Raw genomic sequence first — 72,089 nt, forward strand, 5'->3', positions numbered from 1 at the left:
AATGGTTCGGTAAACCTCTGCTGCGCTTCCGTTCAGGAGTCCCACTAATAAACGCATCCAGCCAGAGTGGGGTACCGCCATTACAGCACACTGCTGTTTAAAGTCCTTGAAGAACCACTCCACATCTCCGGAAGCCTCATCAAATGGCTTAAAGTCTGTCCGGGTGATCCGTACAGGCTCCCGGTTCGTGGGGTTAACACTCCACATTGCATTACTCCCTCTTTCGATCTCCATCACTTCTTGTCTCCCCTGTGCTTGGTGAGCAGCCTCCTCCTTATACTCCTGAGAGATGCTGGGCCCAGAACCGCCATCTCTTCTTCGTACCACACCACCCACTGGCTTTTTGGGGTGGGGGTCCTCATCTCCTGCACTTGTTCTTCAGACATATGGGAGTAGGTGGCCTGGCTAGCACCCACCAGTAGATCAATTAAGGCCTCTTTAGTCAGTCCTTGGTAGCTCAGGCTCAGGTCTCTGGCGCTCTCCTGTAAACTGGATACAGTCCAATTTCTGTACTCACTCGGTGGGTGGTTCTCCATTGGGTTACACTCTGTTGATCCCACTGCTGCCACCAGTTGTCACGGGTTCTTCTCCGGTATTTCACAATCAACAGAGCAAGCGAAGAGTGAACAATTCCAAGACCTCTATTTAGGCAAAAATGTGAAAGGTCCATAAACAATCCACCACACAAAGGATAAGATAGACCACAACCCGAATGCAGTTCAGTAACAGGATAAAAGCCCTAGGAAATGAGAGTCCAACAATCCAGCAGACAGAGAATAACATACTCCACATACTCTTCTTTCTATCTGTAGTGCTGTGATGGCAGAAAGATTCTGTCTCGCCACACTGATATTTTAAAAGTCCCCCTCCTCATTCACAATGTTTCAAAAAGCTAGGTCAATATGTCATTGGCACATTAACAAACAGTACAGTACTGTGGGGGCTGATATCAGATGGCAACAACAGCCATTCATCCATTAGCAAATAACAACTCATCCTACAAGAGAACACCATGGAAATCAGTAAAATATTACTACAAACAAAATGATAGCCATATACCATATCCCTCCATCACAACCTAGATCAAACCAGATACCAAGAGGAATGAGGGCCCTGCTCGCAAGCTTACAATCTATGATGAAATAGGGGAGACACGAAAGACTGATGGTACCAATTGCTTTCGTTGTTCGTACCAGCCATAGTGTAAGAATCGGGTGTTCATGTAACGCTGCATGAATATGTAACAGTACAGACACAGAGGGCTATTAAATGCATAAAGCATGTGAGAACATGATATGAGGAACCTGGTTATGGTAAAAATTTTGAATGGGCAACACAGGGATAGTTAGGTTAATGTGTTGAGGCTGTAGGGCAGTCTGAAGAAATGCGCTTTTAGGGCATGCTTAAAACTGTAGGAATTGGGGATTAATCAAATTAACCTGGGTAGTGCATTCCAAAGAATTGGCGCAGCACGTGAAAAGTCTTGTGAAAATAACCTGGTAGAATTCCCCTATATTCCTGCTTGGTTTGCGATACTATGAATTGTGATTTATTTAATAAATTGATATGTTTGTTTAAAATACTCTTGACCTCGTTATGCTATTGTTTGCACTATGAGAGGTAATTTGTGGACTTGTCTACTGTGAACATGTATAGGGTTGCGAGTCTTACCCCTTTGAATCTCCTTGTTGTTATTATATAAATATTTATGTATTTTATACCGTTGTAGTGTACTAATGTATATTTCATGTTGCTGTATTATTTATATATTATGTGATGTTATGTTTCTGCACCTTGTACTCGATAGGGACAATGCAGTTTGGGTTGTGGTCACTAGATGGGGCACTGAGTCCACTATTTGGTAGAAATAGCTGTAGTACACATAATAGTTAACTGTAGGAGGGGTGAACTGGTGAATAAGCCAGGAAGGTCTTCCTGTTTCAGTCAGTCAGGGGCCTGACCCCTGTGTGCTCGGGTGGGCCATTTGCCTGAGCTGCCTAACTACCCTGTGATGTTGAAGCGTATTACCAGCCATCCAGAGGGATACTTAGAGAAGAACAAGGTACAGCAGAACCGGCAGTAGAAAGGAAAAGAAGGAAGACGAAGAAGATAGAAGGTACCGTAAAAGTGTTTGGGCAGGTCACTCCAGAATGTGGTGGATAGCCTCGTGGGCTGGTTCTCTGATGTTCGGGGTGAAACGGATGGGAGAACACCTCATCGTGGTAACGCTTGCCAGGGAGGACACCGCGGGGTCGTCTGAGATGCTCTGTCCCGCGGAAACACTTAGCGATGCAAGGAACAGTGAAGGGAAAGATGAAGTAATGTGCCGTCTTTACTGTGATGAAAATGCTGGATACTACGTGGATGTGCTGTGTCCTGAAGTAAAAACATTTGTTCAGTTAAGAGTTGCCCTGGACTGTGTCTCTATTCATTGGGATCCAGGATTGCTTCAAGTCAGCGCAGCAAAGACGACGCTGACAGCACCGTGAGTACTGATTGTACGATGCAAGAGAAGAGGTACTGTTTTCCTATAGAGGGAGGCCAGGGTATACAATGCCCGAGATACTCAGCCACGACTACTGCCCTGGTCGACCTTTACAAACACATCACAGGAAGAGAACAATCACTGGAGAAGGACATCATGGTCGGAAGGATAGAAGGAACAAGGCGAAGAGGAAGACCAGCAACCCGATGGCCTTATACTATCAAGATAACGGCGGAGAAGACTATATCTAGGCTTAGATCGATCTTCCTACAGGGCATTCCTCCATAAAGTTGTTCTGGCTTGAGATCGAGTCGAAAGCCATTATAAGATTTTATTCATTTTCAGAGTCTTGACCAATGAGGAAGTTTGTCCTCGCTGAAAAGCATTGTGGCCTAGAGTGATACATCGTGAGCAAAAAATAGAAGAAAAAATGTCATAATCATGTTGTAAATTTTGGACACAAAATAACTAAACAAATAGGTGGTGTTGCCTTAAACTAGAAAGCCTAAAATGCAGCATATTTATCAAGCACCATGTGAAAATTAGTCATTTTGATAAATCTGGTACAGTATTGATACATCTGTCTATTATCTTAAGTTTTTAAATGGAAATCTGTACATGGAAGCTTATCCTCTCGATGTACCTTACCTAAAATAAATGAGGCTCACTGTCAGTCTTATGCCTCGTTCAGATGAATGCATTATCCATAAAGTGCTATCCATGCTAGAATTGGATAGCACATGGACATGGTCTGTAAGGAAATAGTGGGGCACAATAGATAGCAAGTACTTGTCATGTGTGGTCCAGCCATCATTATAATAATTAGGAGTTATGATATAAAGCTGCATGATCTGTCACCATCTTGGAGCTGTCTAAGTACAGTTGTCAAGTGCTATTGGGTGCAAGGAGGGACCAGATTCTGAGTAGAATTTAGAAAAATGGAACAGGGGAGTGTTAGTTTAGTGAGTCGAGGTGATCTATATAAAGAGATGTGTTTATAAGGCACGCTTAAAAAATGGGGGCTAAGTTTTAGTCAGATTGTCAGAGATAACACATTCAGAAAACTGGTGCAGCTCGAGAGAAGTCTTGGAGATTGAATTGGGAGGCTTGGATTATGGAGGATGTTAGTACAGGGGCATACATAAAAATCATCTGGCCTCATAGCAGAAGTTTTAGAAGTTTTAATTGGACGCGTCTCCCCTCCCCCCCCCAAAAAAAAACAAGTTAAAATTTGGAGGGTGTACAGAAGAGCATATCTCACTACTTTGTAGCACTTACAAAATAATTTTCTTCCTATTGAAGCCCCTAGATTTCCCTTTCATTGCCCCAATAAAGTATGATGTCAACAGTAGAGTCACCCTGAAACACAGTATGATATCACCACAGTGAATTCTTCTACAATACCCTCCACAGACATGGTATGATGACCCTACTGTACCTCACTCAAATCTGCTAATGGTGACCCCAACACATTATGATGCCCTAACTGTGATTACCACAACCCTCCACTCAGTATAATGGCCCCTCACACAGTGGCGTAACTAGAGCCTGATGGGCCCCAGTGCAAGATTTGGACCCCCCATTCCGATATATATATATACTCCATCCTAGTATATATGTCCCTCATCCTGGTATATATACACTGATGAGCAAAAGGGTAACAATGATTTGAACTTTTGACTTTCAGGCGCCATAATTCATTATCTACTACTGCTCCAAACATGAGACTACCATCATTTTATAGACAATCATCTTGGCTATCTCATACATCAATTGGACTTCATTGTCATTGAACCATTTCTTCGCCAATCTCACCGTATGCTTCAGGTCGATGTCCTGCTGGAACACTATGTCATCCTTTTCATACTCCTAGTACTCGAGTGTAGGAAGTATCTCATCTTGTAGAATACTCACATATAGCTCAGCATGGAGATCACCATCGATCCTGTTCAATTATCCAATGCATTTGGCTGTATAACAACCTCATATCATCAGGCTTCCTCCACCAAAAATTACAGTTCTTACACTTTCTCGATCCCTTAGCCCCTTTTTCTTTTGTTTCTGTTTCTTCCAGATCCATTTGCACCCATCAGAGCCTAGTCTATGATTTTCATCTCATTGCTTCAAATCACCAGTCTCCAGTCTTCTTCTGTCCACTTTTTATACTTTTCTTGTAAACTCAAGCCGATCGTTCTTATGACGATATTGAAGTAGAGGCTTCTGCATCTTTTTTCGGGCCACCATTCCACACTTACGTAACGCGCATCGCAGGGTGCTTGGGTGAACGTCTGTGAACTCACTATTATGAAGCATATGAGCCACCTCCAATGTCGTGTTTGTTGCTCCAGAACTAATAGACCTTATGATTAGCTAACTTGTTGACTCCAATATTTTGCCTGACCATCCATCTCTTGGCTTCTGAATAGATTAACAAACTTGATTTCGCATTCTTCCAACTGTCATGGCTCTCACATGATGCAGTTTGACAATTTTCTTGGCCGAGACACCGCTATTGGTGCCAATACTTTTGTCTGGCCCATTTTTGGAGTTTTGTGTGAAATGATCAATGTTTTGCTTTTTGCTTCTTTCTGTTTTTTCATTTAAGACAAATTAAATGAAGATAATAATACCAAAGAATTTGTGTTTGCAATCATTTTCAGGAAGAAACGGAGTATTATGTGACAAAATTGCAGGGGTGTCAATACTTTTGGCCACAACTGTATGTCCCTCATTCTGGGCCCCTTCCTTACATACATACCGCATCCTGATATCTATCCCCCATCCTGGTATATGTCCCTTTCCCTGGGCTTCACCCTGGTATATATATATATATATATATATATATATATATAACCCCCACCCTGGCACATGTCCCCTGTTCTGCCACTGTTCTTTAATTTATAGAAAAATGTAAGCCATTATACTCACCAAGGGAGCACATAGAAGTCATAGGAAATATCATGCGCTCCCTGTGGTCCTCCATATAGTATAATGCAAAGCCCATAGTCCTCCCAATAGTATAACGTGCCTCCCATATTCCTCCATACAGTATAATGCACCCCCCCATAGTCTTTCGTATAGTATAATGTACTCCATAGTCCTCTTTATGATATAATGCACTACTCATAGTTCTCCATGTATAATGCACAGTCTATAGTATAATGCATACCCATAGCCATCTATACAGAATAATGCACAGTCCATAGTCCTCCATGTAATATACTGCACAGCCCATGGTCCTCCATATAGTATGCTGCACAGCCTATAGTCCTCCATATAGTATACTGCTCAGCCCACAGTCCTACATATATTATAATGCACAGCCCATAGTCTTCCATACGGTATACTGCACAGCCCATAGTCCTCCACATAGTATAATGTGCCCCCCCCCCATAATCCTCCGGATTAGTATAATGTACAGCTCATATCCTTCATATAATAAAATGCACAGCCCATAGTCCTCCATATAGTATAATGAACAGCCCAAAGTCCTCCATGTAGTAGTGTGGCCATCATGTACTCACTGATATAAAAATAAATAAATAAGTACTCGCCTCCCAACTGCTTCCCTGCCGGGTGACATTCTCTTCTGAAGCAGGTAGCTGACTTCAGTGTGCAGATGACAAAACTGCCATGCGCCCCAGTAACGTGCATGCCGATGTCAGCTGCTGGCCTCTGATTAGCCGGCAGTATTGTCGTACATGGGCCCGAAGGGTCTCAGCGCCGCAATATAATTCAGCTGAATGTGCGTCCGAAAATGCACATGCAGCTGATGTGTTTGCTGATGTTGGCAGGCACCATACCTGCTGGGCCCAGTCACAGTGGTGGTAATTACACCCCTGCCGACACATATACCTGCAAACAGTAAAATGACCCCCCACATTTACATGTAAACAATATGATGGCCTAAATATAGTCATGCAAACTGTATAATGGGCCCTGCATAGTCATGCAAACAGTATAATACCCCCCTATATTATAGTGGCCCCCCACATAAACCTCTAAACAGTACAACGGCCCCAGTATAGTCCTGCAAAATTCAATGCCAGCACTGGTAGTGGGCCCCATAGCAGCCGTGTGGTCTGTGGGACAGGGTGATGGACAGAGATGAGGGAGGAGATATAGGGTAAGGCAGAACTGTGGAGCGCTTTGTGGGGGGAGAGAGATAAGTTTGTACTGTATTCTGTAGCGAATGGGCAACCAGTGCAATGACTGGCACAAGGTGGAGGCATCGAAGAAGCGGCTGGTTATTTTCATATAAAATCAAATTCTACATTTGTACATTTTATTAAATGCTGATGTATAAAAACTTATGCTATGGATTTAAAAACAGACACACTTATGGAATATCGATGAAAATCAGACAATATTTCATGTGCTTGCATGAATCCGGCCTTACTCTGATAAAATGGTGAATTTTCTGTCAGATTACTGTAAGATGCGAAGGGCAGTAATCATGGTCGAGGGGCTGCCTTACGTCACCCTGGCACCCCACAAATAAAACGTACCCCAGTCCATGTGTGCAGTGTGTGGCTAATCAGTTCAACTTTACCTAACAATCCAAGTTAAAATGATGACAACACGCATTATTGGGCACAACTTGGTCTATAGGGCAGTACATTTTCCATTTATCCAGCCTGAACTATCCCTCCGCTTGCTAGCTCTTTCAGCCCCAGGGATTTTCCGTCTGACTGCGCAGTACCCACGAGATCTGCCACGTTTCCCTGACACAACAGTTCCACTTACAGCTTCCACCATATGGAAGGGTTTTCAGCGCTCTCCATAGCGACTGACTCGAGCCCTAGGCTCTGGACAATGCATGAATGTCTGCAGAGAGTTTAACGTGATCCCATACCTCCAGAACAATAGGTACTTCTTGTGCCTCCAGCCCACTGCCCTGGAACTTCTATTTTCTCTCACTCTGTCTAACTAACTAAATCAGGAGTAGTTCCCCCTTTTCTACTTAACCTTGGTCTAGTTTGTCTCAGATAAATCGAGGATTCTCATTCTGTGTCTACCTCAGATAAAATGGAGGACTCTGCTTCCTGATTCTGTTTTCTTTAGATAGAATTGAGGATGCCCTTTCTAAGTCTACCTCAGACAAAATGGAGGATACACTCTCTATGTCTACCTCAGACAAAATGGAGGATGCCCTCTCTAAGTCTACCTCAGACAAAATGGAGGATGTCCTTTCTAAGTCTACCTCAGACAAAATGGAGGATGCTCTCTCTAAGTCTACCTCAGACAAAATGGAGGATGTCCTTTTTAAGTCTACCTCAGACAAAATGGAGGATGCTCTCTCTAAGTCTACCTCAGACAAAATGGAGGAGGCTCTCTTTCTCCATCTGCATCAGATAAATCGAGGATGCTTTAGCTCTTGGGCTACCTCACATGAGATTCTCTTTTTCACTGCTTGATATTATAAGATAACGCTCACTTTCTCTCTCCCTCAGTTTACCTCAGACAAAATGGAGGATGCCCTCTCTAAGTCTACCTCAGACAAAATGGAGGATGCCCTCTCTAAGTCTACCTCAGACAAAATGGAGGATGCTCTCTCTAAGTCTACCTCAGACAGAATGGAGGAGGCTCTCTCTAAGTCTACCTCAGACAAAATGGAGGATGTCCTTTCCAAGTCTACCTCAGACAAAATGGAGGATGCTCTCTTTAAGTCTACCTCAGACAAAATGGAGGATGCTCTCTTTAAGTCTACCTCAGACAAAATGGAGGATGCTCTCTTTAAGTCTACCTCAGACAAAAAGGAGGATGTCCTTTCTAAGTCTACCTCAGACAAAATGGAGGATGCCCTCTCTAAGTCTACCTCAGACAAAATGGAGGATGTCCTTTCTAAGTCTACCTCAGACAAAATGGAGGATGTCCTTTCTAAGTCTACCTTAGACAAAATGGAGGATGCTCTCTCTAAGTCTACCTCAGACAAAATGGAGGATGTCCTTTCTAAGTCTACCTCAGACAAAATGGAGGAGGCTCTCTTTCTCCGTCTGCATCAGATAAATCGAGGATGCTTTAGCTCTTGGGCTACCTCACATGAGATTCTCTTTTTCACTGCTTGATATTATAAGATGACGCTCCCTTTCCCTCTCCCTCAGTTTACCTCAGACAAAATGGAGGATGCGCTGTTTTCTGCACGTAACATCGAGGAGGCGCTCTTTTCTTTACATAAAATGGAGGATGCACTGTTTCTACTCTAATTTGCCTCAGATAAATTGACGATGCTCATTCTGTGTTTACCTCAGATAAAATGGAGGATGCCCTCTCTACGTCTACCTCAGACAAAATGGAGGAGACTCTCTTTCTCCATCTGCCTTAAATAAATCACTTTAGCTCTGTCTACCTCACATGAGATTCTCTTTTACTAAAGTCAGGACAATCTCTTCCTCTCTCTCTCAGTTTACCTCAGATATAATGGAGGACGCTCTCCTTCTACCTCAGGCGTGATGAAGGATTCTCACATTTAGTCGGCCTTAAATAATATTAACGACAATCTCTCTCAGCTAAAATGGAGGACAGTCAGAAAGCCGACTATAGTGGATTCTTTCGTAATCTTCCTGACCGAACTGACAACTGTCCAGTTTTTCTCCTTTTCCTTCACTGTTATATATACTCCTCCCCTGACTCCTCCCCTCCTGTGACCTCATCACAGGTCCTGTGTACACAGAACAGCCATATATATGGTGTGCGGCTCTGCAGGTGGAGGTCGGTTCCCGAGATTCCCCATTACTATCTGTCAGTATTAGGCTTTATTCACACTTGAAAAAAAGACCTTTGATGTTTGTACCTCGGGTTCCCCATATTATTCATTATCTGAATTTTCATGATCTAAATCTTTTGTGATCCCAACTGACAGAAAAAAGGCACAAAGCTCTAGATTTATGAGGCCAGATTATACATTGTTTTTTGCCTATTTTGTATGAATTTATCATTTTCTTTCTATTTAGGTTCCTGATAAGTGCAAACTTTTTAGTTGATATCTTCTCCAAAATTTACCTTGACTCAAGGATGGATATGGACAGGGACAAGATGGTGGAGAGGATATTACACCTCACCCTAGAGATCCTCTTCCGGCTTACTGGAGAGGTGAGAGATTCTGATGACGTCACATTACATCATTCTTATCTATGGGAATAACAGATGGACAGAACTGGAGAGGTGAGGACTCTGGAAATGTCTGTAGTGAGATTTATTAATGTGTCTCTCCATTACCAGGATTACACAGTAGTGAAGAAGACCTCTAGTGGGCGCTGTCAGGACCCTGTGTCTGAGGGATGGGGAAGACCCCTGAGCCCAATCACTGGGCCTCCACCTCACCCCCTGATACATGAGGACATCAATCACCAGAAGATCCTAGAACTCACCTATAAGATGATTGAGCTGCTGACTGGAGAGGTGACACTGCTGGGAATGCTGGGACATTATACAGTAACACTATGAAGGGATCGGGGGATGACGGTAACATTGTATGTGTCAGGTTCCTATAAGGTGTCAGGATGTCGCCGTCTATTTCTCCATGGAGGAGTGGGAGTATTTAGAAGGACACAAAGATGTGTACAAAGACGTCATGATGGAGGTTCCCCAGCCCCTCACATCACCAGGTAATAGACAGGACTAAATACACACGGCCTATAATTATCTGTATGTAAAGAATGAATTCAGTCCCTGTATGTGTTTCCTCCAGATCTATCCAGTAAGAGGACAACACCAGAGAGATGTCCCCGTCCTCTTCTTCCACAGGACTGTAACCAAGAAGATCCCAATGTTCCTCAGGATCATCAGGTAGATGGAGAGAAGGTGTCAGGAGATCTCCCCTATGATGTGTAGACGGCTGTGAAGGTCTTGTGCTCAGTCTTGTTTTATCCACCAGTATTATATGTTTTATACTTGTGTAATGAGAGCGGTGGAGATGGCAGGATTAGAGCTGATCATAGATGGGACTTCTCCATCTGTCTGTGACTTTTACAATATTTGTTTCAGGGTGAAGATCTGACTCATATCAATACTACAGAGACATATGTGAGGGGTGATGAGCGGTGTAAAGAGGAGATTCCTACAGATGACTACCCAGGTGAGTAGTGACCACTAAAGTCACAGATTCTTCTCCCTCAGTAACTCTAATAATTTGGAGCCACAGTTTTTTTGTTGTCAATTTGTTTTTTGGTTACCGCTATGTATATAAATGGTTTCCTAAAAAATGCTTCCACTGATGCGGCTTTACGTAAGGCAGCCACAGATACTCTTCTTATGGCAAGTGTGCAGATTGAAAATGAATAATTTGCAAAATTAATTGATGAGTTGCATGAAATTGATGGCCCTTTATTGTGCAAATAAAGTATTTCTAACTTTTCCAATTAAGTATTTAAGAAAAAAAAATTGGAAACATTGACTGATCTTTTCTGGTCCAGGAGCAATATCGTATATTATTATAAACTTTCCATGATCTAGATATCACTTATCCTTCCATTTTCACTTTTTTTTAAAAAAGTGATAGTGAATGGAGTGATCAAGACATCCTGGTCCTCTGAAGTATTCAGAAGCACTTTGCACGGTAGTAATAATATTTAGTGATGACCGAACGTGCTCGGATAAGGTGTTATCCGAGCATGCTCGTGTGCTAATTGAGTGTCTTCGGCGTGCTCGAAAAATATGTTCGAGCACCCACGCCTGCATGTCTCGCGGCTGTTCGACAGCCGTAACAAATACAGGGATAGCCTAAACACCTATCATAACATTATAACCTCTCATTCAGTGGTCAAAGTGAGGCATTTGACAGAGGGAGAGATCTCCTTCTGTCAGCAAGTCAACCCTCCCACTGCTCAACAGCAGGGTGCCAAAGGTTTGCTGTCTACCTGATTGATTGATTATATGCCTAACAGACTAAAATAATTAAAAAATCCCCAAATTCCAATAAAAAATTGTTTCATTTGAGAAAAAAATATGCCATATTCGAAATGCTCTCTACTATGAAACTATTTCCATATTTATATCCTATGGCAAATCCTATATATATATATATATATATAAAAAAAGAAAATAATAAACTATGCCAGAATTGCTGTTTTTATTTATTCTTCCTCATAAAAAAAAGAAATAAAAGGAGATCAAAACACCATTATAAACTATAGCTCCTTATTGAAAAAAACAAGCTCCAATACAGGTATGTAAACAGAAAAATGAAAAAGTTTCAGTTCCCAGAACAAACCGAACAACCAAAGGAATTTTTTTTTTCACAAAATTAGTAAAACATAAAAAAATACCGTATGTACTCATGTATAAGCCGAATTTTTCAGCCCCTTTTTTGGCTGAAAAAGACCCCCTCGGCTTATACACAAGTCACGGTCCCTGCAATTAAAAAAAAATGACGTACTCACCTCTTGTCACTGGGGGCCAGGGGCCGGTGTCCTGAGCAGGCGGGGACACCGGCGCGCTATGGGGGTCAGGTGCCGGTGTCGTCACATGCTCAGGCCCCCGGCACTGGCTATATTCACCTGTCCCCGTTCCACCGGCGCGCCGCTCTGTTTTCCACGGCCTCTGGCCGTGATGTTCAGGTCAGAGGGCGTGATGACGTGGTTACTGCCTGAACAGTCACTGTAGAGAGCCGGAAGACAGAGCAATGCGCAGCGGTGGAATGCAGATAGGTGAAAAAAGCCAGTGCCTGGGCCTGAGCAAGCGGTGACACTGGCACCTTACCCCCATAGCGCGCCGGTGTCCCCGCCTGCTCAGGACACCGGCACCTGGCCCCAGCGATGAGAGCTGAATATGTCATTTTTTTTTTCTAATCGCAGCAGCATTATTACATGGGGCATATTGTATTATGGAGCACTTTATGGGGCCACAATTAACCTTTGTGCAGCATTATATTGGGCATATTTTTCTGTGGAGCATCTTATGGGGCCAACATTATCCTTTCTGCAGCATTACATGGGGCATATTTTAATATGGAGCATCTTATGGGGCCATCATCAACCTTTATGGAGCATTATATGGGGCATATTTTGTTCAGAGCATCTTATGGGGCCCATCATCGACCTTTATGGAGCGTCTTTTGGGGTCCATCTTGAACTGTATGGAGCATTATATAGGGCTTCTGATTCAGTATGGATATTCAAAAACATTTAACCTACTGATGTCTCAATTAATTTTACTTTTATTGGTATCTATTTTTATTTTTGAAATTTACCAGTAGCTGCTGCATTTCCCACCCTCGGCTTATACTCGAGTCAATAAGCTTTCCCAGATTTTTGAGGCAAAATTAGGGGCCTCGGCTTATACTCGGGTCGGCTTATACTCGAGTATATAATATAATTTTGGTATTGTCACATTGACAGGCAGAATAAAATGAATATTCTGACAGCATGCACAACATGATAGGATTCCTTTAACATTATAAAGTTCTGGTTATATTATTATAAAATAAATCTGTTGTATTCTTGGCAGATGTCTTCACCAGGAACTCAGAGAGACATCTGATATCCTCAGAATTTAAAGCTGAAGACTGTGGTATGACCCCAGATACATATGAAGAACATGTTATTATCACAGATATACCCTCATCCTTTCACAACAAAAATCTATCTTCTGATTCATTGCAGACTGTTAAGCAAAATAAAAGTAACAGAAAGGGAGTTAAAGAGCGCAGATCTCACACAAGTTTGAAGACATTTTTATGCTCAGAATGCGGGAAATGTTTTAATTATAATTCCGATCTTGTTACACATCAGAGAATTCACACAGGGGAGAAGCCATATTCATGTCCAGAATGCGGGAAATGTTTTAATCGAAAGTCAAATCTTGTTGAGCATCAAAGAATTCACACAGGGGAGAAGCCATATTCATGTTCAGAATGTGGGAAATGCTTTACATGGAAGCCAACTCTTGCCATACATCAGAGAATTCACACAGGAGAGAAGCCATTTTCATGTTCAGAATGTGGAAAATGTTTTGTCCAGAAATCTGATCTTAGGCGACATCATCGAATTCACACAAGAAGAAAGCCACCGTCATTTTCATGTTCAGAATGTGAGGCATTTTTTAAATGGAAATCGGATCTTGTTACACATCAAAGAATTCACACAGGAGAAAAACCATTTTTATGTCCAGTGTGTGGGAAATGCTTTAACGACAAATCTAATCTTGTTACACATCAGAGAATCCACACAGGAGAAAAGCCATTTTCATGTTCAGAATGTGGAAAATATTATAGGACTAAAATAGATGTCATTAAACATCAAAGAAATCACACAGATGAGAAGCCATTTTCATGCCCAGAATGTGGAAAATGTTTTAATTGGAGATCAAATCTTGTCAAACATCAAAAAACTCACACAGGGGAGAAGCCATATTCATGTTTAGAATGTGAAAAATGTTTTAAACAGAAATCAACTCTTACTGTACATGAGAGAATTCACACAGGGGAGAAGCCATTTTCATGTTTAGAATGTGGCAAATGTTTTAGTCATAAATCAGCTTTTGTTATACATCAGAGAAGTCACACAGGGGAGAAGCCGTATTCTTGTTCCGAATGTGGGAAATGTTATAGGGCTAAAGTAGATCTTGTTAGACATCAAAGAAGTCACAAAAGGGAAATGCCAATACATAACAACTTCATAAACATCAAAGAGCTCACACCGAGTTAATTTTTGGTCTTCTACTTCATACAATGAACCTATTGTGTTTATGACATTTATTTCTTCTGCTGCATTTAATAGACCCATAACATTTTCATTTTTAAATAGATGGAACTGTATGGTGGCTTTTATCGTGGGTTGGGGGTTAGGAGGTTGACAAAGTTATTAGTACAGATTCACTGAAACTGTGATTTTCCTTATTTGCCATAATCTACAAACAAATAAAAATGTCACAATCTGTTTTGTTTTGCTGTTAACAGACGGTCTTAAATCACAAAACCATAAAAAAACAGTAATCCATTTAAAATGAATCTCATCACCTCATATAATCGATCAGATATACATATTTATAAAATTCTAGAAAGAAATTTGGACAAGATATATCATGAAAGGGTATATTTTGAAAAAAGTTACAATTACATATCGTCAAGACCCCCAATAAATATATTTTGGCACCAAAATGGCATCAATAGCTCCACCGCTCCCCCTCCCCCGCCAGCCCTCTGGGACAATTGACTCATGTATAAGCCAGGGGGGGGGGCACAAAGAAATGTGCTGAAAAACTCAACGTATACACGAGTATATATGGCATGTGTTGAAAACATATCTCGTATGGTGTAAATTTGTGTCTGTTCAAAGATTTTTTTGCGTTTAGGAAAAATATGATAATCAGATGAGGCCAAATTAGAAGAATATGGTAGGTGATCGAGAATTTTATTGCGTTTTTGCAATACAAGACTGATGGTCCTGCAAATAAAAGACACCTTTGAAAAGTTTCCCTTGTCATGGTTCCGCAATTTGGCCCAAAATTTGGTAATATTCTCCTGTGATTGGCTTAGCGAAAAGTATTCAATCATTGTCCCAGACAATTGAGACAAGAACTTTTCCAGCAGGCTTTTTTGCACAAAATTTTTTGGGCCGAGAAGCACTAGAATGATTCCACTCCCCTCACCTACTCTTCTTCTCCGTCCGTAACATCTATAACTTCTACTTTAAAAATCCGCGTTTCGGATTTTAATGGTAGAATAAGATGGATATTGATTTCCTAATGTTGTTGATGTCATGATACAGGTGCTTCTCAAAAAATTAGAATATCATCCAAAAATACATTTATTTCAGTTTTTCAATTCAAAAAGTGAAACTCATATATTCTATAGAGTCATTACACACAGAGTGATGTATTTCACGTGTTTATTTCTGTTAATGTTGATGATTATGGCTTACAGCCAATGAAAACCCAAAAGTCATTATCTCAGTAAATCATAATAATTAACAAACAAAAAAAAAACCCTGCAAAGTCTTTCTACGTGTTTAAAAAGGTCCTTTAGTCTGTTTCAGTAGGATTCACAATCATGAGGAAGACTGCTGACTTGACAGATGTCCAGAAGGCAGTCACTGACACACTCCACAAGGAGGGGAAGCCACAAAAGGCCATTGACAAAGAAGCCGGCTGTTCACAGAGTGCTGTGTCCAAGCATATTAATGGAAAGTTGAGTGGAAGCAAAAAGTGAGATAGAAAAATGTGCACAAGCAACTGGGACAACTGCAGCCTTGAGAGGATTGTTAACAAAAGACCTTTCAAAAAGTTTGGGGAGATTCACAAGGAGTGGACTGCAGCTGGAGTCATTGCTTCAAGAGCCACCACACAGAGACGTAACCAGGACATGGGCTACAAGTGTCGCATTCCTTGTGTCAGCCACTCATGACCAATAGACAACACCAGAAGCGTCTTTCCTGGGCCATGGAGAAAAAGAACTGGACTGTTGTCAGTGGTCCAAGGTGTTGTTTTCAGATGAAAGTAAATTTTGCATTTCATTTGGAAATCAAGGTCCCAGAGTCTGGAGGAAGAGTGTAGAGGCCACAATCCAAGCTGCTGGAGGTTTAGTGTGAAGTCTCCACAATCAGTGATGGTTTGGGGAGCCATGTCATCTGCTGGTATAGGTACACTGTGTTTTACCAAGACCAAAGTCAGCACAACTGTCCACCAGGACATTTTAGAGGACTTCATGCTTCCCTCCGCCAACAAACTTTTTGGAGATGGAAATGTCATTCTCCAGCAGGACTTGGCCCCTGTCCACACTGCCAAAAGTACCAATACCTGGTTTACACACAACAATATCATTATGCTTGATTTGCCAGCAAACTTGCCTGACCTTAACCCCATAGAGAATCTATGGAGTATTGTCAAGAGGAAGATGAGAGACACCAGACCCAACAATGCAGACGAGCTGAAGGCTGCTATCAAAGCAACCTGGGCTTCCATAACCCCTCAGCAGTGCCTCAGGCTGATCGCCTCCATGCCACTTTGAAATTGAAGCAAAAGGAGCTCCGACCAAGTACTGAGTGCATTTACTGATCGTACATTTCAGTAGGACAACATTTTGGATTTTACAATCATTTTTCAAGCTGGTGTTATAAAGTATTCTAATTGACCGAGATAATGACTTTTGGGTTTTCATTGGCTGTAAGCCATAATCATCAACATTAAGAGAAATAAATACGTGAAATACATCACTCTGTGTGTAATGACTCTGTATAATATGTGTTTCACTTTTTGTACTGAAGAACTGAAATAAATTAACTTTTTGATGATATTCTAATTTTGTAAGTAGCCCCTGTACATTTCTTTACCAGAGAGTACGTACTTGATGACGATGAAAACGATACGTGATTTTGCAAAAGTTTCAATCTTCAACTGACAGGGTAAACTTTTCTCAACCCCTTACTGACATATGAAGTACTGGTTTGTTATGTGCGGGCTCCCATGCCGAGCCCGCATCTTTCCAGGCAGATGATGGCTGAAGTATTCGACAGTAGGAATGCATCATTCAACCCATCGGCGCACCCGTGACGTGCTAGCTGGCCAACGCTGACATTTTGGGGTATGGTATGGTCTCCGATCCAGATCCGAAGATCGATTTGTGACCTGTACGTGAATGCTGACTATTACTAATAAAGCGCTATCAATGTTTCAAGTGAATCCTTTAAAGAACCATCCTTCACTTTCCCTTATAACAGTGCGCAAATTATTTTTCTCAAATCTTGGTTTTCAGAGACTGAAAGCTGCATTTCGATGGTTAAACAGTGGCAACTGGAGATGCTGTCTACGTTGGCTACCTATATACTAAAAGCAGCAAAAAGGAATATGCGATCACACAAAAACTACAAGAAACCTGCAATTATTACAGGAGTGTAACGCTGAAAGGAGATGTGCCCTCTGCTGGCCACAACCAGGATTTCCCTCACTGTTTCTTCCTCAGGTACCTTACAGGCAGTGGATGCCAATAAGGGGCATTCCAGATAATTAAGCTTTGTTTTTGGTTGTTGGGTTAAACACTAGCTTAGGTTGGCCTGGGTGGGTGTTTGTGAAGTTTTCCAGTACACTATATGGTAAAATGAATGGTGTCATTCAAAACAAGAAATCGTTCCATAAAAAAATACAAAAAACAAGCCCTTAGAATAAAGGGAGAAAAAAATAAATGAAGCGCAAAAACAAATATGGGACTCAACGAGAAGGAGTCAAAGTAACGACACCATAGCACAGTGGGCAGCTACGCGGTTAATCCATTGCCCATGATGTGACATCATTAGGTGCCGCTCGTTCTTACATGAAACAGTCTGTGATGCTATATTGAAAAAACAGCAAATATCCTGAGGGACTGTTGCAACAGATCTGGGGGGTCACCATCATTCCTCATCTCAGGAACCATTCCCCCTCCCAGGTGTTGGTGTGGAAACTTCAGACCTATATTTACCACCAGAATCTTGATGAACAGGAACAATATGAGCCCTCAAAATCCCACTGTGCTCCCAAGAACGGGGCTCCATTTAGCCCCTTCTGAATGATTTTTCCCTCAGTCCCAGTCTACTCGCATAACCCCTTGTCAATCCGTAATGTTTCCCCCTTGTAAAATAATGTCTACAGCGGGCACGGAAAGTATACAGACCCCTTTAATTTTTTCATTCTTTGTTTCATTGCAGCCATTTGGAAAATTCAAAAAAGTTCATTTTTTTCTCATTAATGTACACTCTGCTCCCGATCTTGGCTGTAAAAAATCTGAAACGTAAATATTTTTACAAATTTGTTAAAAAAGAGAAACTGAAATCTCACATGGTCAATACTTTGCTCAGTATTGAGTAGATGCACCTTTTGAGCTAGTACAGCCATGAGTCTTCTTGGAAATGATGCCACAAGTTTTTCACCCCTGGGTTTGGGGATCCTCTGCCATTCTTCCTTGCAGATCCTCTCCAGTTCCGTCAGGTTGGATGGTGAACATTGGTGGACAGCCATTTTCAGGTCTCTCCAGAGATGCTCTATTGGGTTTAGGTCAGGGCTCTGGCTGGGCCAGTCAAGAATGGTCACAGAGTTGTTCTGAAGCCACTCCTTTGTTATTTTAGCTGTGTGCTTAGGGTCATTGCCTTGTTGTAAGGTGAACCTTAGGCCAAGTCTGAGGTCCAGAGCACTCTGGAAGAGGTTTTCATCCAGGATATCTCTGTACTGGGCCGCATTCATGTTTCCTTCAATGGCATCCAGTCATCCTGTCCCTGCAGCTGAAACACACCCCCATAGCATGATGCTGCCACCACCATGTTTCACTGTTGGGATTGTATTGGGCAGGTGATGAACAGTGCCTAGTTTTCTCCACACATACCGCTTAGAATTATCACCAAAAAGTTCTATCTTCGTCTCATCAGACCAGAGAATCTTATTTAGTCCTTCATGTGTTTTTTTTTAGCAAACTCTATGTGGGCTTTCATATGTCTTGCACTGAGAAGAGGCTTCCGCTGGGCCACTCTGCCATAAAGGCCTGATTGGTGGAGAGCTGCAGTGATAGTTGGCTTTGTGGAACTTTCTCTCATCTCCCTACTGTATCTCTGGAGCTCAGCCACAGTGATCTTGGGGTTCTTCTTTACCTTTCTCACCAAGGCTCTTCTCCCACGATTGCTCAGTTTATGTTAAGGCTGGAGGAATGCACCAAATTATAAAGTAATAGTAGGTGCGTTCGCAGCCCGGGGTCCACCGTGCAGAGGTGGTACACTGCTGCTAGAAAATGGCGGAAGAATAGAGCGGTGTAAAAACAGTCACACGTGGGTTACTTCACCCAATGTGAACAGAAGCGGACTCTGTTGATTCACAGAGCCGCACAGCCGCTGAACGTTGATGCTGGAGCCTGCTTAACTCACAGAGCCCGGCCAAAGAGTGCACAGCAAGTGGCCATAGAACTCTACCCAAGGACACGGGGTTAGAGTCCTTCTAGGCCCACTGAGCACGCGGCGTCACAGCCACGAGCGCCGCTATAGACGCTGGCTATGGAGGGAGGAGCACGGGGCACTGAGGCGTGCCGAGTCACTGATGATGACTAATGCCTGACTCTAAAGGCCCCGTCTCACTAAGCGATCTCGGTAGCGAGATCGCTGCTGAGTCACAACTTTTGTGACGTAACAGCGATCTCACCAGCGAGATCACTGTGTGTGACAGCGATCAGCGAGCGGCCCCCCTGCCAGTATCGCTGAAAGAAACCTCTGGACATTTCTTTGGTCGCTGGTCTCCCGCTGGCCAGCACGCATCGCTGTGTGTGACAGGCGGGAGACCAGCTTTCAGGTGTAAAAAATAATAAAAAAAATAAATATAGTTATTCTCACCTTCCGACATCCCGTTCAGCCATCCTGCCTCTCTCCACGCTCCGGTCCCAGTGATCCTTTGCACGAATGACCGCGAGACTTTGTTATCCCTCGAGACCGTGACATCTCGCGGTCATTCTCGCAAAGGATCACTGGGACCGGAGCGTGGAGAGAGGCAGGATGGCTGAACGGGACGTCGGAAGGTGAGAATAACTATATTTTTTATTTTGATTCTATTTTTTACAGGGATGGCCAGCGATGCCGGGCGCTCGGCATCGCTGTGCTGATCGCTGGTGAAGCTGTCCGTGTGACAGCTCACCAGCGATCACATAGCGACTTACTAGCGATCCTGACACCTTGATATCGGTGTCTGGATTGCTGGTAAGTCGCTTAGTGTGACGGGGCCTTTACTCTGACCTACCTACGCCTAAGCCTGGCCACTAGCAGGCTAGGCTGCACAACACATGCGTACCAAGGGTAGGGGTTTCATAATGAGTCAGTCACTATAGACATTCATACGTGCATACACCACTCACTCCCCGCATCATCTTGCATCCCACGATGGCATTGACCTCAAACTCGTCTGACAACAGGTCTGATGTCCCGGCAGAAGGCTCAGAAAACCGGGACATGTGAACCGGCTTAAGGAGAGACACAAGAAACGTGTCCGAGATAGCCAAGTGTGGTGGAAGAGTCAGGCGGTAGACCACAGGGTTGATCTGCTCGAGGATCTTGAAAGGGCCAATATAGCGCGGTGCGAACTTAGCAGATTCCACCCGCAGCGGAGAGCCACACTAAGTCGCCAGGGGCGAAGGTCAGAGCCGGGCGCCGGCGAGTGTCAGCGGAGGACCTCATTCTCTCCTTGGAGGCCAGGATAGCTTTCTGCGTGCGATCCCAAATGTCACATGCCTCCACCGCCCAGTCTGCCACCCTAGAGTCAGTGGACGACACGGGCATGGGCACGGGGACGTGCGGATGCTGGCCGTAATTTAAGAGGAATGGGGTCTGACTGGTGGAGTCGGCCACAGCTTTGTTCAAGGCGAACTCCGCCCACGGCAGCAAGGATGCCCAATCATCCTGCCTGGCCGAGACAAAATGTCGCAGATATGTCACCAGGGTCTGGTTGGCTCTCTCAACCAATCCGTTCGTCTCGGGATGATAGGCCGAGGAGAGGTTAAGCTCAATGTTGAGCAGAGCAATGTTGATCTCTCTCCCGAACCGAGATGCAAACTGAGGACCCCGGTCGCTGACAATCTTATCCGGCATGCAGTGCAGGCGGAAAACATGTTTAATAAACAACGCTGCCAGACCCCGTGCCGAAGGTAGTCGAGAGTGGTACCAGATGTACCATCTTGGAGAAATGATCGGTGACCACCCAAATGACGGTGTTGTCACTGGACTTGGGCAGACCCACCGCAAAGTCCATACCGACCATCTCCCAGGGCCTGTCCGCAACCGGCAGAGGATAGAGTAACCCAGTGGGCCGTTGATGAGAGGGACGATTCTGGGCACAAGAGACACACGCCAGAATATAGTCCCTGACGTCATGGGCCATATGCGGCCACCAGTACGTCCTCGCCAGGAGTTCAGAGGTCCGTTTGATCCTGAAATGGCCATCCACCCTGCACGAATGAGCCCAAGAGAGGACCTCCGGTCGCAGATGGGCAGGGACAAAAGTCTTGCCCGGAGGTACAGACTCGAGAGCAACTGGAGTCACGGTCCTCAGGCTCTCTGATGGGACTATCAGGCGAGGCTCCTCCTCCTCCGATGACACCACGGAGCAAGAAAGAGCATCGGCCCGGACGTTCTTCTCCCCAGAGAGAAAATGCAGAGTGAAATGGAATCGGGAGAAGAACAAGGACCATCCGGCCTGGCGAGAATTCAGCCGCTGGGCTGTCTGTAAATAGACCAAATTTTTGTGGTCGGTGAACACCTGGAGGAGGTGTCTCCACTCTGAGAAGGCCAGCTTCATTGCTAGCAACTCCCTGTCCCCGATGGAATAATTCCTCTCCGTCGGTGTGAAGGTCTTAGAGAAGAAGCAGCATGGGTGCTTCCGACCTTGCGAGTCCTTCTGAAAAAGGACCGCTCCAGCACCAACGGAGGAGACATCCACCTCCAGAATGAAGGGCTTATCTACATCAGGGCGATGTAGAATGGGAGCGCTAACAAAGTGGGACTTAATGGAGGTGAAGGCCTTGGAGACAGTTTCCGACCACAGTTTGGGATTTGCACCCTTCTAGGTGAGGGCTACCAAGGGCGCTACCAAAGTTGAGAAATGGGGGATGAATTGGCGATAGTAATTTATGAACCCCATAAAGCGCTGCACCGCTTTGAGAGAATGGGGTTCCTGCAAATCCATCACTGCCTGTAGCTTGGCAGGATCCATGTCCAAACCCTGGGCAGAGATGATGTAGCCAAGGAAAGGCAAGGACTCCTGCTCAAACACACATTTCTCCAATTTGGCATAAAGAGAGTTGGCCCGCAGGAGATCGAAAACTTTGCGAACATCTCTCCGGTGGGAGTCAATGTCTGGAGAGTAAATGAGAATATCGTCCAGATAGACTACTACCGAGGTGTTAAGCATATCCCGGAAGATGTCGTTCACAAAGTCTTGGAAGACGGCGGTAGCGTTACATAGCCCGAAGGGCATCACCAGGTATTCATAGTGCCCGTCTCTGGTGTTAAAAGCCGTCTTCCATTCGTCCCCCTCACGGATGCGAATCAGGTTATAGGCTCCCCGCAGATCGAGCTTAGTAAACACTCTCGCTCCCCGTAGCCTATCAAACAGTTCCGATATCAGGGGCAGAGGATACTTGTTCTTAACGGTTATGGCGTTAAGGCCCCTGTACTCGATGCATGGGTGCAACTCTCCATTCTTCTTTTGGACAAAGAAGAATCCTGCTCCTGCCGGTGACACCGACTTCCTAATGAATCCTCTTGCCAGATTCCCCCTGATATACTGAGACATGGCCTCTGTATCTGGGAGAGATAGGGGATATACTTGACCCCAGGGAGGATCAGCACCGGGCAAGGGGTCAATAGGACAGTCGTAAGGGCGGTGCGGCAGAAGGGTTTCTGCCGCCTTCTTGGAGAAAACATCTGCATACTGCTGATATCGCTTGGGAAGCGAGGAGAGATCTGCAGGGACCTCAGAAGTTGCGACCTTTATACAGTCCCTCAGACACCTACCCTCGCAGGACTTGCTCCAACCGAGGATTTTTCCCGAAGACCACTCTATGTGAGGAGAGTGAGATCGTAGCCAGGGAACCCCAAGGAGGACCTGGTCGATACCTTCGGGCATAAACAGGAGAGACAGCATCTCCTGATGAGAAGGAGACAGTGAGAATCTCAGTAGAGCCGTCTGGTGGGTGATTTGGGATGGGAGTGTCACCCCATTCACCACTCTGATGGTGACTGGTTGAGGTAGCAGGACCAGGGGGATTGCGTGTTATTGAGCGAAGACAGTTGACATGAAATTGCCCTCCGCCACAGAGTCCACGCAAACCTCCACAATCAGAGTGGAAGAATTAAACTCTAATTCCCCCTTAAAACAGTACCTTGGAGAACGTCGCGGTGTCTAGTAGGCCCCCTTCCGATAACCACTAGACGGGAGCGTTTCCCGAGCACTGTGGGCACTGGTTAGCAAGGTGCCCAGTCTGCCGACAGCGGAAGCTGACTGGAGGTACCCCCGCGGACCGGACTCTGGACACCGTGCGGTACACCTCCATGGCCTCAGGAGGCTTGGGAGGCTGACCGGGAGGTTCCAGTGGTCTAGCGAAATTTGGAGCCAACTTATATCATTGGCGGGACTTGGAGCGCACCAACCCTCGCTCAGTGAAGCGAATGTCAATTCGGGTGGAGACCGTAATGAGCTCCTCTAAAGTGGTGGGCACCTCTCTGGTGGCCAGGGCGTCTTTGATATGATCAGCCAAGCTTCTCCAGAACACAGGTATGAGAACCTAATCTGGCCAGTCCAGCTCTGAGACCAGATTTCTGAAGCAGGTGGCATACTGGCTGACCAGAGACGAACCCTGGGTTAGGGCCAGCAACTGAAGTGCGGTATCGTGCGTGACCCGAGGACCCAGGAACAACCGCTTCAGAGTGACCAGAAAATGGGTGGCATTCTGTACCAGGGGATTCCCGTGCTTCCACAGCGGGGTGGCCCACTCCAGGGCCCTGCCCGACAGGAGGGAGATGATAAATCCCATCTTGGCCCGCTCAGAGGGAAATCGTGTGGCCAGCAACTCCAGGTGAATGGAGCACTGACTCACGAAACCCCTGCATGAAACACTATCACCCGAGAACTTCTCGGGCAGCAGGAGGCGGGAGAAGGTCGGGCAGGACTGGCCGTGCAGACACGGGCGACAGTCTCTGTAGCTGCTTGAACGGCGACCGAGGTAACAGCTAAGGTGGAACGCTCTAGCGCTGCCAACCTACCCTCCAGCTGCTGGATGTACCTATGCAGTCGTTGTTCGTCCGCCATTTCTAGCCAGACCCTGGCGCTAGGATAATGTTAGGGCTGGCGGAACGCACCAAATTATAAAGTAATAGTAGGTGCGTTCGCAGCCTGGGGTCCACCGTGCAGAGGTGGTACACTGCTGCTAGAAAATGGCGGAAGAATAGAGCGGCGTAAAAACAGTCACACGTGGGTTACTTCACCCAATGTGAACAGGAGCGGACTCTGTTGATTCACAGAGCCGCACAGCCGCTGAACGTGGATGCCGGAGCCTGTTTAACTCACAGAGCCCGGCCAAAGAGCGCACAGCATGCGGCCATAGAACTCTACCCCAAGTACACGGGGTTAGAGTCCTTCTAGGCCCACTGAGCACTGAGGTAGGGGTTTCATAAAGAGTCAGTCACCAGAGACATTCATACGTGCATACACCACTCACTCCTTATCGTCTGAAAATACAGTCTATCCTAGCGCATGGCCGAGCGGCCATGCAAATCTTTTATAGCCGCGATCGTCCGGGACCTTCCTGGCTTCTCGGATGGGCCAATCCGAACACGAGCAGGACCTGAGCACGTGACCTTTGATCTCCAATGGGAGATCACTCCACGGGCATGCTCAGTGGTCCGACATGGGGACTTAGTCCCTGGAGAATCTCGCTGCTTTGCAGCATGCATTGCCATAGCTGTGCCAGAGGTGGCAGCAGCAAGCAAACCCACGGAGCTTGTCTGGGCAGAGTGCCAGGACCGACGCGTTTGCTGAGCAACCTCCTCTGCGGCTGGAGAGGAATTGCAACAGGTTGCGTTTGGCGCTGGTCAGCGCATCGTCAAAAGGACGCATGCGCCGCCAAACGCATACCTGCGCACGGCCTGCATCCCCAGTGCTAAAGATAGGGGACGCAGGACGCATGCAGCGTCATGCGCCCGTAGGTGGAGCTACCGGAGGAGGTGCGACAGGGGGCGGGGCTTAGCGGTGGCCGTGCGCAGGCCATCGCTGCAGCCTTAAACGCAAATGTGAAACTACCCTAAGTCAGTTACTTACCCATTTACACACATTTCCCCCCAGACCCAGCATTCTCATTTTGTGTAGCAACCTCTTGTGTGGCACGGTATCAAAAGCTTTGGAAAAATCAAGATATACAACGTCCAATGACTCACCTTGGTCCAGTCTATAGCTTACCACTTCATAAAAGCTGATTAGATTGGTGTGACAGGAGCGATTCCTCATAAACCCATGCTGATATCGCGTTACACAGTTATTCTCATTGCAGTCATCCAGAATAACATCCCTCAGAAACCCTTCATTTCACCAACAATAGAGGTTAGACTTACTGGCCTATAATTTCCGGGTTCATTTTTAGAGCCCTTTTTGAATATTGGTACCACATTTGCTATGCGCCAGTCCTGTGGAACAGACCCCGTCGCTATAGAGTCTCTAAATATAAGAAATAATGGTTTGTCTATTACATTACTTAGTTCCCTTAGTACTCGTGGGTGTATGCCATCCGGACCCAGAGATTTATCTATTTTAAGATAAGATAAGATAATCCTTTAATCGTCCCACCATGGGGAAATTCAGAGCATTACAGCAGCAAGGCAGGAACAAGTACAGATACAGATGCATAAAGGCATTACATTGATAGTAGGTAGGTACATATACGAAAAAAAAAAAATGTAACCGGACTGTCACAACTTTGGATCTATCAGTTCTCTGTTTGGGTCGTTCTCCGTTTTGGACAGTGCTGGTTATACAGCCTAACTGCAGCAGGAAGGAAGGACTTTCGATAGCGCTCCCTCTCACATTTAGGATGAAGTAGCCGGTCACTGACAGTACTGCACATCTTTGTCACGGTCTCATGCATGGGATGGGAATCATTCTGCACCATGTAGCTCACCTTGGCCAGTATCCTCCTGTCGCCTACTTCCTGAACTGGGTCAAGGGGGCATCCCAGGACAGAGCTGGCCCTTCTAATCAGTTTGTCCAGCCTATTCCTGTCCCTGGCTGATATGCCACTACCCCAGCACGCCACACCAAAGAAGATGACTGATGCCACAACAGAGTTGAAGAAGGATGCAAGGAGTGCCCCTCTAACTCCGAAGGCTCTCAGCCTTCTGAGCAGATAAAGCCTGCTTGGCCCTTCCTGTACACTGCATCCAAGTGATGGGCCCAGTCAAGCTTATTATTGAGGATCACACCAAGGTACTTATAGGTGTCGACTATCTCAATGTCATTTCCCTGAATGTTCACCACTACTGGTGGATTTTTGCCCTTGCGAAAGTCCACCACCAATTCCTTGGTCTTCCCGGAATTAATCCTAAGGTGGTTCCTCTGACACCACTCCACAAAAGCTTGGTTAGTATCTCTGTACTCTCTTTCATCTCCTCCTGTGATGAGGCCTACTATTGCAGAGTCATCAGAATACTTCTGCAAGTAGCAGCTAGATGAGTTGCACCTAAAATCCGCAGTGTACAGTGTGAAGAGAAAAGAGGCAAGAACTGTACCTTGAGGTGCCCCTGTATTGCAGATCACCGTGTCTGACACACTGTCCTGAACCTTTTACAAACTTATTTAGCCGGTTTTGCACCTCTACTAGGGTTAGATTGGTGACCCTTAATATCGGCTTTCTTTGTCTCTTGGCATTTCATTTTCCACCGTGAATACCGTGGAGAAGAAGGTGCTTAATATATTAACTTTTTCCTCGTCATCTACAACCATTCTTTCCTCACAATTTTTTAAGGGGCCTACACTTTCACTTATGATTCTTTTACTATTGATACAGTTGAAGAACAGTTTGGGATTAGCGCTACTCTCCTTAGCAATGTGCTTCTCGGTTTCCTTTTTTGCAGCTTTAATTAGTTTTTTAGATAAAGTATTTTTCTCCCTATAGGTTTTTAGAGCTGCAGCGGTGCCATCCTGCTTTAGTAGTTTAAATGCTTTCTTTTTACTGTTAATTGCCCGTCTTACTTTTTTGTTTAGCCACATTGGGTTTTTCCTGTTTCTTGTCCTTTTATTCCCACAAGGTATAAACCGCTTACAGTGCCTATTAAGGATGTTCTTAAACATTTCCCATTTATTTTCTGTATTCTTATTTCTGAGGACATTTTCCCAGTCAACCAGATTAAGGGCATCTCTAAGCTGGTCAAACTTCCTAAAGTTCAGTATTTTTGTGACTCCCTGAAAAGTCCCCGTACGAAAGGCAAGCGAAACTGCACAATATTGTGGTTGCTATTTCCTAGATGTCCGACGACCTGCGATTTGTTATTCTGTCAGGTCTAAAAGTGCTGCTCCTCTTGTTGGATTCTGCAGCAATTGTATAAAGGACCAATGATGAGGCCAGAATATGTAGAGGCGGTTTTAGATTGGATGGCTGAGAGTGCCTCCAGTTCCTTCGCATTGTCTTCCGCCAGGTCTCCTGCTGAGAGCGCATAGTTGGCACCTGTGGACCATGGGCATCTGTCTTCCACCTCCCCATCTTACAAATCAGGCAATCAGTCTGAGTCCCAAGTCATGCAACAGTCTCTCCTGCTTTTTTATGACTCTGGTTGCTGTGATTCCATGGCCCATCCACCTGGTCCTGCCCCTGCCCCACAAGTGGAAGACATTGAGTGCACTGATGCCCAATCACTTGTTCTGTTGGAGGATGAGTACGTGGGAGTGGTAGAGAAAAAGGTCAGAGGACCACCGCAGCACATCTCTAATGATGATGATGAAACACAGGTGCCAACTACTGCAGCTTTCTGCTGTGTACAGACCAGCAAATAGGACAGCGGTGAGGACTGGGTGGAACATCATGCGGGGGATTATTATTTATTTTTAGAGCACCATTGATTCCATGGTGCTGTAGATGAGGAGGTTACATACAAAACTAATTACAATGAACAATCTAATAATGACAGATACGTACAGAGGGGAGAGGATGACACCATTTCCACTATCGATTGTGGAGGAGAGAAGGAGGTCTTGGGAGGACCAGCCATTATGTGGTGGTAGGAGATAACGGGGAATTACTTCAGAAATATGGAGGATACAAATTATAGATGGCTTTGTAGGTCAGTGTTAGCAGCCTGAATTGGATATGTTGAGGAACTGGGAGCCAATGAAGGGATTTGCAGAGGGGGGAAGTGAAGGAGTTGCGAGTAGAGAGGTGGATTAATCGGACAGCAGAGTTAAGGACAGACTGGAGAGGTGGGATGATGAAATCCTAGACCCCACATGGAATCAAAGCCATCATAGTCACATGGGCAGTTTGTAGGAAGAGGTGGCGGTGACGCTGTCCGAGCTGCACAGCAAAAGAGGAAGCAGGGTGCAAAAGCAAAGCGGATGGTACCCTGGACAGCATGTTGGCTACTAATGCCCACTGCGGAACACCACTTCACCACCAACAGAGTGGGCCTCCATGGAGGACGTGTGTGCTGTGTTGTGCTGCTTTGAGTACTCCACCAACATGGTCGGCGCTGAGGACGCCATCATCAACATTACTATCCCACTTCTATGCCTCCTTCTATCCCGCATCAGGCGATCATGGATGAGGAGCAAGAGGAGGAGGAACATGGACCATTTACATCATTATCATGCCAGTTGCCCACACATGACTCAGAAGGTGGATTCCTGTACTAACAGCAGCCACGTGCCCAACTGTCCAGCCAGGGGACAGTTTTGGAGGAGGAACCCTCTTCACAACAAGGTAGGCACTCAAGATCGCAAGCATCACTGGGGCATGCCTGGGCGGATACAGAGAACCCAGACGATACACCTCCCACTGAGAACAGCTTGTTATTGTCTTTGGGCTGCCTGGCATACATGAGCCAATACATTCTGCTGTGACTGCGCGACAACCAACGCATTACCTGGATTGTTACAAGTGCTTGTTATTGGAGGGGCCACCCTATTGGATCCCTGCTAAAAGGAGAATGTCCTTATCTCCGTCACTGTAGTGTGATCAAAAAATACGGAAATACAGGTGCACACTTGTAGACGCACTGCTGATGACGTCTTCATCTGGCAGCGGGGGCTCAGTGGAAGTCCAAGGCAGAAGAGGAGGAAGTCGCCAACACAGCTTGGCCACCGGCAGCACCACGGAAGGGAGGGCTAGCATGACTGTAATGTGAAAAACCTTCCTCCACACACCACAACATCCAGCACCACCATCTGATATGGTCTGTGATAGCTGGAGGCAGCGGTCTGTTATGCCTGTGCAGCAACTCACTCAGGATTAATAGGTTATAAACTAAAAAAATGCAACTGACCCAGCCGGTTCCTGTACAGACTAGATAGCCTGATGCAGCAGTCCCTAGTGGTGCCTGCAGGTACAGAGATAGCCTTAACCACAGAACTAGGAGATGGTAACTCAGACCTAACCTGCCTAAACAGCTATCGAGTTGCTTCACGTATCTCCTAATGATTCGGAGGGCAGAGCAGAGTGTGAATTACCTACAGGAGGAGACGTGTGCTGAGCAAAGGAAAGATTTCAGAATGAGCAAAGTAAATAATGGAATACCAAAGAATAAAGCAAGTACTGCTAACAAATATACTGCTTACTTCCTGAAGATAAACAGAAGGTGAAAAGTACAGCAAAGAAACAGCTAGGTGAAAATCCTTACCTGAAAGCCTGGCTCTGAAATCAATATGTCAAGACATATAAATGAATATCACCAGCAGGGAAATCCAGTGGGGGGACAGAATATTAACCCCTGTGTTATGGTAGTCAGACCGCAGCCAGAAAACAGAACCCAAACACCCTGAGAAAACGTGCATCTCCCAAGGCTCAACAGAAAGAGGAGTCGACTACAGAACACAAGATCAAGGGATTGAATCTAGGAGCATGACAGTTTTGATAACATGGTGGAAGAGTGTGTGTCCACATGTCTCCACCTACTGAGTGATGGGTCTGGTCCATTTAACTTCTGAGTCTCCAAAAAGGACACATGGCCTGAGCTTATCCTTTTATGCCCTGGAGGTGCGGGCCTGCTCTGTGGTAAGTGACTGTGGGAATCTGTGTTTAGCATGGCAAGGGAGTGATCACAGAAAGGCGCATGAGCTCGTCTGCAGCCAATGTGGGCAAGTTCACATTAAGGCTAGGTTCATATTGCGTTTAGTGGAATCCGTTTAATGGATCCGTTAGATGGATGTGCTGACAATGAGCCAAATTTGGTGTATTTTTGCCATCGCGTTAACGCTTGTGTTAACGCACGTGACTGCGTTATCTCGTTTCAGTGTCCATTCCTGAAGCATCCGTTTGTGTGCATTCAGGCACGGTCAATAAAGTTGTTCAATTTTTTTTTGTGTCAGTGTTGTGTGTGGGTGGACACAGTCTCCATTTTGGAAGCACCGAGTTTACTTCTGCTGCCAGCAAGATGTTTGTGTCTCAGCTTGTAAGATTTCGCTTGATGCAGTTGCGACGTCATGAAGTTAATTTTTTTAGGAAAACATATGGTGCATTTCACACCCTCTATGTTCAACTTCGTGATCATCCCTTTAAATTTCAGCGGTATCTTCGAATGTCAATTGAAACCTTTGATATTCTGCTGTCGCATGTGAAGGATGAGATACATCAACAACGCAGCACTTTCCGTGAAAGTATTTCTGCAGAAGAACGTTAAGTGGTGACCCTGAGGTATTTTCCCTGTGATTTCTTTACATTGTGCCAGTTAATGGCAAAGACAAGATGTAATTACCATTGTGCATGTCTTGTTTTTTCCTACACGTAGCCTACTGTCATAGTCCATTTTCAGTTGCCTTTTTGTTTGTTGGCAGACAAAATCTTAGCTTTCGTTAAATCTGTACCATATGTCCATTTTCGTCATAACATTGTTTTTTGTTCATAGATACCTGGCTACGGGAGAAACTTTTGCCTCACTGCACTTCCAATTTCGGCTGGGCAAATCTACCATTTACCAACTTGTTCGTGAAACCTGTGATGCCATTTGTAACAACTTACATCCACTTGTACTACCGACACTGACACCAGAAATGTGGCTATCAATTGCCAAAGGCTTTTGAGGATGTGGCAAATTTTCCCAATTGCATTGGTGCCGTGGACGGGAAGCACATCCGGATACAAAGACCCGCGCATAGTGGATCCCTATACTACAATTACAAAAAATACTTTTCAGTAGTGTTAATGGTGTGGTGTAGTGACCACTATGTCAGCTAGGGGGCGCTGTGTGGGTGTCCCAGGACGGGTGTACAGGCACATTCAGTGTGGTAACAGGAGCAGGGTCCTAAATGACCATTATGGGTCTCAAGGTGGGTGGCCTTGGGATGCAGGCTCCAGGGTGTATTGATCAGCAGAGGTACTGCTGATATTTCTGTTACACTGTGTCAGGGAAGCCTGTGTGTGTCTATGTGCAATACAACCTTTAGTGATGTCATAGCCATGTGATCACCTGTGGGTGTGGTTACAGGGCTATGTAATTGAGGTGTTTGGCACGTGTGAGAGAGTGGAGGGAGTCTGTCTGAGTGTGGACAGACTTCCATGTGTCCAGGTGGGACACTACAGAGAGTGTATATGGGGAGGACTACAGCTCCCAGCATGTGCTGAGACTCTCGGTCCGAGTCTGAAGCCACGGACATTTCTGTTCCTTTGCCTGAGCTGAAGGTTACATTTCAGTGTTACGCTGCCTTGTGGGTTTATGAAGTGAATAAACCACATGAACTTTGGGAAGAACCTGCCTCATGTTTGTCTCCCGCTGCACCTAAGCGAGTCGAATCCCCACAATGGCTATAGCGGATGCTAGATACCGCTTTGTTACAGTTGATATTGGTGCATATGGTCGGACGAATGATTCACGAATGTTCAAAGAGTCCAACATGGGGAAATGTCTGTACAGCAACCGCTTCAACATACCCTCAGCATGACCTCTACCGGGCACGGAAGGTCCAAGTTTGCCCTTTGTTTTAGTTGGGGATGAGGAGTTCCAACTAGGAAGAAATCTTATCAAGTCGTAATCAAGCCGCAGTTTAAACTACACCAGACGCATTTTTAATTATCGCTTGAGCCGGGCAAGACGTTATGTAGAATACACATTTGGTATTTTGACAACTTAATGGCGGATTTTATTATCTTGTATGCAACTGCAACCAGAAAATGTGGACCGTGTAGTTAAGGTTTGCATCTGCCTGCACAATTTTGTGCCCAGACATGAACCCCTGCTAGTTGACCCCAATGACTGTGAGTCGAACCTGATGAGCATTGAGTGGACTACTGTTCGTTCGCCAGTTGAGGTTACGCAAATACGTGATCAGTTTGCCAATTATTTTGTCAATGAAGGTCAGGTTCCATGGCAAAACAGCCATGTGTGATAATGTTTCACAATCTTTCTTTGACATATGTGAAATATGTGCAGATTGTGATTCTTGTACTATGTGTATTTTGGTTTCTTTTGGTTTATGCTCTGTTATCCTAATTAATCTGCAGTTTATGTTCACAGGGTCTTTTAAAAATCAAATCAAATTTTCAAATATTATTTTGCATAATAAAACAGTTTAATAACAAGTCAGGAATATAATTGTCTCCCACTCAAAATGTCGGTAGGCATTTTAAACAAAAGCGATCCCATAGGGATTTAATTAAGTATTCAACTAGAAGTCTTGTAGAATGTAAACCAAAACTTTCAAAGGCTATATTGCCAAACTTAAAGAAATTTTAACAATTTTTACAGATTGTGGTATTGCGCTGGCGTATTGTCTGTCCAACTGAAATTTTGACTGCTACATTGACGGTGCCTTTCCAGACCAGGTTCACCCTGGCCTCTGAGTTGTGCTGTCGCTTGGTACGACTGCATCTCCATGGCACAATGGCTTGCACTCAGTGTCGGACTGGGGTGCCAAGAGCTCATCAGTAACACTGACTTTGGGGGCCCACTTTTCGCCTCCATACACAGATTGCACTACCCTCGTTCACAAATTTACCTATATCTATATAATAAACTATCTAGTTTGGTTAATGAATGATGAGATGCTGCTTTTTTTTTCTGTACAGAGTGAATCAAGTGCCAAGTAATGCCCATACAGTGGGGTTGGGAGCCCAGATCTGCACAGGGGCCCACCAGGGGATTCCCCTGTTCCCCTCTGGGCCAGTCCAAGCTTGCTTGCACTTGTTTTGGTTTTAGAGGAAGTGGGTTCCTGAGTGGCCAAAAATTCCTTGACTAAATCGTTAAACCTTTGTTGAAACAGTATATTCCTGTGCAGCTGTACGTTTTTAACTAAAGGGACAAAAGATAAAAAAAGGAGCTTCCAATAATTGGCTGCGTACACTGACTCTTGCGATTGCAAGTCCTTAATTTCCCGCCTTATATCTCTGTGTTCGCTGCGACACAGATCCTCTAACCGTTGGAGTCCATCAACTATTATGGCGTCGACTTCTTCTTTGGCAGATGATCGCTTGCGTCCGCACTGTGCTTGCAAACGGGCACTGACAACAGGAGCCACAGTACTACTGTCTATTGATCGTGGCTCGCTAGGGACAGACACATCTTCAGTGCCCGCCTGTTGGCTTGTTTCCTGGCAAGATGGCTCCGGTGCCTCTGGCTCTTGTGGCGCAGCTGTACTGGAGATCGTTCTACACCAAAAAATATTAATAATTTTTATTAAAAAAAGGGAATTTTAGACTAACTTGTTGCACTCACATTTTTTTTTAAAACACACTTAAAATATTACAATAACATTACGATCGCTGGGACAAAGTTTTCTGCAGAAACATCAATTGCTCGTAGTGAACATAAGGGGTGGTTTGCTTGCCTGAAGATCCACTTGGGGTGTTTTGGCCGTTCCGGTAGTCACGGACAAATCTTATTGATCTCCAACGGATATGGACTTCATTGGCTACAATAAACACACAAACCAAAACACATAAATATGATTTCTCGTGAACAATATATAAATGAACTAAAACATCTATTTCACTTGGCCATTGATTACCTATTTCTTTTGAGAGGAGGTCGACTTTTCCCGATAACGAGGATCCAGCTCGCAAATTATTTTCCCCCACAATCTCCGGTTTTTAATGACATCATTATGCGAGCTGTCACTCTGATCCCATATGGAAGGATTTGCATGCACCAAAGCTATTCGAGTCTCATTTTCAATGTCCAAGGGCTCTTCGTCAACATCAACGGGTCTTCTCTTTTTGGATGGCTGCTTGGACTATGTAAGCACAAAGTTTTTTCCAAAAAGTGGATTAGTGGATGTTCAGATTGCGTTTATGACATCCCCTAGACTACTATATGTTCTATCTAAGCCCCTTTTTAATCAATTTTTAACACTTTCACATTTTTAGAAGTTATATTGTTTCGTTATTCGTTTATACTAAATTTTTTGGGGGGTTCCATTGGTTGTTTTGGTTAATGTAATGAGTGTAGTTTGTTAGAATACAAAAATGTTTTTAAAATGTATCCGACATCTGAGTACATACAAAACCATACATTTAGTACACATACATCGGCCGGCCACTACACACTCAAAGGATGTATAGATACATATATAATTGTACTTATATTTACTCAGGTCGGTCACACGGTGCACACAGTGTAGCTGGGGTTTGCAGACTGGAGAGTGTAACTCCAAAATGGCTGAAATCATATTTCCTGTCACATGACCACATGGCAAACCCTAATGAACGCAATCCAACGCAGGGTTAAATTTGGACAATTAGCTTGATTTGCGTCTGCCTGCATTTGCAATAGAGTTCTATGGCAGAAATAACGCTTCTGTTAATCGTGCGTTCGCTCGCTGTACTGGACCCGAAAATGCTGCAGTCCGTGTTGGAAGGTGCGTCACAAAATAACGGACCATTGAAAACGCATGCCAACTTTGACATGCGTTAGGATGCGTTACACTAATGGAAGCCTATGGCTGCGTTTAAATGTCCGTTATGTTGCGTTAGTGCTGCTTAAAAACGCGTCTGTTACACGGATTGCCCTAGCGCAATGTGAACCCAGCCTAAATTGAACCAGGCGTTTAGGTCCTCCCCAAATTAAAAAAAAAACAACAAAGAGGCTGTTTTCAGAGTATACACCCAGAACCTAACACTGTCCCTCAGTAGACCTGCATCCTGTCCCCAGGTCAGAGCAGAATGGCGGCGCTCCAGGCTTTGCTAGGGTGCTGCACAGCAGGCTGTATCAGGTCAATCTGCACCAGCCTGTATATGCACGGCTCCACTCCGCACGCCTCGTACACACAGCTCCGCTCCGTACACCTTGTATACACACGCGGCTCCGCTCCGTACACCTCGTACACACACGGCTCCGCTCCTTACACCTCGTACACGCGGCTCCGCTCCTTACACCTCGTACACGCGGCTCCGCTCCTTACACCTCGTACACGCGGCTCCGCTCCGTACACCTTGTATACACACGCGGCTCCGCTCCGTTAACCTCGTACACACGCGGCTCCGCTCCGTACACCTCGTACACACGCGGCTCCGCTCCGTACACCTCGTACACACGCGGCTCCGCTCCGTACACCCCGTACACACGCGGCTCCGCTCCGTACACCCCGTACACACGCGGCTCCGCTCCGTACACCCCGTACACACGCGGCTCCGCTCCGTACACCCCGTACACACGCGGCTCCGCTCCGTACACCCCGTACACACGCGGCTCCGCTCCGTACACCCCGTACACACGCGGCTCCGCTCCGTACACCCCGTACACACGCGGCTCCGCTCCGTACACCCCGTACACACGCGGCTCCGCTCCGTACACCTCGTACACACGCGGCTCCGCTCCGTACACCCCGTACACACGCGGCTCCGCTCCGTACACCTCGTACACACGCGGCTCCGCTCCGTACACCTCGCACACACGCGGCTCCGCTCCGTACACCTCGTACACACGCGGCTCCGCTCCGTACACCCCGTACACACGCGGCTCCGCTCCGTACACCTCGTACACACACAGCTCCGCTAAACTTCCCCTCATCCAGCACCATGACAACCAGCCCAGCAGAGTCCTGCACACACTGAGGCCCCTGATCATGTGACCCCTGACTCCTCCCCTCCTGTGACCTCATCACAGGTCCTGTGCGCACAGAGCAGCCATATATGTGGAGTGCGGCTCTGCGGGTGGAGGTAGGTGCCGGAGGCTCCATTATTCTCTATGTGGAGTGCGGCTCTGCGGGCGGAGGTCGGTGCCGGAGGCTCCATTATTCTCTATGTGGAGTGCGGCTCTGCAGGTGGAGGTCGGTGCCGGAGGCTCCATTATTCTCTATGTGGAGTGCGGCTCTGCGGGCGGAGGTCGGTGCTGGAGGCTCCATTATTCTCTATGTGGAGTGCGGCTCTGCGGGTGGAGGTCGGTGCCGGAGGCTCCATTATTCTCTATGTGGAGTGCGGCTCTGCGGGTGGAGGTCGGTGCCGGAGGCTCCATTATTCTCTATGTGGAGTGTGGCTCTGCGGGTGGAGGTCGGTGCTGGAGGCTCCATTATTCTCTATGTGGAGTGCGGCTCTGCGGGTGGAGGTCGGTGCCGGAGGCTCCATTATTCTCTATGTGGAGTGCGGCTCTGCGGGTGGAGGTCGGTGCTGGAGGCTCCATTATTCTCTATGTGGAGTGCGGCTCTGCGGGTGGAGGTCGGTGCCGGAGGCTCCATTATTCTCTATGTGGAGTGCGGCTCTGCGGGTGGAGGTCGGTGCCGGAGGCTCCATTATTCTCTATGTGGAGTGCGGCTCTGCGGGTGGAGGTCGGTGCTGGAGGCTCCATTATTCTCTATGTGGAGTGCGGCTCTGCGGGTGGAGGTCGGTGCCGGAGGCTCCATTATTCTCTATGTGGAGTGCGGCTCTGCAGGTGGAGGTCGGTGCTGGAGGCCCCATTATTCTCTATGTGGAGTGCGGCTCTGCAGGTGGAGGTCGGTGCCGGAGGCTCCATTATTCTCTATGTGGAGTGCGGCTCTGCGGGTGGAGGTCAGTGCTGGAGGCTCCATTATTCTCTATGTGGAGTGCGGCTCTGCGGGTGGAGGTCAGTGCTGGAGGCTCCATTATTCTCTATGTGGAGTGCGGCTCTGCGGGTGGAGGTCAGTGCTGGAGGCTCCATTATTCTCTATGTGGAGTGCGGCTCTGCGGGTGGAGGTCGGTGCTGGAGGCTCCATTATTCTCTATGTGGAGTGCGGCTCTGCGAGTGGAGGTCAGTGCTGGAGGCTCCATTATTCTCTATGTGGAGTGCGGCTCTGCGGGTGGAGGTCAGTGCTGGAGGCTCCATTATTCTCTATGTGGAGTGCGGCTCTGCGGGTGGAGGTCGGTGCCGGAGGCTCCATTATTCTCTATGTGGAGTGCGGCTCTGCGGGTGGAGGTCAGTGCTGGAGGCTCCATTATTCTCTATGTGGAGTGCGGCTCTGCGGGTGGAGGTCGGTGCTGGAGGCTCCATTATTCTCTATGTGGAGTGCGGCTCTGCGGGTGGAGGTCGGTGCTGGAGGCTCCATTATTCTCTATGTGGAGAGCGGCTCTGCGGATGGAGGTCGGTGCTGTAGGCTCCATTATTCTCTATGTGGAGTGCGGCTCTGCGGGTGGAGGTCGGTGCTGGAGGCTCCATTATTCTCTATGTGGAGTGCGGCTCTGCGGGTGGAGGTAGGTGCCGGAGGCTCCATTATTCTCTATGTGGAGTGCGGCTCTGCGGGTGGAGGTCGGTGCTGGAGGCTCCATTATTCTCTATGTGGAGTGTGGCTCTGCAGGTGGAGGTCGGTGCCGGAGGCTCCATTATTCTCTATGTGGAGTGCGGCTCTGCGGGTGGAGGTCAGTGCTGGAGGCTCCATTATTCTCTATGTGGAGTGCGGCTCTGTGGGTGGAGGTCAGTTCTGGAGACTCCATTATTCTCTATGTGGAGTGCGGCTCTGCGGGTGGAGGTCGGTGCTGGAGGCTCCTCGTTATGTGCTGTGTTTCTATTTTACTTCTGTAGATAATAAATTGTTGTCGTCTCTTTATACATTTCTTACAATAGAACTTTGATGTAAGGAGGTTTCCTGTATATACAGTACAGCATCAGGGGCTGCAATGCCAGCTTTCACCATGGGTGATGAGCGTTGAGCCCTGGTCCATCCCCCCTGATACACAGACAATCATTCGACATCCACCCATGACTTAACCAATGACATGCCGCTATCAATTTGAAAGAGGCATTAACAGGGGTGTTGTTTCACGCTCCCACTGGTGCCTGTCACGTGATCGAAGGGCACCGATGGATCATCATTACAAAAGCCAAGGGTCTGTAGAAGACCCCGTGCCTTTCATTGCAATCATGTGAACGCCACTCACGCTCAGTGTGGGAAGACCAAGTGCAACACGAAGGGATGAGTGGAAGGAAGCCCAGACACTAGGGAATGGGGGAGTGGAGAACCTTAGGTGGATCTGATAATGCCCTACTGTTCCTAAATTGGTTCCACACCGATCGCCAAGCAGGAAACCTAAGCCCTGTATCGCCATAGAGCTAGGCCCTGGATAGGGAGGGGGAAGCGATAAGTATTTGCCAGTCCCCACTGTAAACTAAAGACAAAAAGATAGACAGACAAGGGGAATGAACTTAGCTTGAGCAAGACTCTCAAAGGAAAAATGGGAATCTCACTGGTGACTCCCTGAAGCAGACTGGAGATTTCTAAACCCCCATGTCCAGGTGTCAGCCAGAGCCAGAGGGGGGTTGTCGCTGGGTCCAAACGTCAGAAGGATTAAGGAGCCGTCCATAATGCACAGAGACCTACTGCAGCCAGATGCAGAGCGTTTGTCTGTTGCATTTGACACACCTGTGACAGTACCCCCTCTTCTACGAGTAGCCTCTGGACACTCAAGACCAGGTTTCTCAGGATAAGAGGTGTGGAATGAACGAACGAGCCTGGGAGCATTCACCTATGATGCTGAAACCCACATCCTCTCCTCTGGGCAACAACCCTTCCAGTGCACCAAGTACTGTAGGGAACAACTTTGGAGAAGCGAGTCCTGTGGAAGAAATTGTGGATCTTAAGGGACTGAGGTAGCGCAAGAAGAGACGCTGCTGGGTTAATGACGTCAGTTATTGGGGACCAATAAACCTAGGTCCCAACTTTCAAGAAGGAACCTTCAACCTGATATTCCTGATAGACAACTACACAAAGTCAATCACATTCAGGTCTGAACCTAGCACACGTTTTATGTCAGCCATACGTTTGTACCTGCCCCCCATAATCTTCAAATTACTCAGAACCCCCACCACGCTGTGGAAAGCGACAAAGCAAAACGTTCCTCCTCAGGAACTCCAGAAGCCTCTCCCCCCGCTAAAAGTACCAAACTGCAGATGGTAACCGTATGCACCAAAGGGCGATGACTTGACGGTAGATTCTTGACGGTGATTATTGATAGCAAATTCTGCCAGCGGTACGTAGGATGCCCAATCCTCCTGATTTTCGGAGACAAAACACCTGAGGTAAGTCTCCAAATTCTGATTATTGCGCTCGGTCTGTCCATTCGACTGGGGATGGAAGGTAGAGGAAAAGGACAGCTGCAGCCCCAGTAGAGAACAGAACACCATCCATAATTTGGAAACAAACTGGGTCCCCCTATTTGACAACACATAAAAGGGAGCCCCGGAAAGCTTCACAATCTCACTTATAAACACCTGAGCAAGAGTCTTGGCATTTGGAAGTGCCGGCAATGCGACAAAGTGAACTATCTTACTGAACCTGTCTACAACCACCAAAACCACAGTCTTGCCTGCAGATACTGGTAGGGCAGTAGTAAAATCCATGGACAAGTGCCTCCATGGTCTGCTAGCAATAGGTAGCGGAAGAAGAGTACCAGATCGACGAGTATGCAATGCTTTCGAACACGCGCAGATACTACAAGCTGATACATGTTCATCCACATCCCGATTCAACCCCGGCCACCAAAAACAATGAGAAATGAGGTCCACATTTGTATTACCAGCAAGCACAGAGTTGTGATGTTCCTTAATTACTTTGTGGTGCAGATTAGATGGTACAAATAGCCTTCCTGAAGAGCAGAAGGCCAGGGCATACCCCTGTGTCTCCAACACCTCACCTCCAGCTCAGGGTACAATGCCAAAATGACTACCCCCTTCTGCAAAATCGGGGCAGGGTTCTAATCATAACCCACAACCTGGGAAGCTCCAGGACAAAGCATCAGCCTTGAAATTTTTGACCCCTGGACAGAAGGTGTCAACAAAATTGAACCTAGTAATAAACAGTGACCATCTAGCTTGCCTAGGGTTGAGACGTTTAGCCGATTGAAGATATGGGAGGTAATTATGGTCTTTGACAACAGTAATAGGATGGGCAGCCCCCTCCAACTAATATCGCCATTCTTCAAATGCCAATTTAATCACCAAAAGCTTCCTATTACCCACATCTTAATTTCTCTCAGCTGAAGACAATTTTTTAGAAAGGAAAGTGCATGGACGCCATTTACCTGGGGATGGACCTTGAGTCAACGCAGCTCCAACCCCCACTTCCAACACATCAACCTCCACAACAAAGGGTTGGGAAACATTGGGTTGACTGAGTATAGGAGGAGTGTCAAAACAGCTCTTTAGGGAGGAAAAAGCCCGCAGGGCATCATCCAACCATTTGGAAAAATCAGACCCCTTCCATCATGTCAGTACAAATATTTGAATAATTTTGGATAAAATTCCGGTAAATAGTAAAGTCCACAAAACGTTGTAGAACCTTCAGGTTCTCGGGACGGTCCCAATCAAGGATAGAACGGACCTTCTCAGAATTCATCCGAAAACCCGAAGATGACAACAGATACCTCAAAAACTGCACCTCCCGGATGACGAAAAAACACTTTTCCAGTTTGGCATAAAGCTTATCCCTTAATATTTGCAGCACCTGTCTAACATGCACCCTATGTATCTCAAAATCAGGTGAATAAACCTAAATATCGTCCAGATAGATCACCACAAATCTACCAAGCAAATGATGGAAAATACAGTATCATTAATGAAATGTTGGAATACCGCAGGTGCATTGGTCATACCGAAAGGCTTGACCAGACTCTCAAAATGACCCTGATGGGTATTGAACACCATTTTCTGATTCTAACCAGGTTGTAGGCCCCCCTTAAATCCAACTTGGAGAACACCTTAGCTCCCACAACCTGGCTGAACAGATCCGGAATCAGAGAAATATGAGTATGGATCTCGGATGGTAATCTGATTTAACTCATGGAAATCTAAACAGGAACATAAACCACCAACTTTTTTCTTCACAAAGAACCCTTCCGCCACTGGCGAAGAGGGGGATCTGATATGTCCCTTCTCCAGACCTTCCGCAATGAAATCCTTCACGGCTTGTCTCTCAGGGTCGGAAAGATTTTACAGTTTGGACTTAGGAAGTTTAGCTTTGGGGGTCAGGTTAATAGAACAGTCATATGTACGGTGAGGAGGCAAATCCTGACAAAAATGCAGGTAAGGTAATCTCCCCCCAGTCAATGATCTCCCTGGATTGTCAATCCACAACAGATTATGTTTCACCAACCAGGGAAGACCAAATACAATTGGGGTGGGAAGACTGTCCAGGACATAGCAAGGAATTATCTCACAATGAATCGATCCCACAGTCAGTCTTACCTTTTGTACAATCTGAGTCAGAGCTTTCTGTGCAAGTGGTGCTGAGTCAATGGTGAAGATGGGAATGGGCTTAACTAAGTGCAGCAAACCAGCCCGTGAGTTCTGGCAAACTCCCCATCAACCATTCTGCCTCCAGCTCCACTGTCAATCACAGAAATCTCTTTGGCTCGGCACGCAAAAAATGAGCCATCACTCAGACCCCAATCCTGAAAAATTAGATTACAGGTCTCTGAAAATGGCAACAAACGCAATTTTAATATCTCATGGTTTTCACCACTTACCGGAAGTTTTCGGATTATAATTTGGGAGGAAAGTGGGGGCTTGTCTTATAGTCTGAATAGTTCACGGGGGTGGCGGTGGAGTGCGGTCAAAGGAGGCAGCAGCAGGGTTGCCACTGCAGGAAGCTGACAGCAGGAGTAGTGGGGTGATATAGCGGGGCAGGGAGAAGGGAGTGTCCTGGCAATGTGAAGAAAAATGGCGTCAGCGTATGCGCAGATTGAGATCTCGATTCAATGACTAGCCGAAATCTCAATCTGTGCATGTGCCACATTTTTAAGGCAATTTTCTGAGACCCACCACCAGGAGATTAATGGCTAATGCCTCGCGCCACCAGGAGTTTGCCAAAAAAAAAAAAAACATCACTTAAATAAAAGACAAACTACATGTTTGATATCTACTTGTACTGACCTCGAGAATTGTGCTCTTATCCTGGATGACTAGTGATGTTTGCTGATATGCTGATTACACATTGTCCAGGCCAGCCAGTTTGTTGACTTGGAAAATAGATGAGGAAAAACTATGAAAATAGATTACATAAACAATGCAAGTTGGTCTTATCAGAATTATCTTTAAATACTGAATGAAGGACACTTGTTAATTGATAGAAAAAGGTTAAATGCCTCTGTATCATGAGAGAGCCCAAGTTTCAGTCAAGACATCCAACTACACAAGTGGAGTTTTTGACCCTGGAAGCTCTGAAGTCACAGCTGCTCTTATACCGGCAAGTCAGCGGGTGAGACGCTGTAATTTACACCATCTTGGGTATTTTACTGGGACTGTTCTGTTTTCTGGTTCAATAAACTATTGCCACACTGTTTTACCCTCACCCTGTGTTGTCTGAGTAGTGTTATGCCCCAAGGAAAGGAGAGCGAGTGTTTCGGTGGGATGATCCCTGTTCCATGCTGTTTTGGTTAGCAGACCAGGGCGCCCTCTGACCCTTTGTGTCGCCACACCTTCCTTATGGCGTATATGGATCATAATGGAGACAAGCTCAAGATAATAATCCTTAGTATCACCTTCTGGCATCATCCAGGGTCTGAGGACGGAGGGAAACTTGGCCGGAATGGTGCAACCATAGTCTGTCTTGGTCTGGTTATATGAAGCACTTCCTCAGATTATTGCTTTATACTAGAATCACCGCCCCAGAATTTTCGAACATTTTTTAACCTAGTATTTAGTAATTTATCATCTTTCCATTCAGGTTCCTGATAAATGGAAACTTTTTAGTTGACATCTTCTACGTAAGATACCTTGACCTCTCAAGGATGGATATGGACAGAGACAAGATGGTGGGGAGGATAATACACTTCACCCTAGAGATCCTCTTCCGGCTTACTGGAGAGGTGAGAGATTCTGATGACGTCACATTACATCATTCTTATCTATGGGAATAACAGATGGACAGAACTGGAGAGGTGAGGACTCTGGAAATGTCTGTAGTGAGATTTATTAATGTGTCTCTCCATAACCAGGATTACACAGTAGTGAAGAAGACCTCTAGTGAGCGCTGTCGGGACCCTGTGTCTGAGGGATGGGGAAGACCCCTGAGCCCTATCACGGGGCCTCCACCTCACCCCCTGATACGTGAGGACATCAATCAACAGAAGATCCTAGAACTCACCTACAAGATGATAGAGCTGCTGACTGGAGAGGTGACACAGCTGGGAATGCTGGGACATTATACAGTAACACTATAAAGGGATCGGGGGATGACGGTATCATTGTATGTGTCAGGTTCCTATAAGGTGTCAGGATGTCTCCGTCTATTTCTCCATGGAGGAGTGGGAGTATTTAGAAGGACACAAAGATGTGTATAAGGACATCATGATGGAGGTTCCCCAGCCCCTCACATCACCAGGTAATAGACAGGACTAAATACACACATCCTATAATTATTTGTATGTAAAGAATGAATTCAGTCCCTGTATGTGTTTCCTCCAGATCTATCCAGTAAGAGGACAACACCAGAGAGATGTCCCCATCCTCTTCTTTCACAGGACTGTAACCAAGAAGATCCCAATGTTCCTCAGGATCATCAGGTAGATGGAGAGAAGCTGTCATGAGATGTGTAGGCGGCTGTGAAGGTCTTGTGCTCAGTCTTGTTTTATCCACCAGTATTATATGGTTTGTACTTGTGTAATGAGAGCGGTGGAGATGGCAGGATTAGGGCTGATCATAGATGGGACTTCTCCATCTGTCTGTGACTTTTACAATATTTGTTTCAGGGTGAAGATCTGACCCATATTAATACTACAGAGACATATGTGAGGGGTGATGAGCGGTGTGAAGAGGAGATTCCTACATATGACTACCCAGGTGAGTAGTGACCACTAAATGCAGAGAAGTCACAGATTTACTGGTTGTAATAGTTACATAATATCATGGAAACAAATTCCCAAATAAAACATGGTTTAACCCCTTTCCGACATCAGGCCTAATAGTACGCCGATGTCTGACACCCTCCCTTTGATGTGGGCTCTGGCAGTGAGGCCACATCTTTTCCGGCACATGTCAGATGTTTTGAACAGCTGACATGTGCCGCTAACAGCCGCAGGAAGAATCGCGTTCCATCCGCGGCTGTTAACCCTTTAAATGCTGCTGTCAAACTGACAGCGGCATTTAACAGCACTTCCAGCAAGCACTCCAGAAATCTCCCCCCCCAATCGGCGCCGTTTCACATGACCACAGGTCGCCTAAGGGTTGGTATAACAACCAGAGGTCTCCAGCAGACCTCTATGGTTGTCACGGCTGGATTGCTATGATCGCCGCCTGGTGGTCGGCGCTCATAGCAAGTCAGCAATTCTGCTACATAAAGGCAATCTGATCATTGTCTGTGTGTAGTAGAGGTGATCGGGTTATGGCAGCTTCTAGTCTCCCATGGAGACTACTGAAGCATGCACAGAAAAATAAAAATATAAATTCAAAATCACCCCCCCTTTTGCCCCATTCAAAATAAAAGAAAAATCAAACATACACATATTTGGTATCACTGCATTCAGAATCACCCGATCTATTAATAAAAAAAAAAATGCGATCGCTAAACGGGAAAAAAGTCAAAACGCCAGAATTTTTTTTCTTTAACAAACTTGGAAATTTTTTTTCACCACTTAAAAAGAACCTAGACATGTTTGGCATCTATGAACTCGTAATGACTTGGAGCATGATAATGGCAGGGCAGTTGTAGCATTTAGTGAACTTAGTAAAAAAAAAAAAAAAAAAAAAAAAAGCTAAAAAAAAAATATAATTGTGGAATTTCACTTTTTTTTTTGCAATTTCACCGCACTTGGAATTTTTTTTTCACAATATGGTGCATGCGCCGATGTACTATGTCCCGGAACACGGCAAAATACTTCCAGGACATAGTGTACCGGCGCATGCGCAGTAATGATTTTCGGCTTTGCCCACAGTTGGGCAAAACATACTGCGCATGCACAAGGCAGGATTACTTTGCGCATGCGTGAAATATGGAGAACTACTCTAATCCCTGAAAATATCGCGGATGTTGGCCACGGATGGGGTGGAGAAAAGAGGATGAAACACCGCCCATGGGACCGGACACAGGGCATTTACATAGCCCGCAAATTTCCGGTGACAGATTACCTTTAAAATTATGGCAAATAAAACAAAAACTTGTTACAAAGCATAAGCCCTGACACACAACAATGTCGCCTCTCCGAACATAGAAATTTTTTTGCATTGCTATTTTAACCCCTTACCTACAATTGACGTAATATTCCGTCCATGTGACCATGGACCTAATTACCATGGACGGAATATTACGTCATCGCGATCAGCGGCGCCCACGTGGTGAGCGCCGTTGATCGCGGCCGAGTGTCAGCTAATTATCATAGCTGACACCCGGCACAATGTGTCAGGGGCGGTCACGGACCGCCCCCGACACGTTAACCCCTTGCACACCGCGATCAAACGCGATCGCGGTGTACCGGGGGTTAAAGGGAAGCATCGGCAGGGAGAGGGCTCCCTCCGTGCTTCCCTGAGCCCCCCACGGCAGCGCAATGTGCAGCGCTGCTGCGGGGGGCTCTTTCCCTACAGGCCCCCGGATCCAAGATGGCGACGGGGGCCTGTAGGGAGCTGACTTCCTCAGTGCCTGCAAAGCGCAGGCATGAGGAAGTCTGCAGCAGTGCCTGTGACAGATCGCTGATCTGTCACAGTGATCTGTGATGTGACAGATCAGCTATCTGTCACAGGACAGTGATGTCCCACCTGGGACAAGGTAATAAAGTAAAAAAAAAAAAAAAAAAAAAAAAGTGTTAAAAATAATTTTAAAAAAAATCGCTAAATAAATCAGTAAAAAAAAAAAAAAATATTCCCCAATAAATCCATTTTTTCAAAATAAAAAACAAAAACAATAAAAGTACACATATTTGGTATCGCCGCGTCCGTAATGACCTGCCCTATAAAACTGTCCCATTAGTTAACCCCTTTAGCGAACCCCTTAAAAAATAAAAATAAAAAACGAAGCAAAAAATAATGATTTATTATCATACCACCGAACAAAAAGTGCAATAACGCGCGATCAAAAAGACGCATATAAATATGCATGGTACCGCTGAAAACATCATCTTGTCCCGCAAAAAACGATCCACCATACAGCATCATCCGCAAAAAAATAAAGTTATAGCTCGCAGAATAAAGCGATACAAAAATAATTATTTTTTATATAAAATAGTTTTCATTGCAAAAAACCGACAAAACATAAAAAAACGACCTAAATGAGGTATCGCTGTAACCGTACTGACCCGAAGAATAAAAACGCTTTATCAATTTTACCGCACGCGGAATGGTGTAAACGCACCCCCCCCAAAAGAAATTCATGAAACGCTGGTTTTTGTTCATTCTACGTCCCAAAAATCGGAATAAAAAGCGATCAAAAAATGTCACGTGCCCGAAAATGGTACCAATAAAAACGTCAACTCGTCCCGCAAAAAATAAGACCTCACATGACTCGGTGGGTCAAAATACGGAAAAATTATAGCTCACAATATGTGGTGATGCAAAAACTATTTTTACAATAAAAAGCGTCTTTTAGCGTGCGACAGCCGCCAAACATAAAAACCGCCATAAATCGTAAATCAAACCCCCCGTTATCACCCCCTTAGTTAGGGAAAAATAATAAAACTAAAAGAAAATGTATTTATTTCCATTTTCCCGCTAGGGTTAGGGTTAGGGCTAGGGTTAGGGTTAAGGCTAGGGTTAGGGCTAGGGTTAGGGTTAGGGCTAGGGCTCAGATTAGGGTTAGGGGTGTGTTGAGGTTCGGGTTGGAGTTATAATTGGGGGTTTCCACTGTTTGGGCACATCAGGTGCTCTCCAAAGGCAACATGGCGTCTGATCTCAATTCCAGCCAATTCTGCGTTGAAAAAGTCAAATGGTGCTCCTTCCCTTCCAAGCTCTGCCATGTGCCCAAACAGTGTTTTACCCCCACATGTAGGGTATCAGCCTACTCAGGACAAATTACAAAACAACTTTTGGGGTCCAATTTCTCCTGTTACCCTTAGGAAAATAAAAAATTGGGGGCAAAAATATAATTTTGCGGAAAAAAATGTTTTTTTTATTTTCACGCCCAGGCGTTATAAACTTCTGTGAAGCACTTGGGGGTTCAAAGTGCTCTCCACACATCTAGATAAGCTCCGTGAGGGGTCTAGTTTCCAAAATGGGGTCACTTGTGGGGAGTTTCAATAGTTTAGGTACATCAGGGGCTCTCCAAACGCATATGACACCCGCATACCAATCCATCAAAGTCTGCATTCCAAAACGTCACTACTTCCCTTCCGAGCCCTGACGTGTGCCCATACAGTAGTTTTCTCCCACATATGAGGTATCAGCGTACTCAGGACAAATTGGACAACAACTTTTGGGGTCCAATTTCTCCTGTTACCCTTGGGAAAATAAAAAAAATGGGGACTAAAAGATGATGTTTGTTGAAAAAATACGATATTTTTATTTTCACGCCCGGTCATTATAAACTTCTGTGAAGCACTGGGGGGTTCAAAGTGCTCACCACACATCTAGATAAGTTCATTAGGGGGTCTAGTTTCCAAAATGGGGTCACTTGTGGGGGGTTTCCACTGTTTAGGTACATCAGGGGCTCTCCAAACGCAACATGACACCCGCAGACCATTCCATCAAAGTCTGCATTCCAAAACGTCACTACTTCCCTTCCGAGCCCCGACGTGTGCCGATACAGCAGTTTTCTCCCACATATGAGGTATCAGCGTACTCAGGACAAATTGGACAACAACTTTTGGGGTCCAATTTCTCCTGTTACCCTTGGGAAAATAAAAAAATGGGGACTAAAAGATCATGTTTGTGGAAAAAATACGATTTTTTTTATTTTCACGCCCGGACGTTATAAACTTCTGTGAAGCACTGGGGGGTTCAAAGTGCTCACCACACATCTAGATAAGTTCATTAGGGGGTCTAGTTTCCAAAATGGGGTCACTTGTGGGGGGTTTCCACTGTTTAGGTACATCAGGGGCTCTCCAAACGCAACATGACACCCGCAGACCATTCCATCAAAGTCTGCATTCCAAAACGTCACTACTTCCCTTCCGAGCCCCGACGTGTGCCCATACAGTAGTTTTCTCCCACATATGAGGTATCAGCGTACTCAGGACAAATTGGACAACAACTTTTGGGGTCCAATTTCTCCTGTTACCCTTGGGAAAATAAAAAAATGGGGACTAAAAGATCATGTTTGTGGAAAAAATACGATTTTTTTATTTTCACGCCCGGACGTTATAAACTTCAGTGAAGCACTGGGGGGTTCAAAGTGCTCACCACACATCTAGATAAGTTCCTTGGGGGGTCTAGTTTCCAAAATGGTGTCATTTGTGGGGGGTTTCTACTGTTTTGGTACATCAGGGGCTTTCCTAACGCGACATGGTGTCCGATCTCAATTCCAGCCAAAAACGTCAAATGGCGCTGCTTCCCTTCCGAGCTCTGCCATACGCCCAAATACTGGTTTACCCCCACATGTGGGGTATCAGCGTACTCAGGATAAATTGCACAATATCTTTTAGGGTCCTGTTACTTTTGGAAAAATAAGAATTGAGGGTGAAAAGATCATTTTTGTGGAAAAAATATGATTTTTTAATTGTACCGCTGTACGTTATAAACTTCTGTGAAGCCCTTGTGGGTTCAAAGTTCTCACCACATATCTAGATAAGTTCCTTGGGGGGTCTAGTTTCCAAAATGGGGTCACTTGGGGGGGGTTTCCACTGTTTAGGTACATCAGGGGCTCGCCAAACGTGACATGGCGTCCGATCTGAATTCCAGCCAATTTTGCATTGAAAAAGTCAAACGGCGCTCCTTCCATTCTGAGCTCTGCCATGCGCCGAAACAGTGGTTCCCCCCCACATATCAGGTATCCGCGTACTCAGGACAAATTGCACAATAAGTCTTGCAGTCCAATTTCTCCTGTTACCCTTGGTAAAATAAAGAAAATTGAACCTGAAGTATTTTTTTTGTGAAAAAAAGTTAAATGTTCATTTTTTTTTTAATATTCAAAAAATTCCTGTGACGCACCTAAAGGGTTAATAAACTTCTTGAATGTGGTTTTAAGCACCTTAAGGGGTGCAGTTTTTAGAATGATGTCACTTTTGGGTATTTTCTATCATATAGACCCCTCAAAGTGGCTTCAAATGTGAAGTGGTCCCTAAAAATAAAATGGTGTTGCAAAAATGAGAAATCGCTGGTCAATTTTTAACCCTTATAACTTCCTGACAAAAAAAAATTTTGGTTCCAAAACTGTGCTGATGTAAAGTAAACATGTGGGAAATGTTATGTATTAAGTTTTTTGTGTGCCGTATCGCTGTGATTTAAGGGCATAAAAATTCAAAGTTGGAAAATTGCGAAATTTTCAAAATTTTCGCCAAATTTCCGTTTTTTTCACAAATAAACGCAAGTTATTTGAATGCAATTTTACCACTAACATGAAGTACAATATGTCACGAGAAAACAATGTCAGAATCACCGGGATCCATGAAAGCGTTCCAGAGTTATGACCTCATAAAGGTACAGTGGTCAGAATTGTAAAAATTGGCCCGGTAGTTAACGTGCAAACCACCCTTGGTAGTGAAGGGGTTAAATAGTGTATTAATTTTCCAAAAGAAATAAAAAAAATTATACAAATTTAGTATCACCTTATTCGTATTGACTCAGAATAAAGGGAGGGATAAAGCTCATGAATAATGAGTATAGGTATGGTGAGAGATATAATAAAGAGTGAAGAGAAACTCCCTTATATAAAATTGAGTGGTGAAATCAGGAGGGAAAATAGAAAATAATTAAGTGTTGAAAACGAGGGAACTTGAGCACCATTGTAGAAATGAAGGAGAGGAAGAAAAAAAGTAAAAAAGTGAAGTGGAATAATCTGGCAGAGTCACAGGTTAGTTGGGAAAATTCTGATTAGATAAGAAAGAAGACAGAAGGGACAGGTTGGAGAGGTGAAGCGAGCAGAGTGGGAGGTGAATGGAACAGTGTGGAGAGGGGATAGGGGCAGAGGTGAAGGGATGGAAAGGCGAAGGGTAATGGTGGAGAAGAGAGGGGGAACAGGGTGGAGAAAAGAGGGGGCATAGAAGGGAGAGTGGAGGAGAGGGGAAGGGGGCAGAGAGATGAAGGGAACAAGGTGGAGAGGGGCATAGAAGGGAAGGTGGAGGAGAGGGGAAGGAGGCAGAGAGATGAAGGGAACAAGGTGGAGAGGGGAAGGGATGGAGAGATGAAAGGAACAGGGTGTAGAGAAGAGGGGAAGGATAACAGGGTGGAGGGGAGAGGGTGGAGGAGATGGGAAGGGGCAGAGAGATGAAGGGAACAGGGTGGAGAGGGGAAGGGATGGAGAGATGAAAGGAACAGAGTGTAGAGAAGAGGGGAAGTATAACAGGGTGGAGGGGAGAGGGGGCATAGAAGGGAGGGTGGAGGAGATGGGAAGGGGCAGAGAGATGAAGGGAACAAGGTGGAGAAAAGGGGTGGAAAGATGATGGGAAGGGGCGGAGAGATAAAGGCAAAAGGGTGGAGAGGGAAAGGGGCACTGAGATGAAGGGATCAGAGTGGAGAGGGGAAGGGGCGGAGAGAGGAAGGGAGCGGAAAGGGGAAGAAACAGGGTTGGAAGGAGAGGGGAAAGTGGCTAAGGAAAAGTGGTAAAGAATTGTATCCAATGTCTAGTGTGGAGGGGGAGATGCATACATTCTGTGGTTGGCAGGCTCAATGCAGAAGGAAAGAGAAATGCAATATATGAAGAAGATTGTAATTTTATGGGAAATATGTAAGTTGCAGTGGTGAAATAATGAATTGTATAAAAATTAGCAAAGCAAGACAGTACATCCTGGGAAAAATTGAACCAGAAAAGTGCGTGTGAAAGGTAGTTAGTTATGTACTTTATAAAGTGCTGAAGAATAAGTAGGTGAAAGAGAAATTTGTTAGTGATGGGAGGTCCAATGAACTGAAGTTTTTTTTTTTTTTTTTTTTTCCCTGAGAAGAGCAAGAAAGAAAAGCTAGTTGAAGGCAGGAAAGAGAACATAATAATTTTTATTTCTGTAGTGCGGGAGGACAATGCGTGATATTAGGAGATTGGGAGAAAATTTCCTGTCGGATATGGTCGGTTTTTTCTTTTAAATAATTGGCTAGATTGTCGGCGCTGAGGTCGGTGGTCAGGGCCTGCACTCTTGGATTGAGGAGAGAATGAAAAGGATCAAAGACATTTAGGATTGTTGGACAGTGAGGTGATGAGGAGGTTGAAGGCTTGTTTGGAGAGGTGAAGGGCAGTGTTGTACGTTTTAAGCATAAACTTCACCCTTGCCTCCATTCCCCCTCTTTATTGCTCTACAGTCATGGCCAAAAGTTTAGAGAATGACACAAATATTAATTTTTACAAAATCTACTGCTTCATTTTTTCTAATGGCAATTTGCATATACTCCAGAATGTTATAAAGAGTGATCAGCTTAACAGCAATTACTTGCAAAGTCAATTTTTGCCTAGAAAATGAACTTTATCCCCCAAAACACATTTCAACATCATTGCAGCCCTGCCTTAAAAGGACCAGCTAACATCGTTTCCGTGATTGCTCCATTAACACAGGTGTGGGTGTTGATGAGGACAGGGCTGGAGATCAATCTGTCATGATTAAGTAAGAATGACACCACTGGACACTTTAAAAGGGGGCTGGTGCTTGGTATCATTGTTTCTCTTCTGTTAACCATGGTTATCCATGTGCAGTCATCATTGCACTGCACAAAAATGGCCTAACAGGGAAGAGTATAGCAGCTAGAAAGATTGCACCTCAGTCAACAATCTATCGCATCATCAAGAACTTCAAGGAGAGAGGTTCCCTTGTTGCCAAAAAAGGCTCCAGGGCGCCCAAGAAAGACCAGCAAGCGCCAGGACCGTCTCTTAAAAGTGTTTCAGCTGCGGGATCGGGCTACCAGCAGTGCAGAGCTTGCTCAGGAATGGCAGCAGGCAGGTGTAAGTGCATCTGCATGCACTGTGAGGCGGAGACTCTTGGAGCAAGGCCTGGTCTCAAGGAGGGCAGCAAAGAAGCCACTTCTCTCCAGAAAAAACATCATGGACAGACTGATATTCTGCCAGAGGTACAGGGAGTGGACTGCTGAGGACTGGGGTAAAGTCATTTTCTCTGATGAATCCCCTTTTCGATTGTTTGGGACATCTGGAAAACGGCTTATTCGGAGAAGACCAGGTGAGCGCTACCACCAGTCTTGTCTCATGCCAACTGTCAAACATCCTGAAACCATTCATGTGTGGGGTGGCTTCTCAGCCAAGGGAATGGGCTCTCTCTGTCTTGCCTAAAAACACAGCCATGAATAAAGAATGGTACCAGAATGTCCTCCAAGAGCAACTTCTCCCAACCGTCCAAGAGCAGTTTGGCGATCAACAATGCCTTTTTCAACATGATGGAGCACCTTGCCATAAAGCAAAGGTGATAACTAAATGGCTCAGGGAACAAAACAGAGATTTTGGGACCATGGCCTGGAAACTCCCCAGATCTTAATCCCATTGAGAACTTGTGGTCAATCATCAAGAAATGGGTGGACAAACAAAAACCTTCAAATTCAGACAAAATAAAAGCATTGATTTTGCACGAATGGACTGCTATCAGTCAGGATTTGATCCAGAAGTTGATTGAGAGCATGCCAGGGAGAATTGCTGAGGTCCTGAAGAAGATGGGTCAACACTGCAAATATTGACTTGCTGCATTAACTCATTCTAACTGTCAATATAACCTTTTGTAACTCATAATATGATTGCAATTATATTTCTGTATGTGATAAAAACATCTGACAAACACACATAAAAACCAGAGGGCAGCAGATTATGTGAAAATATAATATTTGTGTCATTCTCTAAACTTTTGGCCATGACTGTACTATTAGATGGAGATCTGTTTTGGCGTCTGTGTTTGTGATTTTATGTAGAAATGTTAAAAATGTTTTGGTTACATTATTGCAAAATAAAAACCGATTTTATTCTTGGCAGATGTCTTTACTGGGAACTCGGATCTATATCTGATGTCCTCAGAATTTAAAATGGAAGACTGTGGTATCACACCAGATACATATGAAGGGTGTGAAATTATGCCAGATATACCCTCACCCCTTAACAGTAAAGATCTATCATCTGGTCAGCAGGTCTTCTCTTTTGATTCTTCACAGACTGTTAAGCAAAATAAAAGTCACAGAAGAGGTGTTGAAGACCAAAAAGCTAACTCAGGGGTGAATCCATTTTTATGTTCACAGTGTGGTAAATGTTTTAATTACAAATCAAAACTAGTTATACATGAAAAAATACACACAGGGGAGAAGCCATATTCATGTTCAGAATGTGGGAAATGTTTTAATTATAAATCCAAACTTGTTATACATCAAAGAACTCACACAGGGGAGAAGCCTTTTTCATGTTCAGAATGTGGGAAATGTTTTAACCGGAAATCAAACCTTGTTCAGCATCAAAGAATCCACACAGGGGAGAAGCCGTATACGTGTTCAGAATGTGGAAAATCCTTTACATGTAAGCCAAAGCTTGCTATACATCAGAGAATTCACACAGGACAGAAGCCATTTACATGCTCAGAATGTGGGAAATGTTTTAACCAGAAATCAATTCTTCTTAGACATCATCAAATTCATACATGGGAAAAATCACCTTCAACCTTCAACGACGAATCGAATCTCGTTACACATCAAAGAATGGATCCGGAGGAGAAACAATTTTTATGCCCAGAATGTGGGAAATGTTTTAATTGGAAATCAGATCTTGTTAAGCATCAAAAAACTCACACAGGGGAGAAGCCATATTCATGTTTGGAATGCGGAAAATGTTTCAAGCAGAAATCAACTCTTAGGACTCATGAGAGAATTCACACAGGGGAAAAACCATTTTCATGTTTAGAATGTGGGAAATGTTTTAGTCATAAATTTGCTTTTGATGTACATCAGAGCTGCCACACAGGGGAGAAGCCGTATTCATGTTTAGAATGTGGGAAATGTTATAGGGTTAAAGTAGATCTTGTTAGACATCAAAAATGTCATAAAGGCGAGAAGCCATATTCATGCCCAGAATGTGAGAAATCTTTTAGTTGGAGATCAAGTCTTCTTGTCCATCAAAAAACTCATATGGGGGCGAAGTCATAATTATGTTCTGTATGTTAGAAATGGTTTACGCTCAAGTCACTTAACAAACATCAAACAGCTCACACAGTGAGCAGGGTTTTTTCTACTCCTCAAATAAAACCACTGTTTACAAAGTATTTTTTTTATCTGTATTCCTTGAAGACTCACTTATTTTTTAAGTGACTTGTATAGCAGCTTCTTTTTTTCTTCCCTCCTAAATATTCCACAGTTCACTGTGAGTGATATTATTGAAAAGTGAAACTATTCAGAAACCTAGCCACGAAGTGGAGCCCAGGTACAGTTGCAGAGCTGGGGCTCGAGTGCGGAGGCGTTGAGTGTTTGAAAGTCGGCAGCTCTCTGCTGACTCCGTAACCTCCTCTGGTATTAACATTAAAACATTGGGCATGATTCATCAAGGTTTAAACCAAATATATACAGACGAACGTGTAAATGTACACTTCGCTTAGGTTGATGGTAGCATCATTCTACAAGCTCAAAATGCAGATGGACACACCAGGTGCTGGGTTTAGTTGTAGATCATATATACAGCGGATGAAAAAAGTATTGAACTCGTCACCAATTTTCTTAGTAAATCTATTTCTAAAGGTGCTATTGACATGAAATTCTCAGATGTCCATAACAACCCATCCTTTCACAAGGGCAAAGAAATCAAATCACAGATGGCTATAAATAAAGTTGTGTAATACTGAGAAATACCACAGGGAAAAAGTGTGGAATTAGCTTACTGAAATAAGCCTCCTGTATGGAGAAACTAGTTGCAGGCATTGCTCAGGTGCGATTTTGGCTCAATCTTCCACACAAACACTCTTCATATCCTGAAGCTCCCGTGGGCTCCTTCTATGATCTCTGAGCTGTAGTTCCTTCCATATATTGTCTACTGGATTCAGGTCAGGTGATTGGCTGGGTAATTCTAGCAGCTTTTTCTTTCTCTGAAACCAATTAAGTGTTTCATTGTCTTGCTGAAATGTCCACCCTCGTTTCATTTTCATTGCTGGAAGCAGATTTTTATTAAGAATGTGTCGGGAAAATTTGATTATTCCTTCAGTTGAATGAAGTTTGTCAGTGCCGCATACTGAAAAACATCCCCAGATATTCCCACATCCAAACTTCACTGTTGCTATGGTGTTTTTGGAGGCGATATGCAGTGCCTTTCGGCCTTCAAACATGGTGTGCATTATGGCCTCCAAAGAGTTCAATTTTGGTCTCATCTGACCAGACTTTATTTTCCAGTATTTCACTGGCTTGTCTAAATGTTGAACAAACTTTATAGGGAATCTGTGACCGGAAGTTGGCGGCCTATGTAAATGGCCTGTATCCGGTCTGATGGGCGGTATTTCTTCTTCTTTTTCCACCCCATCCATTACTGCGCATGCGCCGGTACACTATGTCCCGGAACACAGTGAAATACTTCCTGGATATAGTGTACCGGTGCATGTAATGGTTTTCGGCTTTGCCCGCAGTTGGGCAAAGCATACTTGCTTTGCGAATGCTCGAACTATGGAGTTGAACTTCTCTAATACCGGCAAATCTCACGGACGTGGGCCACGGAGGGGGTGGAGAAAGAAGAAACACCGCCCATCGGACCGGACATAGGCCGCCAACTTCCGGTGACAGATTCCCTTTAAATGTGCTTGAACATGCTTTTTGGCGGTTGCGTGTTGAGCGTGCAGGCGGGCCATGGAGGATGAGTGCATTACTTAGTTTTCTTTGAAACAATTCTACCTAATTCCAGGTCTTTCTGTAGCTTGGCTCTTGACAACTCTTCTGAAAATTCTTTTCACTCCTCTATCTGAACTCTTGCAGGGAGCACCTGGTCGTGGCCGATTTATGGTGAAATGATGCTCTTTCCACTTCTCCATTATGGCCCCCCAACAGTGCTCACTGGCAACTTTAGTAGTTCTGTAACCAATGCCAGCTGTATGATTTGCAACAATAAGGTTGCAAAGGTCTTGAGACAGCTCACTGGTTTTCCACATCATGAGATGCTCATTGTGTGGCACCTTGTTAATGAGACATCTTTTAATAGATCATGAGTTGAACCAGCTGATGTTAGTCACTAAGTGGCAGGATTTCTTTCTAATTACTGATTTCGGCTGTTGTCGTCAATTTCCAGGGCTTTTTGCTCTTTTCTTTCTTCATGTCAATACTTTTTCCCCACGTAATTTCTTATTATGCATAACTTAATTTATGGACAGCTATGGTTTGATTTTTTTTTTTTCTTGTATGGGTTGTTACTGATAGAGATGGGTGGACCGCTGGATATTTAGGTCCGGCCGAACAGTTAGTTTTGGTACCAGAACAGTATCCAAATCTGGACCCGATTCACTTGAATGGGGGACCCGAACATCTAGTGTTTGCCATGCTGTCATGTGAATGACAGTGCGACAAACACTGCAGCAGTTCCCACGCTGTCAAATCACAGCATGAGCCCGCAGCTGTAATCGGAGGCCTGCTGCCACTAAAAACAGCAAAAGCAGGCGACGACTGATGGGAGTATTCATCAGCCGTCGCCTGCGCTCTAAATAAAAAAAAAAAAAGTGGGTGCCCCTGTATTTTTGATAATCAGCCAGGCAAAACTCACAGCTTTAAATAAAATTTAAAAAACGGCGTGGGGTCACCCCCTATTTTTTGACAACCAGCCAAGCTAAAGCAGACAGCTGGTATTATAAGGCAGGTAAGGAGCCATAGACATTGGCCCACCCCAGCTTAAAAAAAAAAAAAATCAGCCTGCAGCCGCCCAGAAAAGGCACATCTATTGGATGCACCAATTCTGGCACTTTGCTCGGCTCTTCACACTTGCCCAGTAGTGGTGGCAAGTGGGGTAATATTTGTGGGGTTGATGTCACCTTGGTATTGTCTGGTGACCTCAAGCCCACGGGTTAGTAAATGAGAGGCACCTATAAGACACCTATCCATTACTAATCCTATAGTTATATTGTTAATAAACGCAGCCAGAATAGTCTATTATTTGAAATAAAAACAAAACAATTTTTTTATTTAAAAATAGCAAACATAGTTATACTTACCTAATGCCTACTTCCACTGAAGCCCTCGTCTCCTGTAATAAAAAAAAAAATAAAAGTTTCCCTCACCTGTCCATTCTGTCCCACGCCGTAATCAATGTGTGGGGAAATCTCCGAATGACGTGAATCAGATGAAACCCCCAAGGGATCCATTCACTATAATGAGGCAGCCTCTGATCAGCATTGTCCTTTTCAGAAGTGCACAAAAGTCGTAGTTACTCACCGGTTAACGGTATTTTTCGGAGTCCATGACAGCACCACCTGAGAGAGGGGATCCGCCCTTCAGGAACAGGAAACCTACAGATACAAAAGGGCGGCACCTCTCCCACGCATCAGTTGGATTACAGAGCACAAAAGGACCACAATGGTTAATAGCATAATTTATATACAATACTTTACACGACTATTTAAATTACCCATGTACATAAGAGGAAGAAGTGCACACGCCAATTTTAAACTAAAGGGAGGGAATATACGGGTGCTGTCATGGACTCCGAAAAATACCGTTAACCGGTGAGTAACTACGACTTTATTCGGTCGTCCATGACAGCACCACCTGAGAGAATTACAGAGAGTAATAACTATTTAGGGAGGGACTACAGCCTGCAGCACCCTTATACCAAAAGAGAGGTCTGTGGAAGCACCCAAGTCTAGCCTATAATGACTATAAAAGGTGCTCGGAGAGGACCAAGTAGCCGCCTTACATATCTGGTTGATGGAGACTTCTGATCTCTCGGCCCACGAGGTCGCCATGGCTCTGGTGGAATGCGCCCTCAGCTTCCCAGGTGGCGACCTGCCTTTTGAGGTGTATGCTATTGAAATCGCCTCTCTAATCCACCTAGCTAGTGTGTTTTTTGACACACTACAACCTTTCCTAGGGCCTTGATGGGAGACAAACAGGGCATTATCTTCTCCAGGGATCGGTAACTGCCAGATATTCTATGAGGCAATTCCTAACATCTAGGGTGTGTAGTTTCTCTTCCTTCTCATTAGCTGGATTAGGGAGGAAGGATGGAAGGACTATTTCCTGTGTCCTGTGAAAGCTAGAAACTACCTTAGGTAAGTACGCCGGATCAGGTCTGAGTATTACCCTATCGTCCTTAAACTGTATATAAGGAGGACGCCTAGATAATGCCTGGATGTCGCTTACTCTACGAGCTGAGGTTAGAGATACTAGGAAGGCTACGTTAAGGGACAGGTTTTTTATGGAAGCTGATGAAATGGGTTCGAATGGAGCGTCTGTCATAGCCGTGAGGACTAGGTTCAAGTCCCACGGCATGAACCTATCTTTCACTATTGGCCTGGATCTACCTGCTGCCTTAATGAATCTACTGACCCAGTAATTACCCGCGATGTTGCAGCTAAAGAGGGCCCCCAAGGCTGATACCTGTACTTTAAGGGTACTAGTGGAAAGCCCCATATCCAGACTTTTCTGAAGAAACTCTAAAATTTGATTTATAGGTGCTGAACCCCCAGCGACTATTCCAGAGTCCTGAAGGAATCTCTTCCAAATCCTGACAGATTTTGGTAGTAACGATTTTTCTACTTTTAAGTAGGGTGCTAATCAGGTCTGGGGAGAAGCCTTTCTCTTTTAGCAGTGTCCGTTCAAACTCCATGCCGTCAGATGTAGGCCAACCACCTGAGGATGAAAGACTGGGCCCTGGGATAGGAGATCCGGGATGTCCGGAAGGACCCAAGGATCGGACACCGACATGGTCCTGAGGCATGAGAACCATGCCCTCCTGGGCCAAAATGGAGCGATAAGTATAACCCTTGCTCTGTCTCTCCTGATTTTCCTCATCACTATGGGTAGTAGCGATAGGGGAGGGAAGGCGTATGCTAGCCTGAAGTCCCACTTTATCAGAAAGGCATCTACTGCCAGGGGGTTCTCTCTGGGATTTAGGGAGCAGAATTGTCTTAATTTTCTGTTTTCCATGGTGGCAAAGAGATCTACCTCTGGTTGTACAAAAGTGGGGACAATCAGGTCAAAGATGGAGGTTTTTAAGGACCATTCTCCTTGTTTTAGCAGATTCCCTCTTAAGAAATCTGCCGTGATATTTTCTTTCCCTTTTATGTGTAGAGCTGTTAAAGATAGAAAATGCTGCTCTGCTAGCCGGAACAACCGTTCTGCCACATTCATCAGGGGTTTGGAACGAGTCCCGCCTTGGTGGTTGATATAAGCCACGGTGACCTGATTGTCGGAGAACACTCGAACATGATGGCCCTGTAGATACACAAGTAGCCTCTTAGCTGCCTGTTCTACTGCTGTCAATTCCTTCAGATGACATTTCTATCTGATGATGCTCCCATAGGCCCTGGACCAGAATCTCACCCATATGAGCCCCCCAACCGGAAGGGCTAGCATCCGTGGTGATTATGCGGGATGTCATACTCCCAGGGAACCCCTCTGGATAAATTATCCTTGTCTAGCCACCACTCTAGGGACTCCCTTGTGTTTCGGGACAAGGTTAGCTGGCCCTCTAAGTAACCCCCAAGGATTCTTTGATGCACTAAGACTTCACCCTGTAGTGTTCTTGAATGAAACTGGGCCCACTGGACCGCCGGGATACAGGACGAAAGAGAACCCAGAAGGGACATGGCTTTCCTGAGGGACATGGTAGGGTTATTGGAAGCGTTCAGGACCTGATAGTGTAGGCGAACAAGCTTCTCCGGAGGCAGACGGCATTCCTATTTCTCAGAATCGAGGATTAGGCCCAAGAATTGTTGGACTCTCACCTGCTGTAACCGAGATTTTTTTAATGTTAAGCAGCCATCCTAACCGCTCTAGGGCAGACATTGCCTTTTGTAGCTGTTCCACACAATGTTTCGCCGTTTTCCCTACAATCAGGAAGTCATCTAAGTAGGGGACTACTAGAATGTCTAATTCACGTGGATGGGCCATAACTTCCGCTACCACTTTAGTAAACACTTGGGGAGCGACTGCCACCCATAAGGGGAGGGCCGCATATTGGAAATGTTGAACTGACCCATCTAACTGAACCACCACTCTGAGGAAACGCTGATGAGCTGTATGAATGGGTATATGGTAGTAGGCATCTTTTAAATCTAACACTACCATAAAGCAATTTTGAAACAGCAATTTTATTGTTGAATTGTCTCCATTTTGAACGGGCGTATGACCAGGAATTCGTTGAGGGACTTAAGATTTATTATAGTCCTAAAGGAGCTGTCTGGCTTGCGGACCAGGAACAGAGGGGAGTAGAAACCTTTCCCCTTTTCTCCCTCTGGAACCATAGTTAGGACCTTCTTGCGGCAAAGATCTTGAACCTCGGCCTCCAGGGCAGCTTGTTCTGACGTGGAAGTCCTGAGTGGGGTGACCTTAAATCGATCTTGGGGAACCCGGGTGAATTCTAGTCGTAGACCCACAGCTATCACCTCCAGTATCCAGTTACTACTAGAAATCATAGACCAGGCTGGGTAGAAGGCAGCTAGTCTCCCCCCTACCGGAGCAACTAGTTATTGGGGCGGGCTTTTTAGTGTCACCTTCCTGGCGCCCCCCTCCTCCGAACATGAATCCTGTACCTCTCCTTTTGTCATCCCATCTGCCCTGATCCCTGGACGGCCTTCTACGGAAATATCCTTTCCTGGTAAAGGGACGTCTATAAGAAGGATTCGGCAGACTGGGGAACTTCTTTTGATCATCCCCTGCTTTCTCTAAAAGTTCATCCAAGACTGGGCCAAACAGATATTCCTCCTCACATGGAATGGAGCAGAGTCGTGACCTGGCCTGGATATCTCCTGGCCAGCATTTTAACCAGAGAGCCCTTCGTGCTGCGTTAGATAAACCCGCGGTCCTAGCCGCCATCCTCGCAGAGTCTGCTGAAGCATCAGCCAAAAAAGCAGCAGCACTTTGGATGATTGGTAGAGTTTTTCGAATGGATGCTCTTGAGGCTCCGTCCTTCAGTTGGGAATCCAGTTGATCTAGCCAAACCATCATGGATCTGGCTGTACATGTGGCAGCTAATGCTGGTCTTAGAGCGCCTGCTGACATCTCCCATGTTCCCTTTAGGAAAGAATCCGCTTTTTTATCCAGCGGGTCTTTTAAGGAGGCCATGTCATCGAACGGTATGGAGGATTTTTTGGAGGCTTTGGCTACTGCCGCGTCCGGCTTAGGGGCCTTATCCCATCTGTTTACTACTGGATCATCAAACGGGTACCTCCGCTTGAAGGCAGGTGGTAAGGAGCCCCTTTTTTCAGGTCTCTTCCATTCCCTATCAGGCTCTGGACCTTATTTAATGGAAAGGCCCTGCGCTTTCTGGGATCTAGACCCCCGAACATCACGTCCTGTGCCGAAAGTTCTGGCTTTGCGTCTGCTATCCCCATGGTGGATTTTATTGCTTTAACTAGCCGATCCACTTGGTCTAAGGGGAAGCAGAATCGGCTCGAGTCTTCCTCCGAAGACGAAGTGGAGGCCGGGGAATCTGAGGAGTCATCGTTCCTAGGGGTGGCCGAGGACTCCGAACCTGAGATACTAAATTCTCTTCCCCTAGAAGAATCCCTTTTAGATAGGGCCTTCATCTCTGTCCTGATTATCTCCCTCAGGCTTGTGGTGAAGTCTGGCGTTTCTTCCGCTACCTGTATGGACAGGGGAGAGTGTAAGGGCCTGTCAATCTACCCCTGGGCCATCGTCCCCTTCCAACCCCTACCGTTTGTCACACGCATGGCTGACAACTTTTTAGGGTGGCTGTCTGGCAAGGGGCAACTACAGAGGGCACATTCCCTGTGCTTCTGTTTTCCCGTAGCTTTCTTCCCCTGCGAAAAAAACATAAGGGAACACTGCATCAGGGTACATTCACGGATATCTCTTACCCATGCAGATGAGGCAGGTACCGGATCACGGAGGGAGGCAGGAGGGTCCTTTAGTCTGGAGGAACATCTGTGGCTCTGTTCACTCGTTCGTTTGTTTCTTCTGCTGGCCACTCGCATGAGGCTTTACCGTGGCCTGTTTCTGTGGGCGCTCCTGCACCTCGTCCTGTTGCTCTATGGGGGCTTGTCATATCCATTGCTGGGCCTTCAGAAGCACCCCAGCAGCGTCACCTCCTGCCTTTTAAGGCCTCCTAGTGTCCGGGTCAGCAGAGTTCTGGCGCGGCACCTCCCACCCGGGACCCCCCCCCCGTGACCTCCCCCCTGCATGCACTGGCCACCCCCCCCTGCACCGCGCGCTACCCCGGACAGCCGCGCACACGTAGCGCACACTGGAAGCCGGCCGGCACCCGACTTCCGGTTTCAGCGTTCACGGCCCCGCCCCTTCCGCCGCTCGTCTGAGACCGCGGGAGCACGCGGAAAGGAGCTGGCACGGCGCCCCCGGCTCAGACATGCCCGCAGCCCCCACGCGCACCAACCGGGCGCGACCGCCGGCCCAGGCGGAAAGGGAGACCGGACCCCGGGGGGAGCGCACCAAGAGGGGCCTGGCATACATACCTCCTGGTGCTGGCACTCTGGAGGCGGCTATCCACCGGACCCTCTGCTCCAATCACTGCCGTGGCGACCTACCAGGTCCCACTGTGGCGCTTCCAGGGACCCCGAGCTTGACCGAGGTAGGAGATCCCCCAGCTACCTGGGTCGGTCAGCCGGCCTGGGAATCCCTCGACGACTCCATGACGGACGATCTGAAGGAAGTCCCATCCTCTAGGAACAGGAAACCAACTGATGCATGGGAGAGGTGCCGCCCTTTTGTATCTGTAGGTTTCCTGTTCCTGAAGGGCGGATCCCCTCTCTCAGGTGGTGCTGTCATGGACGACCGAATTAACTGTGGCGGATCGCACTTTTATGCACGCCTAAAAAGACGGATATCGCCAGATCATAGGCCAGACGGCATTCACAATGCCTCCATCTGCCGCATTTTAGGGAATCTTTTGTCGGGGGTTCCAACTGAATCACATATTTCAGAGATTTACACAGAAACCACGATGTAAGTGCTCAGCGCAGAGCGCAGGGTAAATGTGAGCTGAGCCTTACCGCGATCTTTGGGAGGCAGAATGAACTAATTTCTATAAGAAATTGGTAAGAAAATCATTTACTCGCATTCCAGCACAAAGAACGGTGAATAATAAAAAATAACCTACCCAATAAACTGATTGGCATAAACAAAATAGCACAGTGCCACTAATAAATTCGCAAACTGAAGTGTCAAAATACCTTAGTCTGGTGTAGCGATGACCACAGACAAGTGTAAGCAGCCTCGGCAAAGTCTACCAATACCAACTCCATCCTTGCTTCCGAATATTTTCAGACGTTGAGTTGCCAAATATAAAACCTGAGACAACTGTTGCCTGACGTTTGGTAGTAAATTATGGAGGGCCGGATGTGACACAATCTTACAATTGCTTTCCTGAGTGAAATCCCAACAAATTGTACTCACAATAAACAGGTGGTATTTTTAATAATCAGACTTCCGTCCTGACAGCTTACACTACTGCGGTTCTGTTCAGTCCGTGTAAATTGATCCACTGGAATAGCTCTGATTGTAGGGCAGGATGGCTTTTTTGCCGCACAGCCACATTACCAGCTATTGGATTGCAGTCTGTCCGGTTTCCCCTGTAGAACTAAATTTAAGAAAGGTCTAGACATAGGACGGTAGGTGCCGGTTAAACTTAATTATACAGATTGTTATTGATGTATTCAATAAATGTCAGCAGACAGCTATTTTAGGCTCCAAATTAGTAACAAATCATCAATGTATCTGCAGTAACAAAAAAAAAATAAAAATGCTGTGATCATTTAGGTTCAAAACGTGTCAGAATCTTCAGTAGAGGCATCCGATGTCTGTCACTCATGCACTTGATAGTCTATATATTTGTGTTCCCATTACAAGGGCCCATTTTTTTTGCAGGTCGAGTTGTAGTTTTGAATGTATCGTGTACTTGGAGTCGTTTTGGATCCATTCTCGTGTTTTGTTTTTTTTACTATAAAGATTTCGATCTGGTCAGAGGACGTTTCCCATGCACGCATTTGATATATATGTGTCCCGATTATGAGGGCTAATTTTTTTACAGCTCAAGTTGTATTTTTAAATGTATTGTGTACTCTGAGTTGGTTTGGATCCTGACTCGTGTTTGTTTTTTTTACTTTGAAGGTTTGGATCTCTTCAGATGACGTTTCCCACGCACGCATTTGATATATATTTATGTGTCCCCATTATGAGGGCTAATTTTTTTTTGCAGGTTGACTTCTAGTTTTGAATGTATTGTGTACTCTGAGTTGGTTTGGATCCCGAGTTGTTGTTTTTTTTTACTGTAAAGGACTTGATAAGTTTGGAGGATGTTCCCATTTCTCCCTCATGCATGCACTTGATATACGTTTCACCGTTATGAGGACTCATTTTTTGCTGGTCGATTTGTAGTTTTAAAGACCATCATTTATTTTACCATACAACGTACTGGAAAAACAGGATGAATTTGTAAGTATGGTGAAAAAAAAAATAAACTTCGTTTGTTTCACCATTTTCTCAGAACAGAAACTCTTGTATTTTTCAGCCAAATGAGTGTTCGTTGTTTTGCGTGGCGAGCTGATGGTTTTGTTGATTATTATGTACAACGTTTTGATCTTTTTTCCTCTACTTTATGGGTTGATTAACCCCTTCCTGACATCCGACGTACTATCCCGTCCATGGGACCCGGGCCCCTATGCCCATGGACGGGATAGTACGTCTACCGCGATCAGCGGCGCCCACGTGGTGAGCGCCGCTGATCGCGGCCGGGTGTCGGCTGATTATCACAGCTGACACCCGGCACAATGTGTCAGGCACCCCCGACACGTTAACCCCTTGTACACCGCAATCAAACATGATCGCTGTGTACCGGGGGTTAAAGGGAAGCATCGGCAGGGAGGGGGCTCCCTCCGTGCTTCCCTGAGCCCCCCACGGCAGCGCAATGTGCAGCGCTGCTGCGGGGGGCTCCTTTCCTGCAGGCCCCCGAATCCAAGATGGCGACGGGGGCCTGCAGGAAGCTGGCTCCTCAGTGCCTGCAAAGCGCAGGCATGAGGAAGCTTTCTGCACTGCCTGTGACAGATCGCTGATCTGTCACAGTGATCTGTGATGTGACAGATCAGCGATCTGTCACAGGACAGTGATGTCCCACCTGGGACTATTTAATAAAGTTAAAAAAAAAATAAAAGTGTTAAAATAATTAAAAAAAAATTGCCAAATAAATTAGAAAAAAAAAAAAATATTCCCCCAAATAAATCCATTTTTTGGAAATAAAAAAAAAACCAAACAATAAAAATATACATATTAGGTATCGCCGCGTCCGTAACGACCCGCCCTATAAAACTGTCCCATTAGTTAACCCCTTTAGCGAACCCCTTAAAAAATAAAAATAAAAAACGAAGCAAAAAATGATTTATTATCATACCGCCAAACAAAAAGTGTAATAACGCGCGATCAAAAAGACTCATATAAATATCCATGGTACTGCTGAAAACGTCATCTTGTCCCGCAAAAAACGAGCCGCCACACAGCATCATCCGCAAAAAAATGCAACATGGCGTCTGATCTCAATTCCAGCCAATTCTGAGTTGAAAAAGTCAAATGGTGCTCCTTCCCTTCCAAGCTCTGCCATGCGCCCAAACAGTTTTTTATCCCCACATGTAGGGTATCAGCCTACTCAGGACAAATTGCAAAACAATTTTTGGGGTCCAATTTCTCCTGTTACCCTTAGGAAAATAAAAAATTGGGGGCAAAAATATCATTTTTGTGGAAAAAATACGATTTTTTTATTATCACGTCCGAGCGTTATAAACTTCTGTGAAGCACTTGGGGGTTCAAAGTGCTCACCACACATCTAGATAAGTTCCGTGGGGGGGGTCTAGTTTCCAAAATGGGGTCACTTGTGGGGAGTTTCAATAGTTTAGGTACATCAGGGGCTCTCCAAACGCACGACACCCGCAGACCATTCCATCAAAGTCTGCATTCCAAAATGTCACTGCTTCCCTTCCGAGCCCCGACGTGTGTCCATACAGTAGTTTTCTCCCACATATGGAGTGTCAGCGTACTCATGACAAATTGGACAACAACTTTTGGGGTCCAATTTCTCCTGTTACCCTTGGGAAAATGAAAAAATTGGGGACTAATTGATCATGTTTGTGGAAAAAATACGATTTTTATATTTTCACGCCCGGGCGTTATAAACGTCTGTGAAGCACTGGGGGGTTCAAAGTGCTCACCACACATCTAGATAAGTGCCTTAGGGGGTCTAGTTTCCAAAATGGTGTCATTTGTGGGGGGTTTCCACTGTTTTGGTACATCAGGGGTTTTCCAATTGCGACATGGTGTCCGATCTCAATTCCAGCCAAAAACGTCAAATGGCGCTGCTTCCCTTCCGAGCTCTGCCATGCGCCCAAATAGTGGTTTACCCCCACATGTGGGGTATCAGCGTACTCAGGACAAATTGCACAATAACTTTTAGGGTCCTGTTACCCTTGGGAAAATAAAAATTGGGGTGAAAAGATCATTTTTGTGGAAAAAATATGATTTTTTAATTGTACCGCTGTACATTATAAACTTCTGTAAAGCCCTTGTGGGTTCAAAGTTCTCACCACATATCTAGATAAGTTCCTTGGGGGGTCTAGTTTCCAAAATGGGGTCACTTGTAGGGGGTTTCCACTGTTTAGGTACATCAGGGACTCTCCAAACGTGACATGGCGTCCGATCTGAATTCCAGCCAATTTTGCATTGAAAAAGTCAAACGGAGATCCTTCCATTCTGAGCTCTGCCATGCGCCGAAACAGTCGTTCCCCCCCACATATCAGGTATCAGCGTACTCAGGTAAAATTGCACAATAACTTTTCCAGTCCAATTTCTCCTGTTACCCTTGGTAAAATAAAAAAAATTGAACCTGAAGTATTTTTTTTGTGAAAAAAGTTAGATGTTCATTTTTTTTTAAATATTCAAAAAAAATCCTGTGTTGCACCTAAAGGGTTAATAAACTTATTGAATGTGGTTTTGAGCACCTTAAGGGGTGCAGTTTTTAGAATGGTGTCACTTTTGGGTATTTTCTACCATATAGACCCCTCAAAGTGGCTTCAAATGTGATGTGGTCCTAAAAATAAAATGGTGTTGTAAAAATGAGAAATCGCTGGTCAACTTTTAACCCTTATAACTTCCTAACAAAAAAAAATTTTGGTTCCAAAATTGTGCTGATGTAAAGTAAACATGTGGGAAATGTTAGTTATCAAGTTTTTTGTGTGCCGTATCTCTGTGATTTAAGGGCATAAAAACTCAAAGTTGGAAAATTGTGAAATTTTCAAAATTTTCGCCAAATTTCTGTTTTTCTCACAAATAAACGCAAGTTATTTGAATGAAATTTTACCACTAACATGAAGTACAATATGTCACGAGAAAACAATGTCAGAATTACCGGGATCCATTGAAGCGTTCCAGAGTTATGACCTCATAAAGGTACAGTGGTCAGAATTGTAAAAATTGGCCCGGTCATGAACGTGCAAACCACCCTTGGGGGTGAAGGGGTTAAATTTAATTTTCAAACATAAAAAGGGGGCAGCATGTCCAGCCCTCAGTCCTTGACGGAAATAGGGCAGCAGAGGCAATTTATTTTACGTGAAGCTAAAAAAGGAGGTTGTGATAACACACAGACTACAAAGACCATGATTTTATTACAGGTGCGTAAGGTCCACAACAACCTTGATAAGCATATAGCGCCCCCTGCTGGCCACCACCAGGACTGCACTTCACTGCTTCCTATTCAGGTCCCTTACAGGCAGCGCGAACTGTCTTTGTAAGCCTGGTTCTGTCTGTTGAGGTTCCTCCAGCGGCTTCATGACTGTGGGACCTGCAGGGAATAGATTTCATAGGCACTGGGCACTGTAATGCGTATATACTTGTGTATGTTTTACACTCTGAATTGACATTTGCGATTTGTGGTATATAACTACATTCATTTTTTCAGAAGACGGGAATCGGTCCCTCACCTTGGACACAAGGGTGGGTTTCGGCACCTTCAGCAGGTCACACAGCGAGTTGCGCTGCTCGCGGACATGGGTCAGGTCGGCGTCCCTGTACGGAGGAAGGGTTAAACTCATACAAATGTATGGAAGTAGGGGGAGGTGTAGATGGTGGTCTCCAGAACCTGTCCTCGATCCTTAACCCCTTATATGCCATCCATCCAGTCCATGAACGAGAGCGCAGTGTTTGTTATGGTATCCTCTGCGCTCACGTCTAAGCTCTGCCTTCCGTACTCACCAGCTGGTGTCGCTCAGCACAGTCATCACTTCATCCAGGACGTCGGCGTCCACGATATCATCGTACGTGATCAGCATCTCGTACACCTCGCTGGCCGTGGATTTCCTCACCTGTTGGAAAACAGTCAGAAAGACGATGTAAACGATATGGCCATAATTCTTGGACTCTGGAGTCCAAAAAAGGACTGAACAGTGGCGGTGCCGGCTCCGGGTTTACGCCTTGCAGCTTTCTATTTCTCGTCTTCCATTTTTGGGTGATGGATCCCTGCAAGTATGGCAATGGGAGCTGGGAGGAGGAGGCCACCACTACCAAGATCAACCACCTAAATGTCGCTGTGGCGATTGTCAGCGGCTTTGGAAAAGGTAATGTAGGCTGCCGGGCCATTCTGGGTGTTATAGCTCCACAGCTGCAAACCACTCGTCTCGTAATAATAGTGGCATATACTTACCACGGGGAACGGATGGCAAACCAAGAGGAGCAGCTGAAACAAAACCTTCCTCCGGATCTCTCCAGGGAATTGGATGAGGCCACAGAATCTGCAGAAGAGTGAGAAGAATTAATGTCGGACATAACAGGGCGGCTGCTGGAATCACAGCCCATGTCACAGCCTCTTTGTCCAGGCCAAGAGAACGTGCCGCCATGCTGAATGATCCCTCCTGACGCTTTAGGTGACCACTTCCTGCCACGCCAAAAGATTGTCTCGATCCATGTTTCACACTGCAGCACTGCTGACCTGCTGCTCAGTATAAAAGCAATTCAACGTGCCGCCCCCTTGTACCGAAACCGTATAAAGAAACCCTATCCCTGCTTAAACGAAGAGTCGGAAGAGCTCGTATCTGATCGGCTGTCCACCGAGAAAGAGGACAGACGCAAGAAGCACAGAGAGCGGAGCGAGCGGTGTACGGATCTATAGAAGATCAGACAGCGGAGCGAGCGGTGTACGGATCTACAGAAGATCAGACAGCGGAGCGAGCGGTGTACGGATCTACAGAAGATCAGACAGCGGAGCGAGCGGTGTACGGATCTATAGAAGATCAGACAGCGGAGCGAGCGGTGTACGGATCTATAGAAGATCAGACAGCGGAGCGAGCGGTGTACGGATCTATAGAAGATCAGAGAGCGGAGCGAGCGGTGTACGGATCTATAGAAGATCAGAGAGCGGAGCGAGCGGTGTACGGATCTATAGAAGATCAGAGAGCGGAGCGAGCGGTGTACGGATCTATAGAAGATCAGAGAGCGGAGCAAGCGGTGTACGGATCTATAGAAGATCAGAGAGCGGAGCGAGCGGTGTACGGATCTATAGAAGATCAGACAGCGGAGCGAGCAGTGTTGTGAGTTCATTTTCCCCTTCATTACCGAGGCCCGAGGAACTCCCTCTTCTGGTAAAGAAAGGTAGTGAGCCTGATTGTCAAACACCTGAGGCTGATGATGACTGGCTGAGTGGAGTTACGGACTGGATATAAGGCTGCCGACGCCCTTCTGCCCTGCGGGTGATTTCTCTGTGGGATCCTTGGAGACCAGTCTGAATTCCTGCTCCTCCAAAGCTAAGTTTGCTGCTCGGCCTTTTGCTTTTGTGCTTTGACTTTGTTTTTGCTTTGTTTTTCTGGATTTCTGCCATTCCCTGCTGGGGTGTGCTGAATTCATTTAGCTCTGTCTTCTGAAAATACCTGAGTGCTGATTCAGTTTTTGAAGCCTAGCTGCTTCAGGGCCTTTTTCATATCAGCTGGTTGGCTTATGTCTTTGATAGGGTTTTGGCAGATTGCAGACAGCAGCCTTCCTGTCCTTTCCTATCTAGGTAGTTTTGGGGCCCGTCTTTGCTCAGTCTATCTTTCTGTCTGTGTTAGTATTTTCATCTTGCTTCACCATCATTATATGTTGGGGGCTGCCTATTGCTTTGGGGTCTGCTCTAGGGCAGTTTAGATTTCCCCTTTCTTTCTTTAGACCTATGTATTTCTCCGGCTGTGATCGAGGGGTCTAGGGCATCGTAGGAACCCCCCACGGCTACTGCTAGTTGTGTTGATAGGTTCAGGGGTCTGCAATCTGATAGTTGCCAACTTCTCTGGTTTTCTGGACTTAGCTTGTATTTCTGCTTTTGCCTCCTACGGTGACTCATTCATAACAGAATCACCCGCCATACCGCAGATTCTAGGGTACTCAATAGCAGGAAAGAATTGTAAAAAAAAAAAAAAAGTGTGTATATTTTTTCCTCTTTATCTCTGAGGCCGTAGGGGGAATTTTTTTTTTCTCTCAATGGAGATAAAGCAATTGTCTGATCGTGAGGAGCAGCTCGCTGCGGAAGTGCGGGGAATTTCCGCCTACCTTGCTCATTCACATGCCGCTGAACCAAAGATTCCTACACCTGATGTATTTTTTGGGGATCGGTCTAAATTTTTGAATTTCAAAAATAATTGTAAATTATTTTTTGCCTTGAAGCCTAACTAGTCAGGGAGCTCCGCGCAGCAGGTTAAAATTGTCATCTCTTTGCTGCGTGGCGATCCCCAGGATTGGGCGTTTTCTTTGAAACCAGATGATCCTATTCTGACTAATGTGAACGCATTCTTTCAAGCTTTGGGGTTGTTGTATGACGAACCTAATGCCATTGATCAGGCTGAAAAGACCCTGCTGGCATTGAGCCAGGGTCGTGATTCTGCAGAATTGTACTGTCAAAAATTCCGAAAGTGGGCAGTACTTACTACCTGGAATGATAATGCCTTGGCTGCTCTCTTTCGGAAGGGGTTGTCAGAAGCCGTAAAAGATACTATGGTGGGATTTCCTGTTCCCTCTGGTCTTGACGATTCTATGTCATTAGCCATTCAGGTTGATCGGCGTTTGCGCGAACGCAAAGATGCACGAGAGGTGTTGCCACCTGTTGAACAAATGTCTGAACCTATGCAATGTGATAGAGTTTTTTCCAGAGAGCAGCGTCAGGAGTTCAGAAGGCGTAATAAGTTGTGTTTTTTCTGTGGAGATGCCTCGCATATTATTTCTGTCTGCCCCAAACGAGAGAAACGCTTTGCACACACGTTTTCTGTTGGGGGTGTTCAACCTAAGTTTCTTCTGGCTATTACTCTGATCTGCTCCCTGTCCACATTTTCTGCCAAGGCGTTCGTGGATTCGGGAGCAGCCCTAAACCTAATGGACTTGGATTTTGCTAAACGTTGTGGATTTCCGATGACACC

At 45.5% G+C, this 72,089-nt stretch overlaps 2 protein-coding genes and 1 long non-coding RNA gene across 3 annotated transcripts in view; 1 reads left to right on the forward strand and 2 right to left on the reverse strand.

Moving 5' to 3' along the window:
- Nucleotides 1-8,995: 8,995 nt before the first annotated feature.
- On the forward strand, nt 8,996-54,785 carry LOC141093975 (uncharacterized). The gene is made up of 17 exons (XM_073579646.1): nt 8,996-9,196; nt 9,439-9,577; nt 9,707-9,886; nt 9,969-10,092; nt 10,176-10,273; nt 10,472-10,562; nt 12,932-14,128; nt 30,482-30,564; nt 30,679-30,769; nt 31,018-31,118; nt 36,708-37,030; nt 43,211-43,352; nt 43,482-43,661; nt 43,744-43,867; nt 43,951-44,048; nt 44,235-44,325; nt 53,516-54,785. Exons 1-17 carry the CDS (start codon nt 9,000-9,002, stop codon nt 54,667-54,669), a joined length of 4,413 nt encoding a protein of 1,470 aa, XP_073435747.1. The 5' UTR covers nt 8,996-8,999; the 3' UTR covers nt 54,670-54,785.
- LOC141094375 (uncharacterized) lies at nt 32,672-35,679 on the reverse strand. Its single transcript, XR_012233045.1, has 3 exons — nt 34,112-35,679; nt 33,932-34,015; nt 32,672-33,752 (listed from the first exon to the last, which is right to left on the reverse strand). It is a non-coding gene; the product is annotated as an uncharacterized lncRNA (long non-coding RNA).
- Nucleotides 54,786-68,305: 13,520 nt separating the features above from the next.
- Nucleotides 68,306-72,089, reverse strand: part of TBCD (tubulin folding cofactor D) — a 148,234-nt gene continuing 144,450 nt past the window's right edge. Inside the window, exons 37-40 of the mRNA XM_073579958.1 lie at nt 69,359-69,446; nt 68,911-69,020; nt 68,640-68,724; nt 68,306-68,500 (exon numbers count right to left, since the gene is read on the reverse strand). Of these exons, the coding sequence (XP_073436059.1) occupies nt 68,486-68,500; nt 68,640-68,724; nt 68,911-69,020; nt 69,359-69,446 (298 nt within the window). The 3' untranslated portion in view covers nt 68,306-68,485. The remainder of the gene's footprint in view (nt 68,501-68,639; nt 68,725-68,910; nt 69,021-69,358; nt 69,447-72,089) is intronic.

This window comes from Dendrobates tinctorius, unplaced genomic scaffold (genome assembly GCF_039654945.1).
Source record: "Dendrobates tinctorius isolate UK_male_01 unplaced genomic scaffold, ASM3965494v1 ptg000063l, whole genome shotgun sequence".
NCBI lineage: Eukaryota > Metazoa > Chordata > Amphibia > Anura > Dendrobatidae > Dendrobates > Dendrobates tinctorius.

What these genes read in the sequence shown, in the direction of transcription:
- LOC141093975 (XM_073579646.1), top strand. Translation starts at nt 9,000, where the DNA reads ATGGAGGACAGTCAGAAAGCCGACTATAGTGGATTCTTTCGTAATCTT. An exon ending in TCTTCCGGCTTACTGGAGAG is followed by an intron (nt 9,578 to 9,706) that starts GTGAGAGATTCT and finishes CTCCATTACCAG; the next exon opens with GATTACACAGTAGTGAAGAA. An exon ending in ATGTTCCTCAGGATCATCAG is followed by an intron (nt 44,049 to 44,234) that starts GTAGATGGAGAG and finishes TATTTGTTTCAG; the next exon opens with GGTGAAGATCTGACCCATAT.